General features: G+C 38.7%; 1 protein-coding gene and 1 long non-coding RNA gene across 2 annotated transcripts; one reads left to right on the top strand and one right to left on the bottom strand.

Moving 5' to 3' along the window:
- Positions 1–29,558: 29,558 nt before the first annotated feature.
- Positions 29,559–42,066, top strand: LOC148653686 (transmembrane protein 47-like). The gene is made up of 3 exons (XM_088648951.1): positions 29,559–29,966; positions 35,839–35,979; positions 40,851–42,066. The coding sequence occupies exons 1-3, from the start codon at positions 29,771–29,773 to the stop codon at positions 41,030–41,032; spliced, it is 519 nt and encodes a 172-aa protein (XP_088505077.1). The 5' UTR covers positions 29,559–29,770; the 3' UTR covers positions 41,033–42,066.
- Positions 35,773–56,002, bottom strand: LOC148653685 (uncharacterized). The gene is made up of 2 exons (XR_015941733.1): positions 55,797–56,002; positions 35,773–36,011 (listed from the first exon to the last, which is right to left on the bottom strand). It is a non-coding gene; the product is annotated as an uncharacterized LOC148653685 (long non-coding RNA).
- Between the last annotated feature and the right edge of the window lie 340 nt (positions 56,003–56,342).

Below are 56,342 nucleotides of genomic sequence, written 5' to 3'. Positions count from 1 at the left end.
TTTTATACTGGATAATTCTCCCCATGCTTGAAATTCAATTACAGAAACCAAACAAAAATGTGTCATTTATTAAAGTGAAATTCAAAGTATGAAACAAGCTACTCTTTTTTTTTGCTGGGAATAAACTGTACCTATGTGTGCATTGAAACAGATTAAACTAAATCAGATGTTCCTATAAGTTTCAAGGCTATGCTGCCTTGGCTATTACCCTCTGTTTTGAACTTCAGAAGTGATACAGAAATCTGTCATGATGTTATTTTAACAGCAAAAAGAGGTTTAGAGAAGTATATTTTGTGTAAACATAAATAGGTGTTTATCTTTTTTTCAAAAAGGGTTGACTGGCATTACAGTATGTAAAAAGTATACAATATGGTTGATATGTACTGTAAATATGAGTTTTAAGCAATTACAGTGAACTAATATTACTAGTCTATATACTACATATACTACAGTATATAGATCTATGAAAACAAAAAAACAAAATTCTCAGATATTTGAGCTAATGATCATGAATGCACTGGGTCATCCCTAAGCAAATGCGTGTTTAGCTTTTGTTTTTTGTTAAGAGGACAGTAGGGAGCTTTAATGAAAGGGTAGCAGATCTAGAGTGCACTCTAGTTCAATTAGCTTTCATCTGTTTGTAGCATCGAGATACAATCTATTAGCTACTGCGTCTTTTAAATTAAAACTCATATAAGTGGCATTTAACATAACTACAAGGCTCTTTTTTATCAAAACAAGTACACCGGTGATTAATTAAGAATTTATTTGTGAATTAATACCAAATATTCTTGAAGTTGGTTTGCAATTCTAATTGCCAGTCTTTTTTTAGTATTTGATAAACACAAGACTAAGTTCTCGAGAACTAACTCCTAACATACACATGGCAATTTTTCATTAACTTGATAAGCTTTAGTAAGTGAATTCTAGAATTATAAACGTAAGTCTGATTGTTTCTTGGGTGGGTTAAAGGTATATTTATATCTATATGTTTATAGTGCATTTACTTCAAAACAGCAAGCATTCATGTTGAAAGAGAATGTACTTTCAATTTGTTACAGTATGTTATAAAACATAAACTCCTTTTCTCCTTCCATGACAGTAATTTGTTCTTCTTCTGTCCTTAAATCTAATATTACAGAACTGTCACAAAATTGGATGCAACTGATCGTTTTAGCAGGCAATAAAAACGCAAAGTAATTATCACCATTCTAGTCTAATTTGAATACACCTTCTTTTCAGATTAAGGTTTATTAAACTCAAGTTGGTGAGCACAAGTAGTAAAGCCCCAGAAAACTTTTCATCGATCTCTATTTCATTGTGTCAAGCACATCCAAACTTTAAGAGAACAAACAATACTCATTGAAAGGAACAACAATTCACAAAAGAAAAAAATTAAGAAAGTCTCCTGTGTCGATTTACAGGTAAGGTTTTAAAATGTTAAACAAATTCATCACAATATACCTCATAAAAAATGTTTCAATTAAAACCAATACAAAGTAATGATAAAAACATTTCTATTTGAATTAAGGAAAATTGTACAAGTGATTTCTTAATTAATCATCTAGATGGATAACTGAATCTTTTGAGTTCTCTAATAATTCTTTACTTAATGACTCTTATCATTTCTAGAGTTCACATTGGGTGATGTTCAAACTGATTTTTTTCAGTTTCACTACTCACATCTTTCCCATTCTTTCTTTGCATCCTGGGTTTCTACATCCTCTGGACTGAGCAATATTTAAATGTCTTTGAAAAATCTTCAGTACATTTGGGTGTTGTTTCAATTTGATTTTTCAATCTGCCTGTAAAATGAAGCACCAGACATTTGGAGGAGTGATGAGATGTAGTCTTCATCTATGTAACAGTGACCAGAGCAGAAGAAAGGCCACTGGAAGTAATATCCAGGTGGACAGTCGGATGTGAATTGCAGGTATGGAAACATGAAGTGGATTGAAGTGGAAACATGAGTGAATTGCCACTTGAGACAGAGAGAGAAGAAAACTAGCTGTGTGTCTAGCAAGGGACTTGATGGATATAGACAAAGCAGACCTGTTACGATCTCTGCCTCCCGGGAACGAAAGAGGCAGAAGAAGGCGTAGTCTTAGTTCATTAGTCTACCTATCAGTGTACGCTTTCACCACCACACCTCCGTCTCATCTTGTATTTAAGCACTAGTCTTTCCCTACCTCCTCGCTCAGTATTGGTTTTCCTTTCGAGCTACTTAGTTGCGCTACGCCTTCAACCCTTTCTTACTGTTCTGGTTCCGACTTTGGTTTCTCCCCTTTTACTACGTTTTTTGGATTACGGCTCGGCTTCGGTTGCTCTTTCTCAGTTTGGATCTCTGGCTTCCCCTGGACTATCGGCTCTCTCCTTCGTCTACGGTTTTGGATTACGGTCTGGCTTTGGCTACTCTCTCCCTGTTTGGATCACTGACTCTCGGCTCTCTCCTTCGACTACGGTATTTGGATCACGACTTGTCTCTATCGGCTCCTGCAAGTGGGTTCATTACTTTAGTTTCGGTTTCACTGGGCGAATCCGTAACAATACCGATTGGGAGTACTTTTTAACATGGGGAAAGGACAACTCTGGAGACCTGGGGTGAGACCTTCCTTGTCTCGAAAACCTGTATGCTGTTTCAACATGGCTGACACCTGTAAGGCACTTCCATACTTAGTAATCACTGCTGTACACATATACTGGTTGGGTTATGGTTCTTCTTCTGCTTTGGGGCTCTTAGAGCTGGGAAGAAGGGTTGTCAATATACAATAAAAGAGAAAGTATATCAAGCAATTAATGTAATGATGTGAGAGCCTGAAATGTTTTTAAGAAGGTTTAGGCTTTTCCTATGTCTTCTACATCAGAACAAAACACAGCACAGAAAAGTCAAGATGTGCCATAAGTCACAAATCCCACATCTAAAACAGTGGTTCTCAAACGTTTTGGACCAAGTACCACTCCTGATCAAACCAAAGCATCCAAGTACCACCTACAAGTCATCTTCTCATAGGAACCCCAGAAAATCTCAATGACCAACATGAGCGCGCGTGCATGCGTACACACACTCACATACACATATAAATATTATAATAACCTTTATTTGATATAGTGCCTTTAAAGGTGGCGTCTCAAAGCGCTTTACAAAATGACAACAGGAACAACACCAATTAAAAATAAAGAATGAAAAAGCACCATTTCAGTGAGAAGGATGAGCCTGTTTAGCCGAGCAAAGCAGATATAAATTCATTGATAGATCCTTGATACAATTCACAACTTTGACAGCAGAGTCTAACAGATTTTAAATCCTGAGGCATTTTCAAGGCCTCGTGGTGGATGCTGCAGTGTGTTCACTTCATATCTGGAGCAACCTCTAATTCGTGCGACTACACCGCTGTGTCGGCTTGTCATCGCTCTAGCACTGACTGTACAAACTCCGACGGATTTTATCTAGTCAATGTCATTCTCTTCGATACATTCATTCAGAAGATGAAATATGTGCTCTCCTGTAGTTCCTGTTGGTAGCAGCTTACAGAACAGAAAGTCCTCATGGGACATACCCTCAAACTCATATCTAATCTAATTGCAGTGAAAAGAATCTGCTCATCTTAACGTGCTCTATCAGCGTACTTTTGACATCATCCGCCATATCAATAATTCTACAAGTGACTGTGTCTTTCAAAGGGGGCAGCAGGTCGAGCTGCTTAGCAGCTTTTTCTCCACACATAATACTGTATGTCAGCTCTTTTGCCAACGGTAAACAAAGTTCTTCACAAGTAGTGTGGGGCTTACCTGCTTTAGCAATCCGCAAGCTTGCATTTTTTCCCCATTTCTGTTTCAGAAGTCCGTCTCAGAAGTTAAAAGAAGTTTTTATTTCATGCGCATGGGAGTGGAACACAGAGACGCTCTGTGTATTTTTTTCAAATTAACCTAGAACAGTCCTTAAATATTTTCTGTTATCTATCACGCTTTCCTGTGCTCACAAGATTGCCAGTGTTTCAAAACCACGCACATTCTCCTACCTTCCTATTTTCTGGAGATAACTTTTTTAATAATACAATTGGTCAATTACGTTCGTAGTACGCATTTCTATGCTTTCCTCTGCTTACAAGATTGGCATTGTTCCAAAATCACACACATTCTCCGACCTTCCTATTTGCTGGAGATAACTTTTTTAAAATACAATTGGTCACTTGCGTTCGTAGCACGCATGCCTATACAATGGTATAAAATTACATTGTAGCTCTTGTGTCCTCTCAAGTATTAGTGCACTGTATCACAGTACATAGGCTACGTATTCGACACAAACTAATTTTATTCAAATAGAAAATTTCCAATTTCCCATCCCAATTTTTCAGTGCACACAACAAATTTTCATGTCACATGGCATACCACCTGGCGGCGCTCCGCGTACCAGAAGCGGTACGTGTACCATAGTTTGGGAACCACTGATCTAAAACATTTATTTTAACTGAAACATTTCCTCTTTTTTCTTCTTTCTTACCACAATTAGCTCTCCTAATAAATTCCACATTCACATAACTCAGGTTGATGTAACAACATAATGCTTAGCACATATACATTAAAAGCAAGCTACTTATTTATTTTCAGAGCATCCTGGAGTCAACTCCAACAGTGCAGGGTGCAAGGCAAGGCTGCACTCTGACAGGGACTCCAGTTCATACATACAGGGAGAATTTAGATGCAATAAGTCTATCATTCTGAAATAATGGTAATGGAGAGAAGAGAAGATACTATGACCAATGTTGAGGAGACAAATGGAGGAAAACTGAAACAAGTTGATGGCTTTAAATACCTTGGATCAAAATTGGTAAAGGGAGGAGAAACACTGGAGGCAGTAAAACAAAGAGTGAAAGCTGGATGGAACAAGTGGAGAGAAATAACTGGAATAATCTGTGACAGGAAAATTCCTAGAAAGTTAAAGTGCAAAATGTACAAGACTGTGATTAGACCTGTACTACTATATGGAGCTGAATGCTTGGCAGTTGGAAAGAGGGAAGAGAACTTGATGAGAAGAACTGAAATGAGGATGTTGAAATGGATTCTACAGATTTCAATGAAGGATAAGATCAGAAATAAAGAAATCCGTAGACGATGTAGGGTGGTGGATGTGGTTGAGAAGATGCGAGAGGCGAGGTTACGGTGGTATGGACATATCACGAGGAGGGACATTGAGGAAGTAACAAAGAGGGCAATGAAATTTGAGGTGGAAGGTAACAGAAGAAGAGGCAGGCCTAGAAAGAGATGGATAGATTGTGTGAGAAAAGATATGGAGGTATGTGAAGTGAATGAGGAAGATGTGCTCGACAGAGACAAGTGGAGAAGAGCAACCAAAGCAGCTGACCCCAGTCTGGGACTAAGGCTGTGAAAAAGAAGAAGAAGAAGAAGAAGTCTATCATTCTTTTGAAGATTAGTAGAAACCAAAGGGCCTAGCGAGAACCCATACAAACTCATGGACAAATGAGACAGAAACTTTTACAGATGATGCCCTAAACTCAAAATCAAAACCAAAGAACTGTAAGGCAGTAGTACCAATGCCCCACCACTGTATCACTTTGCTTGATAGTGTTATTTTTATTTTCTTTGTTCGAAGTTAAGATTTGAAAGGATAATATTTGTTTTAATAGTATTAGAAATCTACAGTATGCTGGGATTTTCATTCCTTTCTTAATAGTGGATACTCATATATTTCAATTTTAGCATTATTATCTCCTGGGGAAATGTGTTACATGGCAGGATCCCAAAAAACCATACAACAAAAAACAGATGAACCTACACAACAAATGTCAGAGGGGACTGGACTTCGGTGGATTGGGATCCTATACGAGGCACTTCAGATTTCAAAGGTTAGAAGTAGAGACAGGAGGCGAAGACGTGGTCGAAAACAAGTGCTGGGGTCATAATCCGGGAAGCAGTCGAGGGTTCGTAGGTACCAAATCGAGAGACGAAGACGTCGTCGAGGGGAAGCGTAGAGTCAAAATACCGGGAGTCTAATTACTAGTTTTGCGGGATAGGAAATGTATGAATACGCAGCTCAGGGAGGAGACCTCAATCGTGAGCAAGTAAAGAAAGACTAATGAGGGTTTAAATAGTGCTGAGAAGATTGGTGCATGAACGTTTAGGGAGAGAAGAGCTCATGGGAATGTGGGAGCACTTACATGTCCAAGTGCGATTCGTGACACAAAGAATACAGCACAACAGTGTTACAGGAGATCGGATAGTTATTTTACTTTGTTTGAGAGTGAGATGTCAGCATAGGATGAAAGTCTAAGTCTATTACTGTTACACCTGGGAACACACAGGCATCTTCCAGATGGGAGCAGTTTAAACTTACAAAGAAGGGTGTGAGTCACACACTACAGAACGTTCTTGGCTGACTTTAGAACTTTCTGGTTGTACAGGGTATTTAGGTTTATAAATCAGTGATTTTGCTGCTTATGCTAACTAATTGTCCTAGCCTATTACAATTAACTGTACCTGTATTGCCAAATCAAGCAATGTGACAGTATTTTAAGGTACAGTAATTTTACAATTTAATGTAACTATACAAATATTAAAATACTTAAAACTTTATCCCTTATTGAATATTCTTATCTTTATTGGGAATTTAATTATTTTATATTTTTTGATTATCACATGTAGCCCAAACATTCTCAAACATTCTGGCATCTACTGTATATGGCATCATATACAGTACAGTAGAATGCTTTCATGTTTTCAAACTAGTATGGCATTAATCAGTGTCTTTTCTTTATCTCTCTCCTTAAACTCTTGCAATCCAATGTGTACCTCACAATATGATACAATACTTCAGTAAATGACAAGGATGGACCTTCATATTTATTACATAAGCCTTGGATCAAGGTTCCATATTGATGAAATGCTCAACTACTTACTGCTTTTGAAAACAGTATGAATACGTTTATCTGACAATGCGTGGAGACATGAACAGGAGCTATGAGTCATTACTGTACAGCAAATCAAAAGATCTGTCTGAGCCAATGCACTACTCACAATGTTCTAATTTAATACCATATCTGCAATACAATTGTGGTACTGTATGTTTTGCTGGGAAAATGGTAAATAACAATACAATAAAAGGTTATCAGACTGATTTTCATTTTGTGGTGTCAATATTCAAGAAACACTCGTAAAATCTAAGATTTAAATATATCCATACATTTTCTGCAGCAGAAAATACTTAGGTTTTGAAATTAATTTTATATTATTAATCACATGTAAAAAGCACATTTTTCTATGTAAATTTGTCAATGTACTACTTCCATTAAATCTATAGATGGAACTGTTTATTAAACCTGAATGGAGCTTACAACTACCCATTTTAGGTGACATACAGTATTATGAATGTCAGCTGTCTATGGACATGTTTAGTACAAAGACTGTGTCATTGAGTCTGTGATCTCAGTCTACATCCTCTAATTGTCTTTAAAAGTTTCATATTTAAGTATTTTTTTCTGAATATAAATGTAGGCTTTTCAACACATTTGGCAACAAGATTGAGCTTTGTATAATGCTCTAAACCTCTTCAAGCTCCTGGCTTGTACAGAAATGTTTGAGTAGTTAAGAGCAACTCTTAGCAACAAGAGATGCTCTGTATGCTTTGTATTCCTGAACAAAGCTACTTGCATCTGCGTGTCCCTGAAACTAATATCTCGATCAAAACACATATATCCATGTTTGATAGACATTCGAAGATAATGAGTGTTCAAAGTTTCAAAAAGTTTGTATTAATTTTAATGGCATGAATTTTGTATAGGTTTTCTACATTATCTCTATTGAAACAGTACATGTAAAGTTTTGTGAAGTTTCCAAATTTAATTTTAAAGAGATTAAAAAATATTTGCACAAGACTGTAATTGTCAGATGACTTACATAGTATAACAGTATACAAGTATCAAATAAGGACTTGGAAATATTTTATAGCAAACGTTTGGACTGGCTTTACCATAGGTAACTGCACACTGTATTATTGTAATCTTAGTACAAGCACCTTCATCATATTAAGAATTGAATACAGATGCTTTGTGAGGCTAAAAAAAGCAATACCATGTACCATGTATATTGTTATCTATTATTAACGAGCAGAAAAGCTTAGCACAAATGATTTCTCATAACAAAATTAAATGTGATTTTATCTAAGATACAAGAGGAAAACCCACATTGGCCATGGATCTCTGGAAGACAGAAAAAAAGGAAAACCACAAGAGTAAAAGTACGAAGATATGTTTAGATAGTAATAGATAATGATAATAAGATCTTTTTTTTCTGTTATGGTCTTGTTAAGTGTAAAAAGTGAAAACAGAAATTTCAGATACATTCCAAAACTTCAAAAAACACTGTACTGTAATTTGTGCGCCCACCAATGTGGAAAAACAAGTTAAGGCAGGTCCAGCTTCCAGGTATCAACCCATTGAAGCAAAGGCTTCTTTGGCCAATATACTTCTGTACAGCTTATCATACAGAGTTATTTTTAGCAATCTAATCCTGATTGGGCACCAAGTGTAAAAGAACCTTCTCAAGACTTTGAGAATGCATTAGAAATTCCTTCCCCATCTTCACAAAGTCTGCCCCCTTGGAAGTAGTTCCAACAGGCAATGCAGAGACATTGAATTGTCTATTCAAAAGAATCCTTAAAAGCTGAATGTAAATGAAGACATTCCACATCCCATCTAAAGCCTTGAAAATATACTAATATTGTTTTACAGTCTTTTTGTTTTTGACTACTGAATGGAATCTGTAAGCACCCATATTATTGTTTTATAGTCTTTGTTTTTGACTACTGAATGGAATCTGTAGGAACCCACAGAGGAAAATTATTATACAAATTACAACCAATATAATAAAAGTAGGCTTTATTAAACAAGCCATTTTATTTATGCATTAAATGGGGTTTACAAAGCTGAATTTTTAACTTCACGTGCTGTTGATATACTCCTACTAGACAAGCAGTACTCTAAGCTTCAATTACACTAATGCGCAATATGATTTCTGGATAACTATCCAGTGACTATGAACTGATGAGGAAAATAAAAGTGAATTTCATGGTAGTGATACCCACAAAATGAATGAAGACAAAGTTTCAGTATTCTATTATTAAATATGTATCCATTGCAAAGCACTGTAAAATTACATTATTATTATTATTATTAGTAGTAGTAGTAGTAGTAGTAGTAGTAGTAGTAGTAGTAGTAGTAGTAGTAGTATTATTATTATTATTAGAATTTCTATTGCAATTAGAGATATATACTACTGTATGTGTACTACTTATATGGTATATAAAAGGTTGTGATTATGTTCTAGAAGGAATAATTGGGGTAAGTCATCTAGAAGTATCCACTTATCTCAAAATACAAAAAATAAAAACAAATTGTTCCCAAGGACAGTAACACAATGCCACTTGTATTACAGCTACACAGCTTTCCCCTCACAGATACAGACAGGATACAGACAACCAACATTACAATTACACCTCACATGGGTTGTTCATACAGTATGTGTACTATACACATCAACACCTCAAGTAACTGCTTTTAGCAGGCTCAACATATACAGTATATGAAAACTACAGTACTTGAAAAGTACAGGACACCCAATTCACCCACCTCAGGAAAAGGCTTGGGGGCAGTTTCAGCTGGTGGATTGGTCATTAAAATGTACATGTACAGTACTTTAATATGCAGTGAGGCTAGAAGGAATAACATTTTCCTTTAACGTAACTCTGAAAGGAAGAGGATTTGCCATCAGTCTCAATTTACAATTAAAAACTCATTGTAAATAAAAAGCCATTCTCACACTCAAAAGTTGTACTAGCAACATATTCTATGCATTCTATTTGAGGGTATATTTTAATTGCAAAGGAGCAAAAGACAAGACTTCAGCCTCCATTAGGCGTTTTACCTTGTTAAATTCATTGTAGCACGTTTTCCCTTTAACTGTAACAGAGTTAAAGTTAAATAAATGCACTTTTTATTTTAACAGAGTTTTGCATTGGTTTGGTGTGATGCCCCGTGGTCTCAACATGATTTCAATATTTATTATAAGGAATCATGGTTATATACCGTGAGAAATGTTTCCACAGCACGTTTACGACAGTAAATCACAGTGACGTTATGGTCACACCATATGAACCCACAGTAAAACTATGGTAACACCGTGATAAAAGTGCAAGTCTCCTATTGAATTATGGTGCCGTACATTTTCATAAGGTTATCCCGTCAAAATATCATTATGAGTACTCTAGCCCCACGATTCTTCACCCCTCGTTCATGGGATCTGCAACAGTTTCTGGACCAATGCTTACCAGTCTCTACCGTAACTTTAAGTATAATTACTGATTTAATTGTGTTGGTAGGACCGCGTTTTAGCCAAAACGGTACTTAAAGGAGAATAACCATAGAGAGCTGGTGAAAAGCTGTGAAACACTGGTCTAACCTCACCAAAAGTAATTGGCTTACCTTGGTAAACCTTCAGGCATTGTAAGGAAAACGACCAGCCTCTATCAGCCACATCCAAACTGTGATATCAAAAATCAGTAAACAACACCTCTCCCCCGCACACACCATTCAAAAAGGAAATCTATTTGTAGCAATACAGTTGTCTTTTTTCATTCACCCAAAAAAATGTTTTTAATAATAAAGTAGGCTTAAGTATTTCTAATTTTACTTAGCACACAAACATGTCTAAACAGCCTTATTATGGCCTTTTAATTAAACATTCTATATCAAGGCTCAATGCATTTTTGTATTATTCTGTTCTTTGACAAAGAAAATTACAGAGTGCAAAGCTCAACATCAGCAAACATTTCGGAATGACCAACGTTTTCCACGTCTGTAGGCAAGGGAGCTATTGTGTGCTTCATTCGGTACAGCATCACGATTATTAAGGCAAGCAGGAACAACAGCAAACATACAAAAAGTCCCAAGTACGTGGAAAAACTTGGCATTTTTGTGTCGGGACGTCCTAGATGAGTGACCGAAGTTGTCAGAAGAAATGCTCCTGCCGTCGAGTTCGCCTGGAAGTTGGAATACATGTCGGGTGGAGGCGTGGGGATGTTCATCCAAACAGTCCTATCATTCAGCATTATGGACACTGTGAACTGTTAGTTACAACAAAGAAAAGAGCAGATATTGCTGCTGGACGTATATACTGTACAGTTATATAGCAAGCTAAAACGCCGTAGCACTGCATACAATGAGTGATTGAAAATGCAAAAATAAGAGAAAAATGAAATTAACGTACACAGAACATTTTCCAATTTGGGGCTTTTTAGTTGTTTTTTTAATTTAACCAGTTACCCAAGATGTGCTATGAAATTGAATAAAATTCCTGTACCATCCAAAGAATCTTACAAGCTGTAACGCATAAAGATTTACTTGACAATAGATACAATCACCCGACTCAATCCAGAATGGAATAGACAATACGTTTACTCCTTTTAATATTAGTGTTGATTCGCCGTTTTTATTAGTTCTACAGCCGTACAGCCTACGGCGGTTCAATGCAAATCCAGAGTAGGTGATGAAGATTAATGTAAATTACTCGAATCAATTAATAGTATGTTTTGGATTTCCAACGTCTTTCCGGTTTAACGCGGAACCTGATAAACAGAAAAGGCAATTGTCTTGCTGGTGTGTTAGTATCAAGCTTGAGGTATTCTTGAATCAAAGGTGCGTTTTTTCAAGGAGAATATCTAATAAGCATCTCTTCTAGGTCAATTTATTTCGCTTACAACGAAGAAAAGAGGGTCATTACATTTCGTGAACACATTAGTACTGATCCACCATAAAGATATGACATGCTCGCTGTGATAATGATGATCAATGAAAGTATCTCAGCAATACTGTACTGGCATCGCTGTCCCGAACTAAAAACTCCAATCATGGGAAAAGGCGTAAGGAAATCCAGCAAACCATTATTCCTCTCAAAAATCAGTTTCCACAAAGACAACCGCAAAGGACACAGCCGCGCTTCAATGTAAATCCGAAGGGCATCGGTCTTGTTTACAGCAGGTGTTTTTTTTTATTTAAAAATCTCCCAGATTAATTTACTGTACTTTGTAACAATTACGATATCAATTTAAGCAATCCCAGAAAGAGAACACGGATCTTCCAGGCTTTTTCTTTTGGGACTGCCTCTCTTGAAGCATCACCGCAGCATCTATTCAAAGTTTAGTCCTCCCGGCTTCTAGGCTGGTGTCACTACCCTGTATGATGCACGACTCCTGAAAGCAGAGGAAGGAATCTATTTACTGGAGACTGTAATTATTTTAATATCTCACCTGTGATCTCATCCTTGACTAAACAACTGAAAGAAATATGTGTTTTAGAAGATTTAAGGGGGTCAGTAAAGTGTTCATGAACCTCAATGATTAGTTTTTGTCGCGGTTTTTAAATAATCGGAACAAAAACCCCATCTGAACACTGAACGTCTTTAAAATACTGTAGGTACAGTAACTCTTTTGAGTTGTGTTTTTTTTTAAAGCTCTATCTTCTCTTTAATTTTAGTTACATTTTAAAGACTAATATGTGTTCACACATCAAATAACTGACGCGAACAGAAATTTGACCCAGACATTTTACATTCGCAATAATTAGATCACAAATTTTCAGGCATCCCATATTACATGTAACACCGTGTCACTGAAGTTGTTGATCAATGTTGATTAATCTTGTCAAGAGAGCCTTCCAAACGGGTTGAATTCAGTTTATTATACCATCACGGAATACGTTTGTTCTCACAATCGTTACTTCATAACCTTCGTCACTTTCCACATGTTAAACACAAGTACTCTTTAACATGCTTCATGTTTTTTTTTAGCACATAAGTCAAATGTTATCACATTTGAGCCCAACCATCAGTAGCCAGTGTCTGATAAAAAAAGCACGTTTAATATCTCTGTCTGTTACAGAAAATGGAAAAGATCGTTTTTCTCTCTCTACAGCAAACGAAGGTCTGTTGAAATTCACGGAAGACTACAGCTGATGCCGTCTTTATAGCTTTTTCATGGCCTTCAGCAGTGCTGATTTGTAGCCTCCGAAAAATATTTTAATCTCTTGAGGTTTGAAAGACAGTTTGGGCGTTTTATCCTTTTTGTTATGAAAGAAAAATAGCTTTGGACACTCTATAGAAGCTGAAGGACAAGAGTTTTATGTGACTGGTGGTGTAAAATGTATGAGGTTATTGTTTATTATTTCAAATGCTGCCCATATCTGATATGGCTGCTTCATATAAAGTACAATATGTACTGAACTGATTCATTGCTTCAGGCTCTTAAGTGTTCATACTGTAATTTACTAGTGTCGTAGACAGCCTGTTCCTTAGCTTGTCAAAAATATTTTCTATTTGACATCCACTAAATATTCAAGCTTTATGCCAACTACTTCTTAACACAGATGGTGAGCTCTGGTTTGAAAAACACTCATTACAATATTTTATTTCACAAATCATATATTTATATCTTTTAGGGGAACATAATGGAATTCAATTTATCTTCTGAAGGCAAAAAAGAGTTACTAGAAAAAAACTATTTAAATGCTTTGAAAATCTTTTAATGTGTGATGTTTTAAAATGTTAACAGATTTATCTGTGACCCTTACATATGGTAGAGTTAAATGAAGGAATTCAGTGAATATTACTAAAGGAATCACTGAATGTCATGGACACATAATTTTCAGTTATTTATCCTGTCTCTTGTATAATGTTGTTTTGTTGCAATCCTTGTTCCTCATTGGAAACTATGACAATCCTCCATCTTTTTTGTGATAGATCTCCTAAGAAAATTATCCTTAACCTAAGTAATGCCATGGTGTCTAAAAACTACATAACAGCATTGCCTGTGCAGAAGATAGAGTTAAACTGAACTATGTGATACAAATCTCTGACATGCCAGAAAGAAGAGGTGCGGTGAGAGATAGCAGAAGCAGACTGGGTCAGAGGTCAGAGGCCAGAGAAGGTCAGAGGTGAAGTCAGTGATGGTGGAAGATTACGAAATATTGGCATCCTCCCCTTACCCACCATAAGAAAAAAAGCTTTAGCACAAATTGAGGTAAACAAGTAATATATTTAAGTATCAGAAAACGTTACTTCTGTAGCTATAGTGCTCTGGTAGCTGAAGTGCATTCTAAACCCTTTAGGTCTGCAGGTAATTTGCTGGGTAGTAATTTATCCAAGTGAAGATAGGTGGCTGAAAGCCAGTTAAATTGCCTCTACAACAGCTGCAGTAAATAATGTTGAAGATTTTACAGAATTCCTGAGAGTTATCTTCCCCTCTACACCATCATAGTGTCAGGGATAAAGAATTTAAAAGACAATTGATCCACCATCACTGTTTTTAACATTAAAGAAGCATTACTTTAGTTGAAATGTTCAGTCAGCAGTCAGAATTCTTTGACAGTCATGCCTTTGCAAAGATCAATGATATATTATGTAACATTATTCTTCCCTTATTCATGATAAGTGCTTACTAAAATAATAGAAAATGTTATCTGCAAAGTTATCTTTGTAAGCTTTTCTTTAAGGTAATTTAACATTTGTATCTCATTTTGCTACTATTTTGCCAGTTTATCATTTCCTGATTGCTGAATATTTTATTTACAGCACAGATATCTTTTAACTGCTATTCCAAACATATCTGCAACTGTGTATAATAATAATAATTATAAGCACAGTGACATCTGTCTAATTTGTCTCCAAAAATTATTATTTTACCAGAGAAAACATTTACTGCATATAACAAAATCTAATGATTCTCAGGAGTCTTCTTCTTTGCTATTTAATTTCACTTATATATACTTTCAGTTATCTCTTCCTATAGACCCATTTTAAACAATAAAGGTAATGTTTCTGATGAAGGAATTGTTTTGCATTTGAGCAAGGACAAGACGTGATACTGAAAAACGTGTTATGCAATAGGCAAAAGTTCAGCCTTCCAGATACTGTAGGTTTAACTGACCAGCATGTTTGCTAGTCTTGTAACCTCATTGACATTGTTTTGCACTATAGAAGAGACACCTAGCAATCATGAAGACTGAATGTGCTATTTGAGAATTAATATTGTACTGTTGCTATGGCAAAATGAGAGGTAAGTTGAAGTGCAGTCTGTAGTTGGCCAGTTGCATCCTGTGCAGGTAAACCAAAGGGGAGTTTGTTGCAAGATTAAACATCTTTCTGGTCATTTTGCCTTACAATAAGCAAAAGTAGCCACTAGTGGGACTAAATGGACATTTAAAAGGCTTATATTTAGTCTTTCTTAAACAGATATGTTCAATATGCCAAAGACTTTGTAGTGCTATGTTGTTCTATTAATTTACAAACTGTGACTTTACTTGTAAAATGTTTAGTTCTTTAGCTTGTTTTCCACCTGCTTTACTCCACATTACTGCTGTTTCCCTCTCCCCCTCTCTCTCTGTAAAAAAGCTGAAGAAGTTGAAAAACCCTGCTAAATAAAATTATATTTAGACCATTTCAAGGTACAGTATCTTCCATTACAAGCAGTTTCCTGAACATTAAAAAGATCTTGGGATATGAATTGTTCTTTGGGGAAAAAAAAACTGAAGAAGGAAAACAATGAGGAAAAGTCAATGCAGAATGGATACAAGCTGGCAGGGAGTAAAATTCTCTACATAAAGAAGAAATGTTCTCGCTTAGGAAGATGACCTACTTCTGTTTTAAAAATATACCACTGCAGTGTACTGTATTTGTTTGTGATGCTGTTCTTAGCTTCAGCAGGGTGTCTATCTTGACATTAAGACTTAGGACATCAGAATAAGAAATACACCATCTGCTCCAGTTTTATGTGAGTAAGAAAGGATTATGTGTAGGTCTCTGTTATTAATTATTCATTACATCTGAAAATGAATTCAGTAGTATTTATGTAATGAGAAAAAATAACAGCAACAAGAGCAGATCTATTAGCAACGTTAGTTTATTACTGAACACTGCTTGTAATTACATGGCAGCAAATGGACTTTGCAACAAAAAAATGATGCACTCATTAAAAATGCTGTTTTTTTATTGAAATGACATTCTTCCAGTGCTCCAATTCAGCCACTGCTTCATTATGAATTGGCCCCTAGACTGGACATAAACGTTTGCACTGTTTCCACCTTGTGGTCAGCAGCTGTTACCGCAATGAGCACAATCTGCTTAACAGGCAAGCTCCAATGCCTGTCAAAGCTGGTAAAAGCACGTCCCATACTGGAGGCATGCAGTTACCAAGGATTTTAGTGATGTCTGTGAGGATTCCAACAGACAAGCAGAAATATCAAGTCAGAAGTCAGGTTACATTAGCTTATGTGTTAATGCCTGTCTTCCATAATTAGTAAGACCTCATGCTCATGCAGCCTACTGTAATCCTTAGCTCTGACATTTAACCCCATATTTCTTCATGCCAGTAGTGGCTAAAGGAGTAGGGATGATGCTGTTTTAAATGTATTCATGACTATTGTATTTGTGCATTTATATGTGATTTTAACAATCAGAACATGTTTACAATAGGAGAAATAATTTAAATAGATCAAAAAGAGCAAGAAGACACCCCTCTTAATTAGCAAACTGTGGGAGGTATTATCACCCATTAATAATAAGAATAGTGACTTCAGGTGATCTATCTACAATATGCCCCATCTCCATGCTGTTTATTATCTTTTGTTTGCAGTACATGGGCTGTACACTGAAGTGGACCAAGCATGAAGCAAGGGCGACTCAAGAGGTTTAAGTAGGCCTAGTTTCAATTTCATGAGCCCCTGAAAATATGAGCAGTAGCTCCCCACCTGCTAAACTATATTGCCCACCACAACATAGCTTAACATGTATGCTATGTTGTTAATGAAGCACTCAACCATAATAATGTAACCCACTTAACTGAGGGATCTTTCTTGTTAAAGTTTTGTTATTATATTTTGTTAATTTAACTATTAATTTAGTGGGGTATTTTCTACTGAGCTACTGAACTGACTTAAATATAACAAACACATAGATCCATCCTAAAATAGCACATGCTTTATTGATTAATAAACCATTATATCATGTAAATGACCTGTAAATGATATACTGTAGGTTACGTAATGAGCTGAAAATTTACTGATACAGATCTTTTTTTCATGAAATGCTAGTGAAAACAGCTTGTGTATTCTAAGTGGCATAACCTAATAAGATATGCTGTACAGTAGCTTATCTTATTTTACAATTAACAGGTTATTAACATGTTTCTTTTGTGTGGATATCTAACCATTTAAGGCAAGGTTCAAAACCAAATCTGAAGAGCCCTAATCCAGTAGTTCATGCATATAACCCTAAATTTTATGGACACTAGGAACACTTAAAACATATTGATCAGTCAAGGAAGTGATTTGTATAACTAAGTTAACTCTGGGTCTGGTGATTTGAAAGGTGATTTTGTTGTTCATATAGTTTCTTAATGGGATGCATGGTGGCACAATATTTGTCTTTGCTGCCCTGGGTTCAATTCCTGGGGCACTACCTGCATGTGGTTTGTATGTTCACCCTGTGTTTGTATGGGTTTCCTCTAGGAATTCTGGTTTCCTCCCATAATCCAACAATATACCGGGAGGATAATTGGCTTCTGGGAAAAGTGGCCCTAGTGTGAGTGTATATTTGTGTCTATGTATGACACAGAATGAAGTACAGTAACTCTGCAATGGACTGGTGTCCTGTCTTTCACCCATTGTTTTCTGGGATAGGCTCCACCTCCCTTGCAACCATGTATTGGAGGAAGCAGTTAGGAAATGGATGGATAGTATCAAAATTATTCAACTAATAACCATTTAACCCTGCGACTCACAACTGGCAACCCTCTGAAGCTACTGTAAGCAGGTGTGAGCCTGGTCAGTACCTCAATGGGAGACCTCCTGGTTGCTGCTGGTAGAGGTGTTAATGGCGGCCGTAGAGGGTGAAAATTTAAAGAGTTTATTTTATGTTGTTCAAGAAATTGAACATTGACATACTGTAAATACAGAGAACATCTAAATAGTTCTGCAGCACTGCTCCTGATGTTACAGTGCCTTGCGAAAGTATTCGGCCCCCTTGAACTTTTCAACCTTTTGCCATATTTCAGGCTTCAAACATAAAGATATAAATTTTTTATTTTATGTGAAGAATCACCAACAAGTGGGACACAATTGTGAAGTGGAACGAAATCTATTGGATTTTTGAAACTTTTTTAACTAATAAAAAAATGAAAAGTGGGGCGTGCAAAATTATTCGGCCCCTTTACTTTCAGTGCAGCAAACTCACTCCAGAAGTTCAGCGAGGATCTCTGAATGATCCAATGTTGTCCTAAATGACTGATGGTGATAAATAGAATCCACCTGTGTGTAATCAAGTCTCTGTATAAATGCACCTGCTCTGTGATAGTCTCAAGGTTCTGTTGAAAGCGCAGAGAGCATCATGAAGACCAAGGAACACACCAGGCAGGTCCGTAATACTGTTGTGGAGAAGTTTAAAGCCGGATTTGGATACAAAAAGATTTCCCAAGCTTCAAACATCCCAAGGAGCACTGTGCAAGCGATCATCTTGAAATGGAAGGAGTATCAGACCACTGCAAATCTACCAAGACCTGGCCGTCCCTCTAAACTTTCAGCTCAGACAAGGAGAAGACTGATCAGAGATGCAGCCAAGAGGCCCATGATCACTCTGGATGAACTGCAGAGAACTACAGCTGAGGTGGGAGAGTCTGTCCATAGGACAACAATCAGTCTTACACTGCACAAATCTGGCCTTTATGGAAGAGTGGCAAGAAGAAAGCCATTTCTCAAAGATATCCATAAAAAGTCTCGTCTAAAGTTTGCCACAAGCCACCTGGGAGACACCCCAAACATGTGGAAGAAGGTGCTCTGGTCAGATGAAACCAAAATCGAACTTTTTGGCCACAATGCAAAACGATATGTTTGGCGTAAAAGCAACACAGCTCATCACCCTCAACACACCATCCCCACTGTCAAACATGGTGGTGGCAGCATCATGGTTTGGGCCTGCTTTTCTTCAGCAGGGACAGGGAAGATGGTTAAAATTGAGGGGAAGATGGATGCAGCCAAATACAGGACCATTCTGGATGAAAACCTGTTGGAGTCTGCAAAAGACCTGAAACTGGGACGGAGATTTATCTTCCAACAAGACAATGATCCCAAACATACAGCAAAATCTACAAAGGAATGGTTCACAAATAAACGTATCCAGGTGTTTGAATGGCCAAGTCAAAGTCCAGACCTGAATCCAATCGAGAATCTGTGGAAAGAGCTGAAAACTGCTGTTCACAAACGCTCTCCATCCAACCTCACTGAGCTCGAGCTGTTTTGCAAGGAAGAATGGGCAAGAATTTCAGTCTCTCGATGTGCAAAACTGATAGAGACATACCCCAAGCGACTTGCAGCTGTAATCGCAGCAAAAGGTGGCTCTACAAAGTATTAACGCAAGGGGGCCGAATAATTTTGCACGCCCCACTTTTCATTTTTTTATTAGTTAAAAAAGTTTCAAAAATCCAATAGATTTCGTTCCACTTCACAATTGTTTCCCACTTGTTGGTGATTCTTCACATAAAATAAAAAATTTATATCTTTATGTTTGAAGCCTGAAATGTGGCAAAAGGTTGAAAAGTTCAAGGGGGCCGAATACTTTCGCAAGGCACTGTATGTCTGAAATCTTCTTAAAATTTGTACAGAACTCGTTAAGTACCCCCTGGTGTTTTACCACCATTCCGTCAACAAATAACCTATATAAAATGCAATTGTGAATTTTAAAGAATGTTAAATTTATCATTGTGCTCCTCAGACCAGCATGGGAGGAATAAAGACATTTCTTCTGAAACCCAGGTGGCACTCAATCACTGATGCACCACGACATAACCCAAACTGTGTCTGGATCATACTAGATATATGGTTCAACATGAAATGTGAATTAAACTCTTTGGTGGTTAAACCAGTCTGGAACCCCAATACACAGATTTTTTATACATTATTCACACACTGCCTACTACAATTTGTTTTATAATAATTTCCTTAAAGATTTCAGTCCCCTGTTATTGGTGCTTCTCACTTTGTAGTTCTTTTGAGAGCAAAAAACACTTCAGGACTTCCAGGGCTTCAAAAACTGCAGGTGTACCTGAAATAGAAATTATATTGATAAGCAAGTGGCAGCAAAAATATCTGTGACCATGTGAACAGACTAATAAAAGTAATGTACAGTATGCATATTTTCCATTTTCAGGGTATTCATATTCAATGGTTTGGTAGTGATTAGCAATGTTGATATCCGTGTCTGCTGCATTTGCTAGTCAGTCAATACTGGCTCATGGGACTGTGGGTAACAAAGGTGTTGTTAACCAGGCTTATCTCTAATAAATAATACATTTCCAGAATTCTAGCTAGCCCTTTGTTCAAAGGAATCTTTACACAGTGTGTGCCACCACTGCATGATGTGTTTCTGAATGGTGTTCCCTTTTCTGTATTTGTGCTCAGTGAGACTAGCTACTAGGAACACTGACTTGATATCAGAGTTAAAGAGCATGACAACCTCATTTGAGCTGTTCAGATGTTCAGACACCCGAAAAAGGGAGTTTTAGACAGCCTCCCAAAGCACAATTTAGTCTTTCCAGTTTAAGCTGTAGAGATAATTGATTTGTGCAATTGCTAATGATGTAGTATGTACTCATACTCATTTGTATGAACATAACTACTGTACTACTAAAAATAATAATAATACTTACACTTCATAATGGCTTTATCCAATGGGCAAGCAATGGGCACAAGGCAGGATGTACCCTAGACAGGATGCTAATCCATAACAAGGCACACACAAGTCTGAAAATATCTATAGTAATTGATAGTTGTGACATGATGCTGATATTTCATTTGCAGGATGTTCCAATTAAAAAAAACTTCCACTTCTAGTGAAATTAAAAGTTAAAGGAAGTGAAAAAAATTTACTTAGAAAAAACAATTATTATTAACAGGAATTGGCATTGAGTGGAGGTTATGAAAATTATCATTAGCTACGTGAAGGCCTTAAGTGTTTTGTTTTGTATTATTTACTTTAAATCATTACCTAAAACATTTAATGATTTCTAAGTGGACCAACATTAGTTATAACAGATACTGAATATATCCATAAACAACCCCAGCCATTAACCAGAGGATGCAACCAGAGGATGTGTTCATCTTTTAAAATCCATATCATCCTCTCTCATAAACAGCATTTCTCATTCTTAGACGTAGTACAGAAGATAAAATCCCTCTAACAAAAGGGTGTTATATTATAATTACTAACAGAATTATGTTACGTGCTTTTCTTGTAAACAACCTTGTAAACATCCTTGAAATACATGGGGTACACTCTAAAGACAGAACCAGAAACAGCACAAAAAAAAGTATCTGAGCCAAAAGGCAACCAACTGATTACTACCTCTGAGAGAGCACTTACATAAATATAGAAAGTACAGTATGTATTGTCAGGGAGTGAATCAAATATATTTAATGACTAGAACAGCCAATACTCACTACAAAGACAATAGTGGTGAATGAATCACAATCGAATACTCAGTACATCTACAAACTCCATGATAATCACTCATGTAATACAACGCATACTGTATGTAGACCTATTCTCATATGTCTCATTAATCTGTAGAAATGAAACACATCACCAACATTTTATACACTTATCAAAAATCATGAAGTATCAGAATGTTGTATTATTACATATAAGTGTGTAAACATTTTTTTACAAGAATGGCATGGCTTGACCATGCTCCAGTGATCTTTGTTACGCATAGAAATCAATTAGAAAAAACATGAATGTTAAAGTGTCTGGATTACCAAGCACATCTTGATCCATAGTATTCCATACAATGTATTTTATTTGGAGTTTTAGTATCTCAAAAAGTATGTGACACATATAGCTTATAGACTTCATTTTACTGAAATTGTGCCTAATGGTGGGTCATAATGCCACAAGTATTGTTTTCGTTGCACTGAATTTCATTCTGGTCACATTGTTTTCATTAAATTTGAATTAATAAGAGCTGCAACATTAAAGAGCTGCATCAAGGCATTTGTGTAATCTTGGTGACACAGGCTGAGTGCATCTCGGTGATAAGACGATTAAGGAAGAATAATGGGAACATATAGTTAAGAAAAGACATTTGTCTATTTCACTTTATTATTCCACCATATTATAATAAAGCTAAAGAGCACAGAAGTAAATTCCAGTTCTTATGGTCTGTCTAGCTTTTGTAAGGGTGTTGATATGTCATACTGTCCAGCCATTTGCTTTAATGATCTGCAGTATTCCTTCCCTTTTTCTACAAAGCTTTGTATATGAATCAGTCTACCATTTTTTTCTTTTAACTTCCTCCTAAGATTCTAAGATTTTGTTTGGTCTTCTAAATTTCATTCAGTGGAGACTTAAAAATTTAAAGAAAAGGCTAATTCTGGAAAGAAAACTTTTGATTCTTGTCTTCCTTCGCATTTTAATTCAAAATAATACATGACACTGGTTGGTATGTTTAGAAAGTCATGGCACTTCTAAGGCAGATTCTGAGATGCAATAAGGGTTTAAACTGCCACACCTGACTTGAATCACTATGAAAGAACTAATACTATGCTTATCATTTTCTTAAACTTAATGGAAAGGTTAATTGATAACGAATGCACTGACAGTTATGATGATTATTTAGCAGAACTGGAGTATTAATTGGATGCTTTTGTGGCGGCTCAGTCAGCCAGGAGGGAAGAGAGGGAGAGAATGGCCTTCAGGATCTCGGTTCTGAGTGCTCCTGGCACCACCCATAGGGCCTTAACGGAGAGAAGTTGACCCGCCATTTCCTCCCAGGTCGGTCGTCTCCCTGTCTGTACCCACTCCCGTACTTTCCGGAGCTCTGGATCAACCTCTTGGCTCTTTTCCCAGTCCGTAGTGTCTCCCTTAAGTTGGGCTCTGCGGCCATGGAACTCTGGCGCTCCTGTACTCACTCCTCCCTGCACGGTCTCCTCAAACGGGCATCTCTACTGGCCTATGTTGTGCTGTGAACTGGTATGCATGCAGTTTAGCAATCCAGCAAGCTACAGTAGCTGTCCTTCAGGTTCCTTGAAGGAAAGGAGCCATCGGAGAGCAGTGTGGTCAGTACACAGAATGAATCGAAGTCTGCAGATGTAATGGCAAGTGTTCCACTGCATCCACGATGGCCAGTCACACAATAGGTGCGCTCCGCCAACATCAGCGCCCAGCTGTAGTACACCACTACTCTCTCACCTTCCCCCAAAGGTTGAGACAGCACAGCTCCCAGCCCTTCGTCACTGGCATCCGTGTCGAGGATGAACTGCCGACAAGGATCCAGCACAGCCAACACGGGGGCGTTACACAGGGCGTCCTTCAGAGTGTCAAAAGTCTCCTGCCTGGCGGTAGTCCATTCAAAGCTGACTCCTTTCCGGGTGAGTTTGTGCAGGGGAGCAGTGATGGTGGCGAATCCTGGTATGAAACGGTGGTAGTAGGAAGCAAGCCCCAGAAATGTCTGCAGCTGCCTCAAAGATTGGGGTATTGGCCAGTCCCGCACTGCATCCACCTTGTCCTCCACTGTGGCAATTCCCTGCCAATGACTCATTGGCCCATGAATGTGACTTCCTTCTGAATCAGATGGCACTTCTCTAGGTGCAGCTTCAGCCCGGCTTCGGCCACGCTCTCGGGGACCCGACTCAGGACAAGCAGCGCACTCTCAAAGGTGTCATCATGCACCATCAGGTTGTCTAGGTACATGAGGCATTGACTTGGTGGAATGCGTTCCAGTACCTTCTCCAAGAAGCCAAAGGGCATAACTCGGAACTGCCCATTGAAAAGGTGGTCTTCGGACGGGACTCTGCAGTTAGCTCTACCTGCCAGTAGCCACTTCTGAGGGCAAGGGACGAGAACCCCGAGGAGCCAGCCAAGAGGTCCAGACACTCATCAATCCTCTGCATTGGGTAGGAGTCCTTTGCGATGACTGCGTTCAGCTCCTGGTAATCCACACAGAAGCGCCATCCTCCGTCCTTCTTCCGGACCATCACCACCGGTTACCTCCATGGACTGTCCAATGGCTCAACGATGCCCCCTTCCATCATCTCCGTGATGGCCCTTTAAGCTGCCTGCTGCCTTTCCTCAGATAGGCATATGGTTTCTGTTGAATTGGGAGAACATCTGCAGTGTTGATGTGGTGGCAGATGAGGCTGATCCGACTCAGGTCCTGGGGTAACGCTACAAAGGCATGCTGGTACCACTGTAAAAGATCCCAAAGTGCCTCAACTTGTTCTGGCATCAGACTCCTGGTGCTCCTTTCTCACACTGGCCGGATCGCAGTTGTTCTAACTCCTGAAGCTGATCCCTGTCTGTCTGCGGGGTCAGGATATCTTGACGGGGGCACCTCGCCTATCCTGTTGCTTCGCCGGGTCCCACGTGGAGAGGCCTTTTTAACATCCTTCCTCAATGGCGCGGGCAAAGCGGAAACCGAAGCCAGAGGGAGTGCTGCAATCGCCTGCAATCAGGGGTAGGGAGTGGTAGAGAGGCGGTCTTCACCTTTTGAGGCCATCTAGCTCTACAGCTTCTCCTTCTTGGGGTGCAGAGCAGAGGCAGTCTCTCCAGCGGTGATGTCTGAGGGCATGGCTCCTTAACAGGAGGGGGGGGAGGAGACGGCGAGATAACTGGGAGGAGGTTTCGGCATGCTATGTGGTTTTCAAAGCTTGGGCTGGCCCAGTTGAATGGTTCCTTGCTGTAGTTCGAGCTGAGCCTGTGCACCTAGGAGGAAGTCTAGCCCCAGTATGCAGTTCTCCTGTATAGGGACCCAGACCGGGCCCCGGAAGCGCTGACTCCCCACCTCCATTAACGCCATGGCCCACCCCAGCATAAAGGTGTCCTCGCCCGTCGCTGTACTCAGCTTAAGGTCGGTGGATCTCGGCGTTACCCCTGGCGGGGCTAGGTCGGGGTGCAAGATGGTGACCGTTGACCCTGTATCCACTAGCACTTGGCAGGGTGTCCCTTTGATCACGACATGTAGGTAATAGTAGAGCTGGGTCTCAGCACACGGCGTAGGCTGCAGGCTGTGGGTTCAGGGCTTAGTTGTCTCCCCAGGTGACACTGACTGTGGGGTACTAAGCATCCCTCCTACATGAGCCCTCACTTGTTTCCCTGCTGCTGGGTCACAACCTCACCCTGCCCCACAGTGGGTTCAGTGGCTTCAGCTTGCAGCCTTGACTGTGTCACGCACACGCTTCATTGCCAGCCTCCCATAGTTGGTGAAGTAGCTCGCTCTCTGAGCACCTTCTCTACCTCTTGGGCCTTTCTCAGGGCTGCGTCCAAAGTCCTAGACCCTGCCAGCTGGACCTGGTGCTGTAAGCAATCAGGGGTAAGGCCGTGGATAAAGCAGTGAGTGATGAGCTTTTCCTGAGCTGGTTCTGGAAAACTAGGATTGGCCGTGCACACTAAGTGGTGTATATCAGCCGCAAAAGCCCCAAGCCTCTCTTCTGGACATTCGCACACGGCACTCTACCTGCTCCTCGAGGACTAGAGTTGGCTCCAGGCTGCCGAATCACCAGTCAAAGGCTGCCAATACCACCAGCTGCACGGCCTTTTCCAATTCGGACCAGCAGCTATCAGCTCGAACCTCCGCCTAAATGCTTCCCACGGTGCTTCTTTCGTAAACCGGCCTACCGGTGGAAGTGTTGCCCGGCCACTGTCCAGACCTGCATTCTCTAGCCGCCCTGTTGTTCGTACCCTGCTCTCTGCTTCTTCCCGCAGCACAGCCCTGCTTCTCTGTCGGTCCATGTCTGTAGCTCCGCTGTCCAAGCCCAGTGACAGCGTAGGCAGTGAGTCACCTTTCCTCCTGGTCTGCGGTGTCTTGTCTAGGCTTGTCCCCATCATTCTGTCCGAGTAAATTGGCTGCTTGGGTTCGATTAGTCCAGCTCCTGACAACAATGTTGCAACTCGCTCAGCTCAGGGGGAAGAGGGGGAGAGAATGAACAGACAGAAGGCGAGCAAGGGGAGGAATTTATTGCCCTTTTTGGTACACAGAGCGCGCTAGCCGCTGGCAGGTGGAAGAAGAGCTCACAGTTGCAAGGTAACCCCTAGCATGCCACAAGGGGAAAGAAAGAGAATGCTTGAGGGTTCAATTTCTTGAACAAAAGGGAAACTGCTGCTGGGAAGTGTCAAAGGGTGACGATCCGGTCCGCTGGCGGGGTGGCGCAGAACGCTTCATTTTATTCAAGGTCTTCATATAGCCTATATATGTTTCTTTGGACTGGGTTTTAATATTTCTCTCTTACTTGAATGACACGTGTTCTGATTTCCCGTTTCTAAAGATTCTGTATGCAGAGCAAATGTTTGCTCTTCTGCCTACATGCCAGTGTCTGGATTAAAAGTGCCTACCTACGGAAAATAGCAAAGATTCAGAGATGAGCTGAAAGAAACGTATTTAAAGGAAGCTGGGACAAAAGGGGAAGGAGATTGAGTATTTTTATTTTTTAAATGTAAATGAATCCTCACTAATTACTAATACTAAATATTAAAAAGGAAGCAAATAGGAGATGTACAGTGCCTTGCGAAAGTATTCGGCCCCCTTGAACTTTTCAACCTTTTGCCACATTTCAGGCTTCAAACATAAAGATATAAATTTTTTATTTTATGTGAAGAATCACCAACAAGTGGGACACAATTGTGAAGTGGAACGAAATCTATTGGATTTTTGAAACTTTTTTAACTAAGAAAAAAATGAAAAGTGGGGCGTGCAAAATTATTCGGCCCCTTTACTTTCAGTGCAGCAAACTCACTCCAGAAGTTCAGCGAGGATCTCTGAATGATCCAATGTTGTCCTAAATGACTGATGGTGATAAATAGAATCCACCTGTGTGTAATCAAGTCTCTGTATAAATGCACCTGCTCTGTGATAGTCTCAAGGTTCTGTTGAAAGCGCAGAGAGCATCATGAAGACCAAGGAACACACCAGGCAGGTCCGTAATACTGTTGTGGAGAAGTTTAAAGCCGGATTTGGATACAAAAAGATTTCCCAAGCTTCAAACATCCCAAGGAGCACTGTGCAAGCGATCATCTTGAAATGGAAGGAGTATCAGACCACTGTAAATCTACCAAGACCTGGCCGTCCCTCTAAACTTTCAGCTCAGACAAGGAGAAGACTGATCAGAGATGCAGCCAAGAGGCCCATGATCACTCTGGATGAACTGCAGAGAACTACAGCTGAGGTGGGAGAGTCTGTCCATAGGACAACAATCAGTCTTACACTGCACAAATCTGGCCTTTATGGAAGAGTGGCAAGAAGAAAGCCATTTCTCAAAGATATCCATAAAAAGTCTCGTCTAAAGTTTGCCACAAGCCACCTGGGAGACACCCCAAACATGTGGAAGAAGGTGCTCTGGTCAGATGAAACCAAAATCGAACTTTTTGGCCACAATGCAAAACGATATGTTTGGCTTAAAAGCAACACAGCTCATCACCCTCAACACACCATCCCCACTGTCAAACATGGTGGTGGCAGCATCATGGTTTGGGCCTGCTTTTCTTCAGCAGGGACAGGGAAGATGGTTAAAATTGAGGGGAAGATGGATGCAGCCAAATACAGGACCATTCTGGATGAAAACCTGTTGGAGTCTGCAAAAGACCTGAAACTGGGACGGAGATTTATCTTCCAACAAGACAATGATCCCAAACATACAGCAAAATCTACAAAGGAATGGTTCACAAATAAACGTATCCAGGTGTTTGAATGGCCAAGTCAAAGTCCAGACCTGAATCCAATCGAGAATCTGTGGAAAGAGCTGAAAACTGCTGTTCACAAACGCTCTCCATCCAACCTCATTGAGCTCGAGCTGTTTTGCAAGGAAGAATGGGCAAGAATTTCAGTCTCTCGATGTGCAAAACTGATAGAGACATACCCCAAGCGACTTGCAGCTGTAATCGCAGCAAAAGGTGGCTCTACAAAGTATTAACGCAAGGGGGCCGAATAATTTTGCACGCCCCACTTTTCATTTTTTTATTAGTTAAAAAAGTTTAAAAAATCCAATAGATTTCGTTCCACTTCACAATTGTGTCCCACTTGTTGGTGATTCTTCACATAAAATAAAAAATTTATACCTTTATGTTTGAAGCCTGAAATGTGGCAAAAGGTTGAAAAGTTCAAGGGGGCCGAATACTTTCGCAAGGCACTGTATATCAAAGATTGATGACTTGTAGATTCTGATCTTTATTTAAACATTTGGTTTTAGCTTTATTTTAGAGAGCTTCATTATGCTTTTGAGGGATTTGTTCATACAGTATTTTATATAGTACAAGTACTGTTTCAAGTATCCCATGCAGCACCTATCTCTAGATGTTTTTAATACAGTAATGTGGTATTACTGTATTATATCCAGAAAACGCTATATAAGTGTAAGCTATAATTATTACTATCATTATTAAGGCCATTTGATTGTTCAACAGCAAAGTTTAACAACCAAAAGCGTAGCCTAGAGCTTTAAATTTGTTTTGCTGTACAGGTACAGTATATTGTAACGTATACGGCAAACATTGCAGGTTGTTCGAGCCGGCTTACCAGTGCAGTGACGTCACCACCCTTCCTTGTGAATAGCAGGGACCACAGCCGTCAGGCTGACGGGAGATTTCCTTTTAGCTCAACTGGCTGGGTTGCTGTTGAGTTACGCCAGAGGCCTGAGTTCGAGTCCCATATGGTAGGGGGGCCAACCTGAGGCAGCAGTGGCGAGGGCGCATACCCGCGAGCGTTACATTGGTGTTAGCAGTGGGATGGGATAGCCCTTCGCCGAGGATGGCGAATTAAGCAGGGGAGAGTGTAATGCATAAGGCCGACATTGCAGGTTGTGCGAGCCGGCTTACCAGTGCGGTGACGTCATTGCCCCTCCCTGTGAATGGGAGATTTCCCTTTAACTTAGTTGGCAGGGTCCCTCTTGAGTGACACTGGAGGCCAGGGTTCGAGTCCCCAGCAGTGAGGGGCCGACCTGAGGCGGCAGTGGTGAGGGCTCATACCCACGTGAACCCAAGAGCGCTACAATATGTAACAATCACTAAGTAAACAATGGGAGTCATTTAAAACGTGATTACAATACATTAATTCAGCATATAATGCCCTAATTTACTGTAATTTAAGAATACTTGCTTGTACCAGGAAATGTAATTAGGTATTTTAATGGTTTAAAATTCTAGAAGTCATATGCTATTAGACTCACAAATTTAGCTTTAAGTTGCTTTATGCAACATCGGCTTCACGGGACATTCAAATTGTTTGAGATGTCGTTGTTTTAAAGTACATTATAGAATAAATATGTAGGAAGTTTGAGATATGTCTTTCCCAGCCAAGTTTAATAATAACTCACTGCATAATAATCATGCCGAATTAGCCCGAAGCCTTTGACGTGATTTACTGTGTGGTATTTAAAACTAATTTCAGAGACAGCCGGAGAGAATGCAATTTGACTGTCGCGAATCTCTCCTTCCAGAGCCTATGTTGACGGCTCGCCAGGTGGCGGCGCATAGGAACCAGTGCGGGAACCGTTCAGCTGTTTCCCCCCCCAACTCTCTGAAAGGCAGTGGAGCATCTGTGGGCGAGCGTGTTACTGCCCAACTTTTAGTGCTGCGAGGACGCAGGATTCCCCGTGGAGTGTTTCTCTCTTTGTTTTCCGTCTTGGAAGCTGGTGATCCCAACTTTTCATCGCATTTTTCTGTTTAATATGAGAAGATGTCCATGAATGAGGTTTACGTGTTCCGCCCATTCAAACTGATTGCCCTGCTATGTGTGTTTCTTGCTCTCTGCCTGGACGTAGTGGCACTGCTCAGCCCAGCATGGGTCACAGCCGAACAGTACTCTCTGTCGCTATGGGAGTCCTGCAAGAAAGAAGCGTCAGCCTGGCAATGTATTTCAACTCTCAGAACTGGTAGGTTGCAAAACGTTCTTAATACAACCATTTGAAAACGGAGAAAAAATATAATTACTGACATTAACTGACAGTCAATTGATGTTTTTAGCCTTTATCGTTTCTTTAAGAATTCGTAACATTTCTCCTTGTTAATATTCTATAGCTGTATATTCTATAGCTGTACTGACTACAGTACTGTACAATCAAAACCTTGTAAGAATGATGGATATTATGTTGCTAATGTCATTTTCTGTCTCTACATGATTAATATCCCTTAATTGCAAATAATTGGGTTTCAGTACGAAGATAGTTGCGTATTGCTACGTTTTCCTGAACTTGAAGAGAATTGAAATGAACGCATTTCAGGAAACCTCGCACTTTTTGGAGTGCTACTGTACGTTCAGGATTTAGGGAAAGGCGTCTACTGTCCCTTAAATATCTGTGCTGTTACCGCAAGGTGAAAGCCTTTCATGTGTGTACCTGCTTGATTAAAAACAACAAATAAAGATAATAAACTTGGAAAACGTGAATTCTGAATAAGGTTTGTGGTCATTTATGTTACACGATATAAAATGGTGTCGACTGGAGAAAAGAAAAGGAAGAAAAACATGGAGAAGTATCTGATCTACACTTGTTAACATTTGTTTTTTCCCTGTTGAGTGCACCACTGCAGCGCAAGTAGCGAGCCTCATCAAAACTAAGGAAGCTGTATAGTCATTTGAAGCACAGCGCATCAAATTGTTTCTAAAACAGAGCAGGCTGTTCCAGGGGTAACGTGTGTGCAGCATTTGGCTTCCAGAATTTCTACTGGCCAGCCTGGTTGACAGATGTAACTCAGCGATTTTTTACAGCTTTTTGTTATTGTTTTGGCCGGAGCACAGAGAAAGCCATTTGTTGCCTGGAATGGCAGATTCCCTGCTGTTTGCTACATTTGCAGCGTTTCATTTAGGTTCATTCATTCAGTATCTGGTGTGATTGATATGTATTTTAAAAGGAGGCTGTGCTGATGGGCAATTAAGCTAGTGTGACATGCCAGCTGGATGCTCCATTGAACCCTTACCCTCAATGTAAATGTGGGTGTGACTTGACTGAGAGTAATATAACCCCACTCCTTGCTTACGATTTGAATAGCAGGGATTCTTTCCATTCAGCAGGTTATTTAGCCACCCTGTTGTGTGTCTTAGGTCCAGCATGGCTGCCCTTTGCCAAATGAAAAGCATTCAAGCATCACTTAAGGACAGTACAGCACTATGTGCAGACTGTATATCCATTAATGCAGGGTCTTGATTAATAAAAGCAGAGTTTTATTAACACAATTAATAAAAGGATATTGTATTGATTGTTAAGTGAATTAATGCTTTCACATTGTCACTGAAATAAACTAGAATAATATTGACATCTTACATTGTGTCTTTAAGAGGTTGGGTTTCGCCTGAGTCTGACTCAACACTATTTTAGACAAGTAGAATTAGCCATGTTGAACAACTAGAGGATATTTCAATATAGAAATAGACCCTACTTTTAACATAATACATTATATTTATATACTGAAACCCTCCTGTGTGTGTGAAATACAGTTTATAGATTTGACAGTTTCTCCAATGTATGTTTCTACAGAGATCAAATCAGTACAAACAACCACCTTCAGTAGGTTCCAATTATTTTCTTGAAAGTGAAACTGCCTCCCCTCGTGAATTCTGTTTTGTATTAGTTACCTTACTCAGGAGACTGTGTGGGAAGTATTTTAGTGCACCCACCCAGCCGGGGATAAAATTAGCCAAATGCCCACTCTCCAGCATAACAAGCATGCAAGCAAAGTGAAACAGATAGGTAACAGATGGATTTCTGTATCTCTGACTACATTAACTTTGGAACATTAATCCTGGTCAGATGCCTTCTGTCATTCCATCTCAGAACAATGACCTGTTCTGTTGAGCACATGTGCATTCCTCTAATTGCACTTTTTCAGCTGTAGAATTCTGTCTCTGCTATTATCAAAGTAATAATGATTATTACATGTTTTGTAATCTATTCTAATATTAAATAACAGAAGGTACATTATAAAGAGTGGTGTGGCATCTAATTATTCAAATTTGAATGTAATTAATTGTGGTAGTTATACTCTAGATGTGCACAAAACCTGGAGTGGTAACAGGTTAAGTAGTTATCCCAACCTTTAAGGGAGTAAAATATTGATGGTAATAATAATAATAATAATAATTACTTAATTTCTGTACACAGCCTATTGGTGGTGGGGCCTTGGATTGCACAACAGTCAAAATATCTTCTGTTTCATTTTTAAGTGTGGAATTAACTTCTTAACCTTTTTAGTCCACAGATGCATGCTTAATGCTCTAGCTGATAAAGATGGCAGCCATGTTTTCTTGTAACTCTTTAATTTTGTAAATGTGTGGCATAACGATCTAGCAACATGACCAGGTCAATTTAGCTATACATAAATGTTTTGTCATATTTCCAACTGCACTGACAGAACCAAAGTCCCAGTCCTTCTCAACCAGCATTATTTTTTGTTCTATACTTAACTTTACCCTCATTTGGGAAATGCCAGAACTGATAACATAATGGAAAGCCAGCCAATAACATAGACAGATTTTAAGATCAAAGAAATGCTTTTGTACATAGACTACAAGATGAAATTATGAATTCATGTGCATAGGTGCATTGTTATATATATATATGTTAAGAAGATACAATATTACTGTTTTAATACACTGTAAAACATAGTTATGGGGTTTGTGTAAAAGCTCTCTCTGGCACGCACAATTGAAATTGAATTATAATGGATTATCCTAAAGGTAAATGTAATGGTAAAACAAAATGTAAAGCTTACAAGTACTCAAAATCCTCAAAGGCACAGACAATGTTAACCCAGCAGCTTTCTTTTAAATTAACAGTGAAACACAAACTAGGGGGCACAACTAGAAACTATAGGTAACTGCCAAAATAAAGGAAATGCCAATATAAAGTATCTTAATAGGAAATTGGACAATCATGAGCCATAAGAACAGCTTCAATGTGCATATTCCACCTCTACTGGGGGGATGTGACACCACTCTTCCACAAAAAATACCAACATTTTGTGTTTTCTTTATGGTGGTGGAAAATGCTATCTCAGGTGCCACCCCACGATCTCCCATCATTGTTCAATTTGGTTGAGATCTGGTGACAGGGACAGTCTTGCATATGGTTTACATTGATATGGTGCCAGCAAACAATTCAGTGGCCACTTGCACTCTGTGGATGGGGGCATTGCCATCCAGAAAGTTTCCACTACCATTAGGATAGAAATAATTCACCATAGGTTGAACATGATCACTCAGAATGGCATTGTATTTATTGGCATTTACCTTGCCCTCTAAGGGGTTGAGTGGACCTATGTTATGCCAGGAAAATGCTCCCCACACCATAACAGAGCCCCCAGAACCCTTCAATATGGGGAAACAAGCACTCAAGCCTGTAGGCTTCAATTCCTGTGTGCCACACATTAATTCGTCCAGTTGTTGAGAACAGGGATGACTCATCTAAACATATGACATTTTTCCAGTGCTCAGTAGAGTAAGGCCTGTATTATGTGTACCATGTTACTTGCAAAAGTTTATTTTTTTGTGCAGTAAGGGGTTTATGCACTGCAAACCAACCATAGCATTCTTATCTGTGACATTCTTGACAGACTGTCCTTGATGAAACTGCCTGTTCTTGCTTTGGATAGAGATTTGCAGTGAACTGATTCAGACCTGTTTGTCTGTTTTGCCCTGCATCTCAAACCAATGCACGGACATCACGGTCAAGGAGTAGGCACTTTTGTCCACAGTTGCCCCTAGCTGATAATGACTTTCCCTCAGAACTCTATGTCAACATCACATTAGCCACTGTTCCTCATGAAACATCAACAAGTTGAGCAGTCTTCATCACTGAAGCTCCTGCCAAACATGCCCAACAATCAAGCAACAATCAGCTCTCTCTAAATGTCACTGAGATTTCTTCTTCTAGCCATGGTAGAAAAAAGAATGGGCGACTAGGCTTGCCCGAGATTTTTATAAATTACCCTATTCATGATGGGATGATAATTGCCGAACTCAGGAAGCACACCTGTGTGGAAGCACAGGTTTCAATATACTTTGTGTCCCTCATTTACTAAAGTAAACTTTAATAAAGTGTTTCCTTTATTTTGGCAGTTACCTCTATGTGGAAGTGTATTTAAAATTGAGAAAAGAAGACACTTCTTTATCCAACCAGCTGTGGAAATATGGAAGAGGTTTTCAGCCCTGTTGTTGAAGCCAATACTTGTTTTTTTTTTTCAAGAAATGACAGAATTAGATCCTTGGATCAATTAGCTACTACCAAAAGATCTAGTTATTCCAAATGCTTTCCTTTCATTTGTAAACTTTGTTATGTTCTTATGTCAAAACTACCATCTGTCCTATTTGACTGGTTTGATCGTTTCTTCTGAAGGGTAAATTGACAGAGATTTATAGTCACATTACTTTACAAATACATATTTAAGTTTCTGCAAGTATGTTGTTATGACAGAACAGCCTAGGGTTACGTTCCCAGGACTTTAGAGGTTGCCGTCTTATGCTGGTGGTTAAATGTAGAATACTTTTCATAAATGGATTTTGTTTCATCTGGTAATTTAAAAAGTCAGACACACTCCTTGGAAAAGCATCCTTCTGGAGAAGTCATGTTCACTCCTCAAGTTTCATGTGGTTTGGGCTACAAACAGAAAGGGTTAATGCCTAGGAGCCAGTCAGCTGTGTCTGACAATGGAGCTGGTGGGCTGGGTTGGTGGGAACTGAGGTTAATTAACTATGAAGGAAGTTCATCTTTTCTTTTCAGTAAATCAGGCAGTGAAAGAGCTGGTGAATGAATGAGAGAAAGAGGGCGAGGGCTATGCTTCACCAACCACTGGAAGCTTTTGAGCCAGATGGGGGTTGTATTCTTGAATACTGGAAGGTGTGACACTTGGAAAGAAGGCTGAAGGAGTAGTTTAGGGTTGTGGAAGTGGCATATGGAACAGAAAAATATAAAGAAGTAGAGTTAAACAGTCGACCTATCAGATTGTAGCTGAATGAGGTCTGTCATTTGGTTTGATATACTACAGGGGGAAACCAAACGAGGTATATAGGGTCAGAGTTGCCTTATGTAAATCATTTTTAGTAGTAGCCACCTTCCACTTATGGTAAATTGATGTGGAGGGTTTCAAAAACAAGCCATGTTACTTTGGATAATAGTACTAGACAAATAAAGTAATAGTAATGGAGGACAAAAGCGAACTTCAAGAGGTTCTTTAACTGTGTTTAGAATAGTATAATAGTACAAATAATCAAAAACTAAAAGGTGAGATTCTGGTCAACGCTTTGTAGCAAACAAGTTTCAGAATTCTAATTAAGTCTGCTCAAAAGCTAGAGAAGATGGAGTTTGTATTACATCTTGGGTGAACTAGATTTAGGATCCAGGTATTTGCAGCGTAAATATGCTAAGGGTGTGCTCTGGAAATGTTGTAGAAAAGTTTACACTACATGCTAACAAGAAACCATAGTTCATATTGGCATTGGAATCTAATGTGTGAAGCAATGCAAAGAAATTTCAACTTCTTTCAGTTACAATAATCTAAGTCTATGTATTAATTCACATCTGATATCAAATAAATAGTAAAATAAGATACATTGCTGCTGGCCTATTCAAGTTTCTTCCATCTTAGGCCAATCTCCACTGCTGAATTTATTTTCAAAGGAAGGAGCTTGTTGATGTCATCATCTCAGCAGTATAAATTCAATAGTAATGGCTATTTAAATAGAGGGTATTGACAGTGAGAAATCATGAGTTTATTTAAAGGCATTTGCGGATTTTGTCCTTTGCTCTTTTTTAGACTGGCAGGTTGCCACACTGGTGTTGCTGTTGGCTGGGGCGGCTGTTACACTGGTGGCTTTTCTGATAGCCCTCATCTCGCTGTGCAATGGAGACCAGAGGAAACACTACCGCACAGTCGCCATCTTCCTCTTCACTTCAGGTTTGTCCTGTCCCATCTTTCCTTCAAAATGTCTGGGGAGAAAAAAAAACTTTTGAGTTAACCAGATATTACTGCAAGAGAGTCTTTTTATTTGCATGAGGCATTATACTTCCCTCTTTATAAAAATCAGCCTTTATGTAACTTAATTGTTCTTAACAATTTTTATAAAGAAATAAGAAAAAAAGGTATTGCTATAATAAGAAAAAGAGGAGTGGATCTTGATGGAACAGTCTTTTATCTGTCTCTCAGGCAAATAAAGGAACTCTGGAAGCTATACATTGCTGACGAACAATTGAATATATTCCATTCAAAAACACAATTTTCTCTGCTTTGTTCCAACTGTATCTGTATTGTTGTTTGCTTTTGCCTTTCACTGAAAAGTTCAAAGAGGAAAGCTGCAAGAGAAAAAAAAAACTCTGAAATAAGATTCTTTAGAAAAAGGACCATACATAACAAAAAGTGAGGATGATGAAGAGGTGCCGGCTCCAAATACTGAACAAGTTTGAATTTTATCTGCATCTGCAATGTTGTTTCTGAGCTTAATGTAATAGTTGAAGGTAACTCATCTAAATTTCCATTCCTTTTTCCAGTACATTTTAGACAGACTAAGTGGTACTTGACCACATTATTGTAGGAATGTAATTCTGCTACTGGGATATTAGATGTACCACTTCCACAATTTAAAAGGAATTCAAACACGTCAAACACACACGTCAGTTATCTATGATGAGGAAAAAAAGGTTCTGAAATTGTTGCAGTTGTGCATAGTCCTTATGGAGAGGTGTGATTTTGCTTTCTGCTTGCTCTGGTTTAACAAGCCTAACTGCCCTTACAGAAGCACTCACACCTACATATTTCCTTTCCCTGGGCACCAGGAAGGAAGTGGGTGGTATATAAACTGCAGAAGTGTTAACTTCCAAGCACACTTCATGGCAGACAAATAGCATTCCAAAGCAAACAGAAGGTTCCTGTTGTGCAGCCTGAAATAATTCAGTAACATTTTAATAGAAATACAGGATATTCAGGAAAGGGATTGCTACTTTTTTCTATGGTATATTCATCTATCTGCTCTAAGAGGTGTGGAACCTGTAACTTGTGTTTAAGATGGTGGCCTATACAATTGAACAGAGAGTGCAAATAATGAAGAATAAAACTATATATGGAGATCTTCATTCTCAAACTGCTTTACATATAGGAACCTTTTCAGCCACCACTGAAAAGCAACACCCATGTGGTTAAAGAGTGACAGCCATTATGTATGTTACGACCCCAAGTGTCTAGGGGTAAAGGGGTGTAACATTTAGGATGATTTGGATGCAGGTGGGTTTCTGGTGAGGGACTTGGGAAGCATGACAACACGTTTTGGTGCAAAAGTGATTTATTATTAAGTGAATAAAGTGACTGGTAGGTATACAGGACACTATAACACACAGGGAAAGGGAACTAGAGCGGTGCCAAAAGAAAAAGAAAATAACAAACAAAATGGAGCTGGCTAGGAAAGTGAGGGAAAGCTGACCTAACTACCAAAACAAAACCTGAAACACTCGGTCTTCAGTGCCTTCTAACGCCCTAGCTTAGCTTCACTAACTACCCAAAAACCATACAGGACAAAAGGCACTCACCCATCCTAACTAGTGTTACTAATACAAAGACCAACTACTGTACGTGTGCACAATGTAACTAACCCTATACACAAAAGTTCACACAAATATACAACTGAACTACAAATACAAATAAGGGAAAACGAATGTACAGAGGTTGAACATATAACAAAACAAGTTTGGGCAAGGTAATAGCGAAATAAAGGAAAATACAAACAAAAGTACAAGGAGATGAACACAAACCAAGAAAAGCTGAAGCTATACGAAAACACACACACACGAAGCGAAACAAATGAAAATGGAGAAGCGAAGCCGAAGCAAAGCAAAATGAAAGAGAAAAGGAAACTGAGCGAAGCAGAACTGAAGTCAAGTGATAGGCCCCCTTGTTCTGAAAACCTCCAAGTTATATACTGTATACGCTGAGTTCTGATTGGTCGAGAGTTGATTGATGACGATGTAATATGGAAACAATGGTGTAATGATGGACCAATGGGGGAGGGAGAACAATCAAAGTCAGGAAGTGTGGAACATAGCAACGCATGGACCACACACTGGGACGTAAAAATGTACCAGCTGCCACAAAGCAAAACAGGTGGAGAAGTGTAAAATGTCTATACCATAAGAATCCCACCATTTTAATTAAGGAGGCCTGATTGTACCCAGAGTGGAATTTAGCTGTGACAAAGGGGTTAACATCCATACTCTTTTGAAAAGTACTAGGGGAACGTCTATAGTACAGTGACCCCTGTCACTAAACTGGAAGAGCATTACCTATTCTTTTACCAACAACACTTACAGCAGCCTGTACCCAGCCACAATACTAGAATTGCTTTTTATTTTTAAGGTTTGAAGAGATCAATCTACATGGTGAAGTCTGGGTTTGAGAGGTCAACATAGAGGTCTGAGTATATTCTTATGAACAAAGGGCAGAGCTGCTCACATGTGTATCAGATGCTCAGAGAGCAAAATAGAAAATCTAGTCATCATGTCATGATGTTTCTGTATGAAGAATGTTCAATCCTGTAACTTTTAAACATTCCAAAATCTTACAATGTTACATATAGATGTGTACTTTTTTTAAATACTGTAGAAAATTGGTGTACAGTAACATGCAATGCCTGAAGAAAAGTGAGCTGTGGCTAAAATGATTGTTTTTTTTTACATCATATGGACCGAAAACAGTTTTTACTATATATATTTTATTTATTAAAGAAAATTTGAACTTGTTAGTTACCTGATCTTAATATTCTAAATTAAATGTGAAAGGTAAGAAAGACTACATCCAGCATATATGTGTTTAGCTAAATAACTTCTGAGATGATTTTATCTGATAACAGTAAAATGACTACTAAATGTGAATGAAAATATCCATAGGGTTTATACATCTACATTTGTATAAAAAGTGGATATTTTGTTGCTTTGTGGTTAAATGAAAGCATCACACTCTTTTTTTGAATTATGTTAATACATGGGTCCATGACTTTGTTTTTCTTAGGTGCATGCCATGCACTTCTGTAAGACTTCACAAGAATATAGCTATGATTTTGGAATCCAGTGTGTGTGGTTCCCTCCTGTACAAGTATAGTACTCATGTAGAGTAGCTTTAGACTGTCTCAAGACATGTTAGTTTTACCCTACCTATATGTTACAAGTACAGATCCTTTCAAAACGGAACTATTACATAAACATGGATTATTTTCATGCTTATTTCAAACAACCCTTGTTATACAAAAGAGTCTGAAAAATATAAAATATGTTGTAAATTTAAAAAAAAAGTATTATTTGTATTTGTTTATTGGTGAAAATGTTAATAATAGGATGTGAAGCATATCATATTGAATTTCCGTATAAATGTAGATTAAGTGGGACAATGTCAGTGTAGTCAGTGTGAATATTCTCAATATGGGAGTAAGTGAACTTGTTAGAGTATGTCTGAAAACAAAGGATACATTAAAAGTGACATTTAGGTTTCATTTAGACATTTGAGCAATTACTCCAGTTTGAATCAACATTTCCGAATACACGTTTTGTTCCTACATGATACCTTTATGACAATTGAATTGCATTAACCACATTCTTGCTAAGCAGGAGGTAGACATGCTATTAAGGGAGACACAAAACGCCCCATGATCTCTGCAATACGTTTTTCTTACAACTATGAAGACAAAGCTGACCTTCCCTGAAATAAGAGAATGTGAACATTTTTAATGACCCTTCCTAGTCATTCAATCAAACTTATTTTATTGAAACTCCTAATATTATATTATATCCTGAGTGGTGGCACTGTGGCTAAGGAGCTGTGCCTGTGGCTGGAATGTTGCTAGTTCAAATCCCCTGTCTGGCAGAGGAATTCTACACTGTTGGGCCCCTGAGCAAGGCCCTTAACCCCAGCTGCTCCAGGGGTGCTGTATAAAAGGTTGACCCTACGCTCTGACCCCAAGCTTCTCTCTCCCCGTCTATTTCATGGAGAGCAAGCTGAGGTATGGGAAAAGACAAATTCCTAATGTAACAAATTGTATATGGTTAATGAAGTGATCTTATCTTAATATATTGCATGATTCTTATTTAAACAGGCTCCTGTAAACACTTAGAATACACTTATTGTAGACACTATATTTTATTAAATTAAGAAGTATAAGTCTAGTATTTGTTTGTCTATGTGGAAATATACAACTTGGGAACTAGAACTTGGGTAAGTTCTGTTTATACAAATTATAATAATTTCAAATTAAAAATAATAAGTGGACAGGGTTCTTACAAGCAACTGCCCACATAGCATTTTGTGTAAAGATAATATAATGGTTATGAATGCTTGAAAGTTTTTGATACACTTCTGAGATATAACTATTTCATTCTACCTACAGATAAATGCTCATTTTGGTTTGGTACAGAAATTCCATGATATTTTCTGCATTTAAAGCTAAATAAACATGTATCAGGTTGAAAGCTGTTGATGTCTTCAGTAACATGCGAAGTGCAGTAAGAACCCATGGGAAGTACAGTACATGATGATGATACCTTTCTAGCTTACCCTCTTGAGACTGCACTTTCCAGCGGTCTGTTAATGCCTTAGAAAACATGGATCTGTTGTATTTGCAATTTCAAAGAACAGTTTCATTAAAAAAAAACTGGTTCACTTTTGAAGCCATCAGTGTATTTTTCTGTCTTTTCCTGAAATAATCATCTATTTTTGCTGGGGACTGACGAATATTTGCTCTTTGAGTATGACAGAGCATTTGTACTGATCATTATTCTTTTTTTCTTTCATAGTGGTCCTGCAGGCCTGTGCACTGGTTCTGTATCCAATCAAATTTATCGATGGCACCGTGCTGCAGACGTACCATGAATTCAACTGGGGTTATGGCCTGGGCTGGGGCTCTACCATCTTCATGCTGGGGGCAGGAATCCTATTCTGCCTCCGGACTGACATGTACGAGGAAGCTCTTTACTAATCAACTCTGGCTATTATTAGACAGTTAACAGAACTATTATTACACTGGACTGCTGAGGTGCTTGTAGAAGAGATGAGGTTTCTTGAACAGCTGTATGGAGAAGCTAAAACTATTGGAGACCATCGCAGAAGGAAACATGGAGAAGATATTTCCAGTAAACCCTCTGTTTTTCCTTTTGTTGTTGTTGTTGTTTTAGGATTTTAATTTTTTTTTTTTGCTACTACAAAATGCATGTGTTTCAAGGAAGTGTATATTGACATAATTTCCTTCATCTCCTCTGTTTAGATATACTTATTTGACCTAAACAATCTGGCATTTTTTAATTTGTTTTGCTTTTCTGGACATCCCTTCCCTGGACAGACTTTGCATAAGATTTCCAGAGCAGAAGAATAAGGTTGATGCGTGTGGAACTATACTAAAATGGGTTATATTGACAGTGAAAAATAAAAGATGATGGTGCTCCCTCAATGCGCAAAGCATGAGTTCCAGATTAATGTATTTAAAATGGTAGAAGAATATGTGTAAATGATTCAAGTCAATATGCAAGTAGCGTATGAAATTTATTTTTAAGTGTTTTTAAACCGTATTCCACACAATACTGTACAATACAACATTTCACACAAGACAAAGTGGAAGGGATTCAAGATCAAGATGAGAGTAGTCACACATTAGTAGAAATTGTGAAGTAAAATGCTCATCAATGACAAAGAGACCAGAAATAACAATATGCATGTCACCAGAAACACTAAGTAGCGTTTTTTTTAATACCTAATTTAAAGATGCAATGTTTACGTATGTACACATTGTTTATATACTATAAATAGTAGAGCAAAAGACATATGTTGTTAAGTAAGAAGAACAAGGACATAAGAATCGTTACAAAGCTATTATTCCTATCTTACTTATTTAGCTGCCAATTGCTAATTGCTTCAATGATCTGCTCCAGTCATCCCTTGAAGAATGCCAAGGTATAAATATTAACAATATGGATCGGTAACATATTCCAGAAACCAATAAACCTTTGTGTAAAGACATGTGTCCTGTTATGAGTCTTGAATGTATAACAGAAATTCCTTTTAGTTTCCCTGGTCCTCTTTTAGTTGACCCTTAGGTCCATTATACTGATTTTGTCAAAGCCTTTAAGGATTCAGAACACTTATGTAAGTCAAATCATTTCATCCCATTGTCACACCATGCTCTGCTCAAACCAAAGATTCACCTTCTCCAACTTACATATCTGTTTAGAACATTCTTTTAACCTTCTCCTTAGAACTTTTCGAGGACGATTTTCTTATTATCTTATCATCTTTTTTTTAAGAGGACCAAAGTTGTGCACAAAGGTCTAAGTGAGGTTTTATCATTGTGTATTTCTAACACAGATTTATTTAGATTTACATTCTGTATATTTATCGATAATAGTTTCCAAAGGTAACTTTTTGATTAACCCTATCACATCATTACTCTCTATTTTCTGTGCATCTATTAATTATCAACAAGATAAATCTTACATGTTAAACTCATTCTTGAAATCTAAATATATCATACCCTTCACTATCCTCTTAATTGGTACTACATCAGTAATCTTATTTTAGTTTCACCTCATTTCCCTTGTAACCCAATTTTGAAATCCTTTCTGGCTTCAAAATGTTCCCTTTAGAGCTTGAGCGGTATGGTACTAATGAAATCCATCTTTCCGTTAATAGTGAAGAACAACGAGAAATTAACTTGACATTCAGGGAAAACTTCTTTGTGTGTAATTTATTCTTACCTTTGCAAAATGTCATCTCAAATTAGTCATTATTCTACAATAATTGAACAAATAATGGTAAGAAACACATAGGACGTGTATCATATTTAATTCAGTCCATTTAAAATCTCCAGTTCCTCTGATATTTTTCTGCTGCCATGGTGCACTCACAATCATTTGTGCTCAAAATTAATTTAAATTGCTGTACCAATAGTAAAAAGAACTGAGAGCCATCATAATTGTATGATCTAAATTGCTTTATTTTGCGTGATGGGTAAGAGGATGCTGCTCTCAGCGAAGACACTGAGTTTTATTGTTCTTATTATTTCTTATTATTCATTTTATTATTTTGTTCAAATTCTCAATACCCTATAACCGTTACCGATAAGGATACACTGTGTATTCTTATAGAATAAAAACAACAACCAGTTACTATTCTGTTAATAAAGCACAGAGCCCAATAAGGAGCTTATACTCTTGCAGTAAGGAGAAGAAAATGCAAAAATGTGTCTGCTAATGAAACATTCTTTATTTCTTTTTTAACAAGGTTGTATTGGAAAAAAATATTTAATCTCCTTCTTGAGTTCCAGTTCTCATTGCTGACTTTCATATTGATTATGTTCAGATATCTAATACAAGGGAGATTTAATCTGTATTCCTCTGATTTGTAATTGTAGTGAATAAGACTTATTTTTGGTCAGATAATGGATGGTAAAATAACTCAGTATGATTTTATCTGCAGGAATAGGATGAAAGATGGTGAGAAAGTAGGCTGTACAAATTAATGCTTGTGCCAGTGCCTGAACTCCCAGAATAAAAACAGTTCACAAGAGATGTGAGGATTGTGACACATTCACAGTATAAGTGGAATAAAATAATGTGTCCTGGAGAGGATCCCATTAGAATCTGTCAAGTCAAAATGTAAACGATTTTAGCTATCATTCTAGCTGGCATATATGAAAGTAATCAATTCAATAAAAAGAAACAATCATACATTTCCTTGTCACAGATTTCAAAGAAAATTAAATTTTTAACATGATACTTGGCTTTAGGATTTAATGTTGTTTACAACTATGAGGATATTGACTGTGTTTCAAAACAGTTGCATTGTGGGATTAGGACTAGACAATGAAACATACATTTTATACAGGAGTCTAAAGTACTCTTTAAGGGTAAACTTTCAATCATACAGTATGCTCCATGTAGATATTTACTCACAATTTTCTCAGTGCACAGGTCTGTCTAGATCTGAATGAACAGTCAAAATCACTTAAACCAATATCAGCACATTTTGAAAATTGTACTTATGATTAAAATGCTTTATAAAGTATTAAGTAGTAGTATTAAACTACTTAATAGCAGTAGTAGTAAACATTAACTTATAGCATGGAATACTTTTAAGCATTTTTCCAAAAATACTTCCTTATAGCAATGTAGTTCTGTGAGTAGCATGGGAATATTTTAATATTAAAATAGGCCTGTTCATAAAGCATTTCATTTACAAAGATTCATAAAGATGTCCTGAGGATCTGCAGGTTAAACATAAGGGAAAGATTATTGTTTTCAGTAAGTGGGAGAAATTTACATTATTATGTGAAGTGGCTGTTGGGTACTTAAAGTATAAATAATTCATAAAAGCAAAAAAAAACAATTTCTTTGCAAAACCCGAAGGTTCAAAGTAAGGTTTATCATGGTAGTTTAATGAGACGCATGATCTTCACAAAAACCGAGTAAGGAATGTTTCTTTTTCCATTTCAACAGATTCAGCTGTTTTCTATACACCAGCTGTTGCAGATTGAGAAATATGAGCCTGGAACCGAAAAACAAAGAGGCCATAGTTGGCCTGAGAGATTTATAAAGGCACTGCATACTTGAAAGTCAATGATAAAAGATTAGAGTTACACAGCAGAAATGTAGAACATAATTTCTAATATAACCCACTTTTCTAGATGTACTCATAAAAATATGCTTTCATCCATTGCGTCAGGCCAGCAATTATGAGGATAGTAGTTTCAGATGACCTTCCACTAGTAGGCATTAGGGCCTCTATTGTTTGTATATGGGTTCACATGAGGTCTGTTGTTTGAATAATTAACTGGTGAAGGGCTGAGAAACACATTTTCACATTGGGTTAATTCCGACTGTTTTGGTATGCAAAGGGTTGGAATAAGGTTTGTAGTCTAAAGAAGAAAAAAAATCCCTTTGCACACTATTTTTTTTTTTGCTCTCCATTGTGATTTTCCATATGCTCAAGCCTCGCGAGCCATCTATTGAAAGGTCGGCGTGTCACATCCATATTGAAACTTTCCTTTACAGTACATGAGCTGATTTGTGTCATGTGCTCTGTTACCCTCTGCCTTTATTGGGATTGACCAATACAGTTTTGAGGTCTAGATGAATTTAAATTTTTGTGGCCTTGCAATATTGTAATATTTTGACCGTGGCTACTTCTCTTTGGTAAAATGGCTCTGAAGTCACGCTTGTGGGTATGAAATTGGAAAGTCTTCAGAAACAAAGTGTAGTAGGTTGACCTTTTTTTTTCTTTTAAAGAAAGAAAATTAGCATAGTGATGAAAGGCAATGTAATAACCTTATGTACGATGCAGAAAAGGCTCACAATACTATGACAGTGAGAGTAATTCAGTATTTTGTAGTCTTAATCTGGAAAGTAGCACTTTTCATACATCAGCGACCTAAGTTATTTTTCACACAACTATCTGCACCTCAGGAAAAACTAATGACAAACTTCTGAGTCACAGGAGTCTGGTATCCTGTAGTCAGTATGACTCAGTTTGCCATTAGGAAGGTACTAAAAACTTTGCCTTTTAAAGGTACTAAAACTTCATTTTCAATGAACTTCCAAATTATGCAAAATGAGTTCCTTCCTCTCATGTAGCTAAACATTCATAGTTAAAATATTCCCATTTAAATGGGAAGAACCAAACCTAGACCTTGAATGTTCTTAGTGTTGGGCCTTGTTGAGCTGCCAACAAAGAAGAACACAGTAAGAATAATAATAAACAGTGAAGTGTTTAGGATTAAAAGGGGGATTAAGCAGTTTAATAATAATAATAATTAGTAAAGTTTGATTGTGTGATATGTCACTGAATATAATCAGAATTCACTAAGTGTTGCTAGGATTGGTTTTCTCAGCTTGCCATGCAAAATCAACTGCAGTGACTTGCCACACACTCAGAAGCATTTGATATTGTCAGTGAGAGAAGCATGATTACATACAGTGTAAAAAGATAAATACCTTTATAGTTAAAATACATATAGTAATTATCTTGTTTATATATTCTATTCCTGTCTTAAGTGACTGTTGGAAGAGTTGTATCAATGGCCTGTTAATAATCTTTTGTTTCTGTGAGTTCATTTGATAAGATACTATCGGGTTCTGGAGCTTTATTCATCTTGAGTGCTTATTCTTATTCTTTAATAAAGGTACACTGCTGAACTTCTTCCTTAGTGAAAGAAATACCTGGTTGTCTCACAGTGACTTAATTGTCTGAACGAGGTTAGGTTTAGTATTTCCTAAGGTTCTCTTCTAATACATTAGTCATTTCCAACTCATTCTGCAACACATCTGGGTTCTGCTTTCACAACCCTAGCCCCTCTGTCTCCCCACAAATCGAAAGGCCCACCTCTCCCATTCTCAGATGCCTCTCCAATTCTTTCCCATTCTCAAATTCAAGATAGTGCAGAGTTGGCCTCCCTTGAATTGGAGAGGCATCTGAGAATGGGAGAGGTGGGCCTTTCGATTTGTGGGGAGACAGAGGGGCTAGGGTTGTGAAAGCAGAACCTCCACCGTCATCTGCAAAGGTCCCTGAAGGAGTACAAACTCGTCTTTCATCATGCCAGCTTGAAGAAGTTCCTCTTAGCTCTCAACCTCTCCACCACTCATAGAAAACAAACAGCTCACCTGAGTCACCTTCACATTTGCTCATCTTTTCTGGCTTTATGATAATGTCATTCCTTCTCAGAACCTGAGCGCAAGTCTCCTCATCTATGCCCATATGGCCCCCCTTCCCTGTTATGTCCATGCAGTCTACAATCTCTGCCTGATTCTCTCTCCCTTCCAATTTAGTTACTACTGTTGGGCTCCCGTTTTTACAGAAACTCAGGACCCCCTCCTTTCTATACCTTTTCAGCAGTCATATTTTGTCTCCTTCCTGGATCACTTCTCCAGAGCAGCACACTTCAAACCTTCCACTCAATCATTACTTCAATCTTATTGATTATTTCATACATTCCAACTGCTAACCATGCCCTCATTCATATTAAATCTTTAGTTTTTATAAGTGCTCTAACTCAGAGATACAGTATGAAGAACCTATAGTATCACTCCTTCTGGGAATTCCAACAATCCTGTGCTTATGGATGAGTCGTTGTTCTTCTCAGCCAGATCAGCTACCCCAATAAAGCTTATGTCACGCCCTCTGCAGCCAGAGGGCGCTCCTTCTCTGTCCTGTCCCTAGTTTCCGGTCTGCTGTCCTTCCTGTCCCTCTCTTTCCCTTGGGCTATATATTTCCGGGTCTTGCACTCTGTCCTCGCTCAGCATTGATGTTCGGATGTCCTGAGACCCGCCTAGCACCAGGGCGCCCCACGTCCGCTCCCTGAGGGCATAGGTTTCTATACGGCATTCCTGAACTCTTTGCACTAAGGAGCCCGGGCCTTTTTCCCGTCTCGCCGCTACGCATATGGGTCTTTTTCTGCTCTCCTACTCCCCACGGTTAGTCCCTTTGGACGTCCATGACAGAATGCTGAGCCACCTACTGACCCCGCGAGCGGCGCTTTTTTTTTGTCTTGCCGCAGTTTTTTTTTTCTCTTTTTCTCGGGGCTGTTTTTTTTTTCAGTTCCTCTATTCTAATCACTGGATATCACTCCGATCTTCCGTGCCTGTGAGCGGGTCCTGCACCTGGCTTTCCTCGGGTAGATCACTCCGATATCAGTGATTGAATGTTGAGTTGGCTTGCCTATTCTTATTACTGGATATCACTCCGAGCTTCTGTGTCTGGAGCGGGTTCTCGTGCCTGGCTCTTCCTGGTCTGGCTCTCTCCGATATCAGTGAGAGAATGGTAAGCTTTCTGCCGTTCCTCCATGCCTTTCGCTGGATATCACTTCGGGCATCTGTGTCTGTGAGCGGGCTTCGGTCTGGCTTTCCTCAGGTTGTCCACTCCGATATCAGCGTTAGTATGTGAACGTGCCCATTCGCCGTTCCTCCATTCTTTTCGCTGGATATCATTCCGGGCATCTGTGTCTGTGAGCGGACTTCGGTCTGGCTTTCCTCAGGTTGTCCACTCCGATATCGGCGTTAGAATGTGAACGTGCCATTTGCCCAGTCTGCGGTATTTTTCCCCGGGGTTTTTGTGTTTTTTTTCTTGTTTTTTGCCTTTTGTTTTGATTTTTTTTTCTTCCTGGTTTCTCCTCCTTTTTGGTCCCCCCTGCTCTCTGTGTCTCGGAACTTTGGTTCCTACCTGTTTTTGGTTCCTATCTGTCTTGTGTGGTTTGTCTCCCTGGTCTTTCCCAGGTTTTTGTCTGTTGGGTTTGTGCTTGTGTACTTTTTTGTTTTTAGTCTCTGGAGCTCTTCTCTACCCCCCCTTCCTCCACCCAATAAAGGTTTATACCCCGGAGGAAGGGGTAGCTCTCAGCCGTGGATTCCCGGAGGTTTCCTTTCAGTTAAATGAGGTTTTTCCTCCCCCCAGTGCTGGGCAGCTCATTTATTTGTATGGGCGTCGGGAGCCGCCCATGAAGGGGGGGATACTGTCACGCCCTCTGCAGCCAGAGGGCGCTCCTTCTCTGTCCTGTCCCTAGTTTCCGGTCTGCTGTCCTTCCTGTCCCTCTCTTTCCCTTGGGCTATATATTTCCGGGTCTTGCACTCTGTCCTCGCTCAGCATTGATGTTCGGATGTCCTGAGACCCGCCTAGCACCAGGGCGCCCCACGTCCGCTCCCTGAGGGCATAGGTTTCTATACGGCATTCCTGAACTCTTTGCACTAAGGAGCCGGGCCTTTTTCCCGTCTCACCGCTACGCATATGGGTCTTTTTCTGCTCTCCTACTCCCCACGGTTAGTCCCTTTGGACGTCCATGACAGCTTAGTATTCTAATCACACCACTTCTCCTCCTTAAGATTAGACTGAACTACAGAAATGAACCTTAAAATAAACGTTTGACTTTCTCCAGAACTTTAATCTCACCTACCTTCATAGAAATATCACACTTCTTGATTGTGTGCTTTTGTTTTCACATCTCTCCCTCCACCTTCTTCTTCACCCTTGCAGAAGCCTCTTCATTTTGTTTAAAAGGGGGTTTTCACTTACAGAGTGTTGTTCTCGTCAGATAAATGAGTTTCCCCAATACAGGAGAGTATTCAAATCACGTCTCTTCTCTTCTGTAGTTAGGGTTTAACCAAACTTCTGAATTTTATCAAAGAAGGTTTATTTGAGTTTTTTATAGCTGCCATATTTTTTGGCAGAGATTACGACTGAGATGATAACATCTTATTCAATACATGGTCATGTGTCCCAGTATTGCAAATCAAGATGTTTCACTTCTCACTGAATAATTCTATTGATTATACAGGGAAAATACAGCATGTTGCAAAACTATTCAGATGCTTTCCATGCTATACCAATATGTGAAATTACAAAATGATGCAAATATATTTTTAAATCGGGCAGTGTAATGGCTCTTTGGGTAAGGATCTGCACCTGTGGCTTGAAGATTGCCAGTTCGAATCCCACAGCCGGCAGAGGAATCCTATTCCGTTGGGTCCCTGAGCAAGGCCCTTAACCTCAACTGCTCCAGGGGCGCCGTATAAATGGCTGACCCTGCGCTCTGACCCCAAGCTTCTCTCTCCCCGTCTGTGTGCCTGTGTGTCTAATGGAGAGCAAGTTGGGGTATGCAAAAAGACAAATTCCTAATACAAGAAATTGTATATGGCCAATAAAGTGATCTTTAAATCTTAAAAATCTTACTCAAGATGTCACATGACATCTTTATCATATACTATAAATTGATTCAGAAACTAGTTATTCTAATGGCTCAGTGGCTGACATTGAAGCAGCTGAAATTATATACTGCCCATAAAGTGACCTTATCTTATATATTTTATACTTTATTCAAAAACCTGAAAACTCAAATTGAAAATTTCTAAGGGTAAAGTTTCATTTAATTTTAGCAAAAACTAAAGAGAAAAACTGAATTACTGTCTATTGATTGCATGATTATTCAGACAAATTAACTCAATATTTGGTGGAAGCAATTATCCACATATCTTTTTGCATAAGTCCCCACCAAATTGGACACTGGATTGATTCACATTTTGATTTGTTTCTCTCACTTTGCATGGGGATCACTTATGGACAGCAGTTTTAAAGTCCTTCCACAGATGCCCAATAAGATTCAAGTCCGGACTTTGACTGTGCTACTGAAGGACATTCACCTTCTTATTCTTAAGTCATTGCAGTATAGCCTTAGCCCCTACATTTTTGTGTAACATGCCGGAAAGTTCATCAAGGGGATTGTACCCTATGTGGTGCTTAGCTAAAGATGTTAAGCAAGGAAGTTATATGAAGATCTGATGCTGGGTGTACTTAGCCAAGTCGCGATGTAAAAAGTCATGGTCAGGAGGATGCATAGGTCTAGAAGCTGGGTTTTCACAAGACGATAGTTCTTTCAGACGAGGAGCTTATAAAGAAGAGGAGCTCTATAAGAACGAACTTAATACTGAGCGAGGAGGTGCAGGTGAGGAGCCCTTAAGTAGTGGGTGGTCAGAAGGTGTGGTGCAGGACTAGGGACGTGGGAAGAAGCAGGGGCTTGTGTCTGAATAGTGGAGGCCGTGACACTTTTGTCAAGGCAGACCCGTAAAGGTAACGGGAGGATGGTCCCAATGCGGTACCTAAGGAGTAAAACGAGAGGCGGAGTCCGAGGAAGGTTCCGAGGTCTGTGAGGGAAAAGGCAAGAGAGAAGGTATCCAAACCAGAGAAGGGCAAGGCTGAGGTCAAAGTCGAGTATGCAAATCCAGAGGTCAGAAGGAGGAGAACAAACGAGTGGGTTTCCAAATCCGTGGGGCGAGACAGTAGGCGAAGTCGAGGTAGAGTTCCGTGGTAGGTAATGTGTAATTAGTGTGGGTGCGTTTCCATGTGAGAATGCGGTGAGTAGAGAGCGTGACAACTTTGTCCCGGTCAAAGGCAACTTTTTGTCTCAATTTTAAGTTTTAAGCAGTTTAGCTCTAAGATTTGTCATTTATTTTGTTTTAACAGTGTGTTCACATCAGTCTTGACAAGCGTCACAGTCACTAATGTTGAGCAGCAAGAGTGTATCATAATGCTGTCCTAAATATGTTTGACAACAAGGATGATGTTGACATAGTGATGCACTATGATAGTTTTGCATCAGATGTATAGCTCTGTATTACAAACAAACAAAGAAACATCCCGGTTTGTCTTGCCTGACCACAGAACTTTGAAGAAAGAAGATTTTCTTTCAGTTCCACAGGAATTCCATTTGTGAAGAGAGAAGGATATTTCTGACACATGAACTAAGCTACTTAAACTTTGTACCTCTTTCAAAGTTGTCATTGGCCTCACAGTGACATACAGTACCTAGCCACTTTCCTCATTGCACAGCAGCACAGTTAGAAGGGACAGCCTATCTAGACAGTGTCTGAGTATTTTCCACTTCTTAATTATCAATTTTTCTATGCTCAAAGACATATTAAGAGCTCTTGAAATGTTTTTATACTCTCCTCCTGATACAGTATGTGCCTTTATACAAACTTATCCCTGAGATGTTTTGAAAGCCCATTGCTCTTTATGGTTAAATTTTCCAATAAATAAGTGTATTTGTTTTGATATAATATGAATTAGTATTATTGCACACTGACAGTGGGCACTCAACTAATTGTGTAGGTCATTAAGGTAACATTTTTTGAAAATCATGACTTTTCCACTTTTCTATCATAATAATTATTTTCTTTTATGTGCTTTGAATGTGTTTAGCTGTTTGTGTATATAACATATATAAATTGCTACTGCAAAGTATCATAACTGCAAACATTAAAGCAACAAAACATGAAGACTATGCAAGGATCTGAATATTTTTTCAAAGAATAGCAGGAAGCTCTGGTCCACAGAGACCTTGTTGTAGTTGAAGCTCCTGTTTCTAATATGTAGAATTAATTTACAGGCCATTCATAGGACTGAAAATGGAAACTATTTGTTTCTTTATTCATATTGTCAGTTGTATTTTTATCAAACCAACTTGTGGGCACATTTGGCTATTTTGAGCTTGTTGCAAAATGACACTTGAGACAAGATGCCAGCACCACACCTTAGTACTGCTTCTAAAACTGACCTGACACAATTATAGCATTTCTTTTTTTATAAGAGAGGTGAAGGTGTTAGACAAACACAATAGAACATTCACAAACAGCTTCAGTCAATATGTTGCTATTTAAAGACTGACCTTCCAAGTATTCAGGCATTCTGTCTCAGCAGGAATGTTCTTTCAGCTCAAGACAACAAAGACAAATATCTGTTGCTTTCTGCCAAGAATAAAAAAACACTACAAGCCAGGAACAATATTTTCAAACAACAAACAGTTAACAAAAGAAAAGGTTGCTAGACAGATTCAGTAATTCAGTGATATTCACATCTTTTTGCAGTCAGCCAGGTTTTTCAGGTAACAATCCTTAATGAGTAAAGACCTGGATAAAGTGGCAACATAGTCCAATTAAATTACAAATGTATTCGTATTTAGTCATTACGAGTCCCAGATAGAAGGAAAACCACAAGACACAGTAGCCCATACAACAAAAATAAAAATCGATCGTCAGTACCTTATTTTAAATATATTTTTCATTGATGACCTGAAAGTCATTTGTGTGGTAATATGTTAGGCTGCAGACTGAAGAACAGTAAGTACTGTATGTTTTGGGTTAGTTTGTGTTGTCCAATTGACAAGGATGGCCAGGCTTAATCCTGGGGAAATACAATTCAGCAATCCAGATAGGTCATCCTTAAATCATCAATTCGTAAGGGCTTGGAACATAAACACACAGTTTTGATCAATTTCGTATGTGAGTTAGGAACGCACAACTGTGATTCTTTAGACCTGCCAACTGCTGGTATTTTCATTTCACATTGTCTTAACTTAAGTGAAGAAATTGCCTGCTTATTGTGCTCAAAATAAAATGGTTCCAAACTTTTGAAAATGGATGATTTAAGAGTGACCTCTAAATCCTGCTGGACTGTGGCTCTCCAGGACCAGGGTTGGTCACCCCAATCTACGGGATGCCACATTTTCTAAAGTGAAATTAAGGCTAATAATTTAAAATAAAACAAAAACCCTTTTAATAAGCAATGTCTTAAATGAGAGGAAATGTTAACAATTCAAATTAAATATCAACCTTTAATTTTACCCAATATAGAGGACTCCTGAAATTACCAGCTAATCAGAGACTTACAGTCAGAAACATCATGAGAGATGGTAACATGTAATTAACCAGCCAGACCACGGAATCTTTAATCAATCCATTTTCTAACCCCTTCTTCCAATTCAATGCTGTGGGAGAACCAGAGCCTATTTCTGCAAGAAACAGGATGCCAGATCTTGGACAGGATACCAGTCCATCACAGGACAGACAAGCAGAAAAACACATACTCATACCAGGGCCAATTTTCCCAGAAAACAATTCACCTTACCAGTATGACTTTGGACTGTGGGAGAAGACACCTGGAGCACTTGGAGGAAACTCACATAATCACGGGGAGAGCATCACACCATGCAGATAGTACCCCAGTTTTGGAATTAAACCACGGGCCTCAGTACTGCGAGGCAGTAATGCTTAGCAATATGAACGTGGGACTATTAATAATATTTTTGTATAATTATTATAGAAGGACACTAAATATGAAGTATGTAAAGTTAATGGTAATAAGATCTATTATACAAAAATCATTTTTTCTTATTGAAACCTGAATTTAAATGTATTTATTCCTACACATACTCTATGGACACCCCAAACGATCCCAACCAAAAAATAATAATATTTTGGATATTTGTGTGTGAAATACATTGAATATTATTATACATAATATATTTTCACGTTTTGTACTCCATTAAAATTAACACTAACAAGGAGCTTTCGGACAGAAATCAGTATGTCGAGAAGTAGCATCAGTGCTCAACTTGAAAACCTGCAGTGGATTTATTTCCCTCTACCACTTGGGGTTTTACTAAACGTAGTTGCCTTGTGCCCTCTAGTGGATAGGTTGAGCAATAACAAGAATTCAAGAACTCGAAACTGTTCAAGGGCTGTAACTCCAGTTTATTTGCAATGATTAATACATATATATATATGATATATTTGTCAGCACGGTGATTTTGTAGAGTTGTCACGTTAGAGATTATTTCAGAAGTGTAGCTTTATAAAGTCAATTGTATTTAGATTCTGTGGTAAGAAGAAATAACCAAAGATTGCTATTTACTGTAGATGTCCTAAAAAATGATAAAACCTCCAGGACACTGTAGAGTAAACCTTGAGTAGGCAAAGCTTGAACAAGAAATTGACAATTAATTAATTTGACAATTATGACATGTACATGGGTTGAATGGAGACATAGTGGTTAGCATTGCTGTGTTGTTCGCCCATTGTTCACACGGGTTTCTTCTGAGTGCTCTAGGTTTCTCCCATAGTCCAGTTGATTGGTGTCTGGGAAACTGGCCCTGGTGTGAGTGTGTACATGTATGTGTCTGTGTCTGTGTCTGCCTGTGCTCTGCAATGGATTGACGTCCCATCCAGGGTGTATCCTGCCTTGAGCCCGCTGCTTGTCGAGATCGGCTTTGGCTCCCCTGCTAATCCGGTGAATTACAAAACCTGACTCGGCAACAAGCAACGGAAAATAATAATGTTTTCAAAATCTCATCCTTCTTCGAAGATCAATGCTGCACCAATGCTGCACCAGGATTATTAATTCTGAGCTAACTGTTTGAAAATGTAGCACTGAAACTCTGTCTGTTTTTGGAAAAACAATTAACCAGACAGACTATATTTTGCCACTGCAAATGGCAGAGGCTAGACATGTACTCATTACAAATCAATGGTCCATCTGATCCAGCTACAGTAGTTGGAAAACATTATGGGATATGCCATTTAAAATAAGAATGGTTCCAATGGCATGTTTATGGGAAAATTGCCGGCAGATCTATTTTAAGAAGGCTACAAATGACCTTCTCATTTCCCAGAATGGTGGATGCCAGAGTCTGCGCTTCTGTCTTTCCTTGTCCCTAAGTGAGAGGTAGGGTGCCCAGTCGGTGGCCAGCGGGTAGTAACAGGATCGCCCCTGCAATCCGGACAGCTACAGGGACAGATTCCAGTTACTGACAGCAGGCACCAGAGACCTCCTGAAGTTCTGCGGTATAAGCCATAGCACTTCATCAAGTACTGCAAATATGGTTAAGAGTTCAGGCCACAGACAACTCACAAACAGAATAGTTATACAATGTAAAACCCCACGGTTTTGTGACATTAATATACATAATAGCATTACAGATATAGAAAACAGTGTAACACGTGTTCTAACCATGAAACATACTAATAGATGACTTACATAACCATAGGCAGAGTAATACCTAATACCAAATAGTACTGAGTAAAAAGTATTTTGTAATTCTAAAAGCTTTATTAATTGTCTAGAAAATGGTTTGTTGCACTAAAGCTAAAAATTTGTATACCATTATTTATGTATGGATACATTGGTAGTTATAGAAAGTAATATGTACTACAGTTGAATGATGTTTATATGAAACCAGTTATGGCAGTACTAAATGCCTGAAAAGGATTTTTATTTTTATTTTCATATTAACAGACTTATTACCTTCTAGACTGTTCTATTTTTTCACTTTAAAGATTATACAGTTTTGTTCTGATGCTTCAGTCTCGATATGATTTCCATTTTATCCCCGCACCGAAAAAGCAACAACACAGCTAAACAAATAAAATAGAATACATCACCATTTTTAGGACTGGAAATTCACAAACACACTCTCCAGCTCCGTCTCAGGGGTCCTTCTTGTCAGGCAGAGAAAAGAAGTGGCTGTCCCTTTTCCATTAAGTGAAAAATCAATACCTGGACTTGGCAAGGTCATCCTGATACCAGTCTCTCCTCACAGCATTAAAAATTAACCCGAGCACAAAGAGGGCCTGGCTGAGATACCTAAACACCTACTTACTAGCTTGCAGATCCTCCAGTGTTGAACCAAAGCCTCTCTGAAGAGGAATCTTCTCATCTGTATATAAAGGGTAAATTCCCCTCTGTTTATGTGGCTTCAACAAGGTTCATTAATTACTCTGATTTACTTCTATGTAATATTATTTTCAAAAAGAACACAATATGCATAGGTCGTTTTACTCAAAATGAAAACATTGAGTTATCTTGGTTTTATTCTACTTCAGATTTAAAAAGAAGGCACTGGGCTGAAAACATCACTCTAATCTCCCACTCTAAAATTGCAGGGTGGTATGTTTTTAATAGCTGTGCATTTGCTTACTGCATTCAGA

Source organism: Lepisosteus platostomus, chromosome 10 (genome assembly GCF_059453375.1).
Source record: "Lepisosteus platostomus isolate fLepPlt1 chromosome 10, fLepPlt1.hap1, whole genome shotgun sequence".
Lineage (NCBI taxonomy): Eukaryota > Metazoa > Chordata > Actinopteri > Semionotiformes > Lepisosteidae > Lepisosteus > Lepisosteus platostomus.
The sequence above is the reverse complement of the archived record's forward strand: the minus strand, read 5'-3'. Positions and strand labels throughout refer to the sequence as shown.

Coding starts and splice junctions, on each gene's coding strand:
- LOC148653686 (XM_088648951.1), top strand. CDS start 29,771: ATGTCCATGAATGAGGTTTACGTGTTCCGCCCATTCAAACTGATTGCC. Junction 29,967..35,838: donor TATTTCAACTCTCAGAACTG/GTAGGTTGCAAA, acceptor GCTCTTTTTTAG/ACTGGCAGGTTGCCACACTG. Junction 35,980..40,850: donor CATCTTCCTCTTCACTTCAG/GTTTGTCCTGTC, acceptor TTTCTTTCATAG/TGGTCCTGCAGGCCTGTGCA.